The 72,089-nt window shown below is 37.0% G+C and overlaps 1 protein-coding gene across 1 annotated transcript; it reads right to left on the bottom strand.

The window, feature by feature from the left end:
* Positions 1-19,406: 19,406 nt before the first annotated feature.
* WDR36 (WD repeat domain 36) lies at positions 19,407-57,002 on the bottom strand. Its single transcript, XM_022591441.2, has 23 exons — positions 56,725-57,002; positions 55,445-55,472; positions 53,693-53,793; positions 52,137-52,254; positions 50,196-50,328; positions 48,668-48,722; positions 47,308-47,440; positions 46,561-46,736; positions 46,122-46,242; positions 45,551-45,616; positions 44,496-44,582; positions 43,149-43,294; positions 38,269-38,383; positions 37,606-37,771; positions 36,710-36,818; positions 34,637-34,716; positions 28,535-28,642; positions 25,736-25,833; positions 25,166-25,311; positions 22,809-22,928; positions 22,540-22,621; positions 20,871-21,058; positions 19,407-19,749 (listed from the first exon to the last, which is right to left on the bottom strand). The coding sequence occupies exons 1-23, from the start codon at positions 56,884-56,886 to the stop codon at positions 19,600-19,602; spliced, it is 2,688 nt and encodes an 895-aa protein (XP_022447149.2). The 5' UTR covers positions 56,887-57,002; the 3' UTR covers positions 19,407-19,599.
* Positions 57,003-72,089: the final 15,087 nt, after the last annotated feature.

Here is a 72,089-nt window from a genome sequence, read left to right as displayed (position 1 = left end):
TAATTTTGGTTGTAGGTTTTTCCCTTTCATCACTTTAAATATATCCTGCCACTCCCTCCTGGCCTGCGGAGTTTCTGCTAAAAAATCAGCTGATAACCTTATGGGAATTCCCTTGTATGTTATTTTTCACTTTTCCTTTGCTGCTTTTAATATTTTTTCTTTGAATTTAATTTTTGTTTGTTTGATTAATATGTGTCTTGGCATGTTTCTCCTTGTGTTTATCCTCTATCAGACCCTCTGTGCTTCCTGGACTTGGGTGGCTATTTCCTTTCCCATGTTAGGGAAGTTTTCAACTATAATCTCTTCAAATATATTCTCAGACCCTTTCTCTTTTCTTCTGGGATCCCTATAATTTGAATGCTGGTGTATTTAATGTTGTCCCAGAGGTCTCTGAGACTGTTCTCATTTCTTTTCATCATCCATTTCTTTTTGATCTCATTCTCTATGACAAAATTTAATATCCTCAAATAAAGGGGAAAACTCACATTACATCTGGCATTATCTTTACAATTCTCCTTTCTACATTGTGGTATGAAAAGGGGGAAATGTCTAGCTTTGAATTTAGCTTAATGCAGCTCACTGAAATAAGTATATAAAACAATTTTAACAGAAGCCTAGCACATAGAACATATATTAACATATCTATACCTTTATTTGCCTTCTCAGACATATTCACTATGCAATAATTCTCTTATTTTCAAACAGGCAACATTGAATTTCTCTATGTATTTCCTTGTAAATCTGTACCAATTTTATACACAATTGGCTGTAGTCCAACTTTCTCAACTGTATTCTATGAAAGGTACAGGAAAGTCTTGGATGAACTATAACTGAACTTTTACAATTTAGTAAATTGTTAAGAGTTATCTAAGACCTTCTTCACTGTTTTGAATCATAATACAATTTCTGATTGTATCCCTGCTATCATTTCCTGATCCCATAAAAAGAAACAACAGAATAGCCCAGCTATTTCATCTTTACATAGATACCAGGTTATTACTGCTCCCTCAGAATTTTTTCTTCCTACAAATAATTGTAACTCTCAGAGTTACTAGGACTAGGCAGTTGACAGAACACATTTCACTACAAAATGGCATAGGACAGTTTTATGTCCTAGTTCCATTTATATTTAGTGAAAATGATCAGATACACTTTTGGATGAACCAGCTCCATAGCTTCCAGCCATGGCTAAGAGGTATACAAATGCTCTGTTCTATGTTTATGTCATAGAAAGCAGGTGTGGTTTCAAGAATAAACAGAAAATTTCTGGTCAATTTTTGTTGTAAGAGCTAAATGTTAATGATTCACAATAAAACCATGATTTATATCAGATACTCCTTAGTATTCATATGGGCAATAAAAGTAGAGGCTAACACCCAGGTAAACTACATGCTATGGTCCAGGCAGTAAAGAGCTCTGTTAAAACAGGTCAATTAATTTAGCAATCTGAAGGCACATTTTGCAATTCACTCATCTAAAGGTAAAGATTTCTGTCCGAAGTCAATCACTATATATATGCTGTCATAGTCAATCTGGGTTGCTATTAATAGAGTATCATAGACAGGGTGGCTTAAACAACAGACATTTATTCCCCATAATTCTAGAGGCTGGGAAGTCCAAGGTAGAGCCAGTAGATCTGATATCTAGTGAAGGCCCTCCTCCTGTTTTACAGATAGCTGTCTGCCTTCTCCCTGTATCCTCCATAGCAGAGAGGCGAGAGGAAACTAGCTCTCTCATGTCTCTTCTTATAAGGGCACTAATCCCATTATGAGGGTTCTACTGCTATGACCTAATTATTTCCTAAAGGCTCCATCTCCTAACACCATCACATTGGAGGTGGGGTTGGGGGTGGTGTTAGGATTTCAACACATGAATTGGGGAATACACAAATATTCAGTCCATAACACATGCTGTGGGGCATGGATTAGTTTTAGGAATGTTGTTTGTGGTGGTGAAGGTGCCCAGTTAGTGACAACTGCCTTCAGCTGGCCATGTTCCAGGCCAGAGTGTTTTCTTCTCTTCTTTATTGAATGAGTGCTTGTCTTTTTAGGATTTTTGGTGTCCTGATAAAGAACAACTCTTAAGAAAAAAGTATCCACACTTGCACATAAGGCAAAAAGATTACTTCATGCCTTTTGAAAGCCATACTAGAGCACTGTCTAAGAAGCCATGTTGTCTAACAAGGATCATCTGATGATATAAGGGAAGATGACTTGGACATATTATTTACTTTTGATTAAGGCCCTGATTCTGTAAAGCTATTTATTTACTTGGAGAACATAAGCACATTTTTTTTTGTCCAGTAGAGATGCAAATAATTTCTTTTCAGAAGAAAAGATATCCCAAAGTTTGAAATGTACTGCTCTACAGAACAGTAACTAGTTTTGTATCTGAGGAATTGATCTTAGCTGTCTTTTACTTTCTTTCAGTCTTTTATATCCTCTTTGAACCAGCTTTACTTTCCTGATATTTCTATCATTAATGAGTGAAATATATCTTTCACATATGCTCATCATATATCTGTATGAGTTACATGTTTTAAAATTTTATCACATGCCTCTTCCCCACCCTACTGCAAATTAGGAAACAGATAAAAGTTTAGCAAAGCTGATATACTTAAAGAGAACATACTCAAAATATGTACTTTCTTTACTAGAAAATTTGACTGTAGAACATGGCTTTAGAGCTGGAGCCAAAGAGTTCTGTCATATTTCACTCTAATTTAACTCAATTTTTCATGCATTTCCTGGCAGAACTGGACAGCTTCAGCCCTCTCACTGTCTCCACTCTCCAATGGCAGGCCACTTTTACCCTGTGGTAGACTGTAGACAATAACATTCTCTAAAGGAAGAGGAATGGAAAGAAGAGCTGAGCTGAATGTGCACAAATTCTCCTCCCATATCCATCAACCAGATAAGTCACTCATCCTTCCTTGGGGAGGAGTTAATGAGTAGGAGGGAAGAGGCCAGAATGAAGATTAAATGTTAGATCCCTGCTGCCACAATTCAGCATGTCTGATTATCCTACCCCCCAGTCTGGAGAAAAGCACAAGCCAGGTCTTTGCCATAATAAATCTAGTGTTTGCAACGTACGTGTTTAGCATCTTAACTATATACCAAGCAATAACACAGAATGCTTTTATATTGGGCCCTTATAAGAGATATCAATCAGTTCAAATAATGTCAAAATAAGTAAGTTTTATTCAACTTTAACTTCTCGCAAAGCTCAGAGTTGGTATGCAAGCATGTGTTAAATGAACAAACGACTGAACAAATGAGGCATAGAGTTCGATTTCAGCAGATCAGGGGAAGTTGAAATTTTGCCTAAAAGCAAAACTGAGTCTATTGAAACAGCAAAGCACATGTCTGTACCATGCAGCTAATGAAGTAGTTCCTTGAAAGAATGGTGGCTAAATCATCCTGGGGGTAAAAATAACATCTGAAGTATACTGATTTGGTCCTTCCTTGTGCCTCTGAATTGCATCCAAATTATCCCAAATCAATCAGAATCAGCATCATTAAGGTCCTTCAATAAAGGAGATACCACATATTCCCATGGAAGAGAATTCCATGTCCCTTAAATCTTACAGCTAAGAATATTTAGAAGTCCATTTGAAATCCTCTCTGCTCTAAAACAAACTCAATCCTATTTTTTCTTCAGGAAAGGAATGAACTTTTGTTAGAGAAACCTCCCCTTTGCAAAATATATGCCCTCCTTTCACAGTTTTGCATGAAATCTACTCCAGTTAATCTGAATACTTTTTTTTTTTTTTGCGGTACGCGGGCCTCTCACTGTTGTGGCCTCTCCCGTTGCGGAGCACAGGCTCTGGACACGCAGGCTCAGGGGCCATGGCTCACGGGCCTTGCCGCGGAGCGGCATGTGGGATCTTCCCGGACCAGGGCACGAACCCGTGTCCCCTGCATCGGCAGGCAGACTCTCAACCACTGTGCCACCAGGGAAGCCCAAAACAAGATGATTTATTTGGAGTAATCAAGTGAGGTAAATAATTATAAACTCTGAGGTTAGAGTCTTTCTAAACCTCCTCAGAAATCTGCATGACACATACGTAAAATGATGACTCTGATTTCCTTTTGAGAAAAACACTTCCTCAGAAACATAATTGAGTCTTTAGTAAGCTATTCCACCATTTTATCAGGCTACTTGCTTCTGGAGTATCACAGTTACTATAGAAAATATCAAAATATTTGTAAGCACTAGGGAAGAATAAGAGAGCCAATCACTTGGATGATTCTTAATTACTACTTAGGTTCCCCATGCCCTTTTAACTTTAGAAGTTTATGACTCTTGACTGCATGGCAGTATTGAGATATAGTCCTTTTGAAGTATTGGGAGGGAGAAAGGGTGGGGAGGGGTTGCTTACCTAATAGATCCTTGGTGCTGCAAGGGCAGAGAAATATATCATCATCACATTAGGTGACTGTCAGAGGAGAAAGTGGGACATGTTAGCAGATTCAAGATACCTTTAAAATGATAGATTGACAGATTCCGAGACTGCATTATCTATTAGCTTCTGTCAAGGATTTTATACACGTGAGACCTGAGGTCTCTGACAGAATATGATGATTCTAGCGTTCTCCACCCTGATATCAATCGATAAAACGCATAAAAAGCATTATGATGCATCACTCTGGATGAATAAAATAGCTAAAATAATGTTCAAGGGCTACTGCATCTACACCTAGACAAGAACTGCCCTGGGCTTAATCCATTTGGCTAATTAGTATGCTGGGCTCTTCTATCCAGACTACATATGTAAATTTTGGTCAGCTGTACAACTTGAGAGCAATGACTCTGAGTGGGTAAAAGTGAAAGTATTTGTGTCCCATGTGAATAACACCAAAGGGCATTCACTACAGAGGGAGCTTTCAGTAATCCAGTGGACAAGACACATACGGTGGATGTCAGCTGGCCTCTTTCCCCAGCCACCCTAGTGCTTGTTTAAAGTGCCCATGTTACAAAATGGCCATGGAGGCAGGGATGAAAGCAATGCATAGGCTTTAAAACATGCATAGGCTGATATGACTACCGCTACTGTTGCGTGCTTTGCTTTTGCACAGCAGAGACTAACGCTGAGCCGTTAATATGCTTGTACTTCCTGAGAGAACCAGCCAGCCATACAGTGGCAGGTTAATTATATTGGATTTCTTCCATCACGGAGGGGACAACAATTCGTCCTCACTACAATAGACTCATATTCCAGATACGCATTTGTGTTCCTTGCTTTTAATACTTCTGCCAGCACCACCATTTATGAACTTACAGAGTGCCTTTGTCACCGCCATGGCATTCCCACAATATTTTTTCAGGTTAAGAAACTCATGCCATAGCAAAAGAAGTACACCAAAGGGCTCATGCTTATGACATTCACTGATCTTACCATGACCCTGAAACTTCAGAAGAACGTGACCTGATAGACTATTGGAATAGTTTAGTGAAGACTCAGTTATGATGCTAGTTTAGAGACAATGCCCTAAAATAGGACGGATATTATCTTGCAGAAGGCAGTGTATGTTTTGATTCTACAACCAATATGTGGTGCTGATTCTCCCATAATCAAAATATCTGAATCTGAGAATTAAGTAGTTGTGAAAAAGTGGGAGTGACTGACCTATTACAATGAATAACCCTCTCTCAGAGTGCTTGGTTCCCTTCCCCTCAACTTTCAGCATTTCTGGTTTGGAAGTCTTGGTTCCTAAGGGAAGAATGCTTCCACCAGAGAACAAATCAAACTGAATTGGAAGTTGAGACTCTACTTACCTACTAGGCTCCTTGTGCCACTGAACAAACAGGCAAAAGGAGACAAAGGAGAGAGGGTCTACTGTCTGGGTGATTTCTCCTGATAACCACAGGGAAATTACATTGCTACTATTTCCCTGGGGGTAGGGAAGACTGGGATTCTCTCCAGAGTCCTGTCAGGCTCCACCAATAAGAGGCTGCTGAAGGAAGACTACAAGACGAGAAGCTGGAGTTGGAAGAAGAGACTTTCTCTTTCTTGTTTGCTTTCTGCTCTATTCAGCAGACCTCTAGCAACACTCTTTGATCCAGAAGCAGCAGTTTATTCCAGAAGCAGTGGTTGATTCCAGGTTGCAGTTTTTCCAGACTACTAGGGCCTCACAGTATTCACTCAGAGGCAACAGCACCAGTTGGCCAAAGCAGCCTCCTTAGAGATCTGTTCTATCTCCTTTTGGCACCTCCTCCAAGTTCCTGAGGCAAAAGTAACCAGCCAGGCTGCACCACTGTCCTCAGCATTCTGACTTCCAGATCCAGGGCACCAGTAGTATTTGGACAGGGTGCGTGCCTCAGAGATCCTACTAATCCCTGCTACTCAGAGGCCCCTTCTCCAAGCTTCTACATTTTAACAATTCCAACCTTTTCTCCCTGTTTCTCTGATCCTACAAATGGATAGTTTCTGAATAGACTCTGAACTGCTTGTCAGTAGCTGCTCCTTTAGTATAAACAGACCTAAGGAAGCATCTAATAATGAACAGTATTTTCTAAAGTCTGTTTTCATCAAAACCTTTCAGATATTAAGTGTCAACCTTTGCATCAGATCCCCATGCTGTATGCTTTTTCATACTTTTCATATATAATTTTCATTGCTGGGAAAAAATGAACTTAGTTAAAAATATGCGTTCATGTGTTTAAATTAAACAGTATTTTTAGAAATAAGTAGACAATCTGAGGATAAAGTCCTGCACAAAATAAATAAACAAGGGGAAAAAAAGTCAAGGACTGATAAAATACAGACAGATAAACTAGTGTTGACAAATGATGTCTACAAGGCATAATGGAAGGAAAATCTCTGGTTCTTTGCATGTGACAAAAGCGTAATGTCGTTGGCCTACAATGAATAGAATATCAAGAATAAATAAGGATAACTCCAAGGAAAGACAGTGCAGATGTCAACAAAGACTAAGATACCAGACCATCCAATACATTATAAAGACATGGTGTACAAAGAGGCAGATGTACACAGCTAACTGGGACCTCGGGTGCAAAGACCACCTCAAGGGAAGCATTAGGTAGGCATCTGGGTGAAATCAGAAGGAACAAAGGAAGAGGGGTTTACAATTGTGAGAAAATTTGTAAATCTAGTCCTGTATGTTTGAGAACTTTTGGGGCATTGCAGACCTGCTGTTTCTCTCTCTGGAAAAAAGTGGAGGCTCACTCAGTGATGCCATTGTGACTCAGACAGGGAATAGGTATTAACCTATTTCTCAGACTGCTCCCCAAACTAGGAGGGTTAGGCCTCTCAGAAGCCAGAATAGAATAGGGAATCAACTCTCAAAATAACCTTATGAGGTAGAATTCTTTTTATCCTCTCTTTACAGATGAGGAAATTGAGAGTCAAAGAAGCTAAGATCTCCTAGCTGGCAAGTGGCAGAGCTCTGCTTAGAAGCCAGGTGCTTCTGACTCCAAAGTCTTCTAATGTCATACTTTGTGCCGAACTGTAAGTTCGAAGTGGAGACAGTTTAGTGACTGCAGAATGGCCCAAATATGCTATTTGGGCATAAGGATTATTTTTTGCTAAAGACTCGAAAAGCAGTAGGTGTAAGAAAGGTGCTTTGACCTCAGCTTTTATTCTTGAAAACAGAAGAGAAAACTCCCATGTGAAAGATGTCCTCCCTGTACTGGGGGAAAGAAACATTATCACCAGAGACTGGGAGTCAAGGCTGAGAGAATTCTGTATAAGCACACCTTATTAAAATACTTCTCATCTTCCTTTAGCCTCCCCATATATTTAGTTACTTTCCCACAATTGCCTCTCTTCGTTCAACCTAGTATAAAAGCATTTAGGTTTTGTCACTTCTTTGGGTCTTCATTTCCTTATGAGGATTCCCACGGCACATGAATCTTATATGGAATAAATCTGTATGCTTTTCTCCTGTTAATTGGTTTGTGTCAATTTAGTTCTCAGGCCCAGCCGGAAACCCTAAGAGTGGAGTACTAACTACAACTGGCAATTCAGTTTTCCACAGCCAACAACTTCCTGGTCACTGAAAAAGTGCCAAATGATATGCGGTTTTTAAGCAGGCACTTTTGTGGCTGCTGTTTTTGAAGGAAGGAGAGGAAGAGATATATTTTTAAGTTGCTATAATTAGGCTTAATGAGAAAAACATGGATTACTCTATATTATTTACATTTGTTTTCTTTAAAAACGTAGCATTTCATTTAAAAACGTAGCATTAGTTAACTGTTCCTGGAAAGTGGCGTGACATGTTTTCTCTCCTTAAAACATGTCATTTCTCTTTTTGTCACTTCTTCTTAATGGAAAGTAAAATTTATAGCTGTCTTTATTTTTAAAAGTAAACATTCTTTTTTCTGAATGTAACATATTTTCATGCAGATGATACTGAGATGGCTTTCAGTTCAATATAAACCCCTGGAAAATGTTCTAAAATCTTCCCTAGCATCTTCTTTCCGATATTAAGTTACTTAACATTTTTAGATGCGAGAAAGAGATAGAATCAGCTGTTTGCCATCCCTTGATTGAAAAGTCCTTTCGATCCTTAATTTTCACAAGGTGTTGCTGCTTACAGATGAGGTGTCGAGAAGACTGACTCATCAGCACTTTGACCACACATCCTGGACTAGACCTGAGTAAGACTGCTTTAGTTAGTGCTGAATGAACATGGGACTCTGGGAATCAGCAGAGGGCACTCTGATTCAGCCAAGGTGGGGCGATGCTATCATGGGTCTATGCATATGCCCCAAACTCATCAAAACATATACATTCCATGCAATTTTTTATATCAATTATACTTCAAAAAAAAAACACAACTATGTGAGCAGCTACAATGCTCATAATGACTTAGCAGAGTGAGGACCTGAGGCGGGTGGGGCAGCTGAGAGCAACGAGACCACCCGGCACCACCCCCTGAGTTGAAAGGAAGTCTGGAATTTAGGCTGCTATTAAAAAGCAAATTTATACAGGAGAATACTGTCAGACCTTGTCACAAATGTCACCTTTGGCTTTAAATCTTCCCTTCTAGATTGTTTTCTAAGAGCCACATTGCTGCCAATTCTAGAAGTGTTGTGTTCATCACTCATAGCTACTCAGAAATGGTGAGCCAGGCTCACAAGGCAGAATAAGCGGGACTATTTGGACCATTTTCATCCCTTAATATCCATTCCCTTTCATTTCATACTAAAATATTTGACCACTATTAAATTATACACCAAATTTCATTTAAATCATATTTAACTCATAACTCAATAAGAACAATCTCCAGTAGACAATGAATGTAGTTTTTATGTTTTTGGTTATTATGAACCAAAGACAGTGTCTATTGCCAATGTAACAGCAATGTCTGCCATTTCTTCCCTTCTAATAGCACCCCAATTTCATGTTTAGACAGTGCCCATTGCTCTCTTTCCCAGCCCTCGGGGATAAATCATGTTTGGTCTAAGTTAATCATTTCTCTTTATCAGTGACTGGCCAAGTGGTAGTCATGTGAGCCAGTTCTGTCCAGTGATACTTAGGGAGAATCTGTTTGGGTGGTGATTAGGGGTCTTTCCTATTAAAAGAACAAAGCCTCAGAAGAATAAATAATTTTGCCGATCTCCCTTCTTTCATGCTTGGGAAGGTTTGATAGGTCTGATGTCTACAGTTGTTGGCAGCCATCCTAAGACTACAAATGACAGATATGAGGAACTATGTTCCTGTCATAAAAATGAAGCAGGGAAAGCAGGAAAACAAAACAAAGCAACACAAAAAACCCCCAAAACAAACAAAACCCTATGCCCTTTACAGCATCACTGAATAATTGAACCAATGTGAAAAACTACCTACCTCTAGACTTCTTGATGTATGAGAAAAATAATTCCCCATTTGTTCTAATCATGGTTAGTTGGGATTTTCTGTTACTTAATCCTCAAATCATTTATAACTGATAGAGAATTGTTTCTCCATTTAAGAGAAAGGGTGAGTGTGTTTTTATTTGTATGAAAGATAGTATTTTATTATTGCTGCTGCTGTTATTGTTGCTGGGAAGAAGGATGTGTGTTGGACAGCCAAGGTAAGAACTATAGGGATATCTATCCTACTTCTTCACTCCAAACACCTCCTGAACATTCTTCTCACTTAAAGTCCCTGGATCCCCAACACAGAATCCAGAACCTCACTCTCTTGGCCTCCCTTGTGGCTTGGATATAGGCATGAGCCTTAGACTGTTCCAATTGGATGTGTCCACATAATATGAATTGTAAGTCATTGCCATGGAGGAGGTACTGTACAGAATCTGTTCCACTGAGAGTGTTTGCCAAGATCCCCAGCCTTCAGAGGTACCAGAGACACCCATCACCCAGGGCTGGCCATGCAAGTGACTTGGGGTGATCTGGACATCGTTCTTAACTACAAAGGCCACAAAAGATTTGGAAAGATTCCTAATGTTCTTTTTTTTTTAATTAATTTTTATTGTAGTTACTTTACCCTAATGTTCTTTAACATTTTTTTCTGCTGAAAATAGCTAAAATTGATTCTAAACACCTGGATTGATTCATTTCATTATCTTAACAATTTTAGCACTCTTGATTTGTCACTTCATTGTCTTAGCCTAAAGTTTGCCATCTAGTCCTCACTGAACTCAACAGACCACTGATTCCAACTAAATATGACATTGAATGGGATCTCAAAACCTGACAGCTGCCCTGGTCCCACTGGCCCTCTCAGAGAATCTAAGAGCAGTACTGATTCATAATCCATATCTTGGAACATCAGGTTTTAAGGCATTTTCAGATATGAGCATAAGGTATTGCATAGTTTATGCTAGCACCTCTTGGTGAGGTTATGTATTTCTTTAGCCAATTAATAAGGGCAGTAACTCTCAGCATTTTTGGTCTCAGGACTTCTGTACTCTTAAAACTTATTAAGGGCGCCACCAAGCTTTAGTTATATAGATTATACCTATTAATATTCCTGTATTTGAAATACCGAGATCAGAAAGAGGCAACTAACTTCTGAGTCTTATTACTAAAATGGTTTTTTGTAATATTTTGCTGACCCCCTGAAAGCATTTCAGGAACCCCCAGGCAACTGTATCACGCTATGAAAACGATGGAATTAGGTATTTATTGTACACCTGTTGTGTGCACAACACTGAAATGGACTTTATACCAAATCTGGAAGTTCAGCTGAAGGTGACAGCACAAACAGAGGCAGATCTATGAGAACATGACTGCCATGTTAACAGAAGAGGAGGAAACCAACCAGGCAGAGCAATTTGAAGATAACAGAAAACAATGAGAGACACTTTCCCATATGATCTAAATTTACCCTAAGTGTCTCTGGGCAATGCTCTTTGTTCAGGGGTTTTGGCTACGTAAGAACTATAAGAAAAAGGCCTTTTGTTTCAAATAAAGAATAATTTTTTAAGGCTTAGTATTTTTTAAAGATGAGCTTGGTTTCAAGCGATACAAGGTGTGGTATATTTGTTGTGAGACTGTTACTTCCCAGCAGGAAGGAGAATGGTAATTTCCTTCTGTGGGCTCTAGTAAAGGGTAAAGAGATAAGCTAATGTGATACTGTGTCTCTATTAGACATTTAGTTTATGAGGAACCAAGTGGGTTATTTCTTTCTGCTTACCGCTGAAGAACAGTGAAACTCTCAGCCCCAATATTCCTCAAGCTTTCTGGGAAACTTCAGGCACGCACCACACCATTTATTTAGGTGTGGATCTCTTTTGCCAGTTGTCCTTCCCACCACTTCCTGGAAGAACTCCAGGCTCAGCCCAGCGCCAGGTGAGTCATGGACACTTCCATGGGTCTCCTACATCCCAGCTCATGTCAACCAAGTGCCGAGAGAAGACGGGAACTGGAGAGTATCACCTCCTCTCAAAGAGCCAATGCTAGGGACTTGCAACCCCAAGCGAGTGTCATCAACTTAAGTTTGAAGGTCTGGGTGAAGGTCCAGTAATTAGGGCAGCAAGCACAGTTGTAGCTCCAGTGGTGCTTTCCGGGAGGAAATGCAATTCTGGCCAGCCACATAGAATATCTGTGCATAACAGGATGTATGTACGTTTGGGTGGATGGATGTTAAGCTATATACATAAACAAATTTTATTTGAAAAACTAAATGAAGAGTAAAAAATAAAGTAAAATAGAGTAAAAGAAACCAGACAAACACCTAAATATAAAGAGTACTGAAATGTAAGCATACAACACCCAGAATCAACATTTTATCCGATTTTGTCTAATTTTAAGTAAAAATACATAAAATATTGCAGAAAAGTTCGTTTCCTTTGCACTTAGTTCAAGGACCATTGGTCTCCACACTCCCCCAGAAGTAACAAAGAGCATGTGGCCACCCCTGACTTTCCACTGCCTTTTTCATCTCCCCTTGGTCTCTGAATTCTTGTTTCTCTCTACTCCACCGCTCCCCTGGCCACCCACCTCTCTTTTTTTTTAAGTGTTTTTTTTTTTCCCCCCCCGGTACGCGGGTCTCTCACTGCCGTGGCCTCTCCCGCCGCGCAGCACAGGCTCCGGACGCGCAGGCTTAGCGGCCATGGCTCACGGGCCCAGCCGCTCCGCGGCATGTGGGATCTCCCCGGACCGGGAAGATCCCGTGTCCCCTGCGTCGGCAGGCGGGCTCTCAACCACTGCGCCACCAGGGAAGCCCCACCCACCTCTCTTTGAGCTCTCCTGACAGTTGTCCTCTTCTCCACGCAGCCTTCCCCGGGCTCACAGAGGCAGATGTTCTCCTCCTGTGTGGCTCATGTCTTGGAGTTTGGGGTCAAGTTGCCTTATTTGCGTCGGTATCTCCAACACCTTGTCCAATACCACATAGGATTGTGAATGAACCACTGAGGAAAGGTAATGGGATGGATTGAGGGAAGCACACGGTCCCCACGTGTACCTATTATTTCCTCACCCGTTACAGTCCCCGCCCTTCACCTCACCTTGTCACCGCAGCAACAGGCATACTGTCTCCACCTTCCCTTCAGGTCATACTGTGTCCAGTATGCCAAGAGCGAACACTGGCACCCAGCCGCCTGGGGAGCGGCCCTCAGATCCATGAGCCCAGTCTAACAAGTGGGGCCGGGCCGATGCCTCGCTTCCGCTTCCGCTTCCGCTTCCTCAAATCTGGCCGACTGGTAACAGCCCGTTGTCTCCAGAGAACGAAGAGGTGGCATCTTCTGAGAAAAAACGTAGGTTTTTTTTCCCCCCTTAATTATCTAATCTCATATGCATTGTTTTTCTAAGTTATAACCAAATCCTTTGTTAAAAAAGAACCGCAGCGAAAGAGCAAGCAGGCGTTTCCTCACGTCGTACTCTCTCTCACGTAGGTATCTTGCACGCTTAGAAGCTGCTTGAGACCTTCTGTCAGGCAGGCACGCACGCACGCACACGGGGTCTGCGCTTTGTAACAAACTCCGGGCAGTCGCTGGTTTTGCGAAGTGTGGAGGCTTAGAAACGGTCTCTTTTGTCTTTGCACTAAAAGAGAGCAAAGGAAAATGGCCAACCAAGAGATTTTGAAAGAATGGTGAGTTAAAACTCAGCCCCACAAGGACCAGAGTCCTTGTATGTTTTGTTTTTCTGAAGTAGTTCAAGAGCATAAAACAGCACCTGAGACAGAGTAGGTGCTAAGTGAGTAACATTTGATGAGGCAGAATGAGTAAGTCAGTGACTGAAGGAAGGAGCGAAACACTGTGCTGGGTGGGGAGGTTGTCACCTTTTCGTATGTTATACTGCTTAAGAGACCCAATCAACAGGGCAAGGTGAATCCAGGCCAGAAAATCCTCGCACCTGCCACTAATTCGGCCACTGTGCTTGCATAATATTTACTCTAGACAGCAGGGTGTGGCTAGGAGTGAGGAAACAAAGCCAGTTATGGGATAGAGGCCAGACTTGGAAAGTTCGGGTAGGGAAAAAGAGCCAAAATAAGTTGTAACTGGTTAGTCAGAGACAGTGGAAAAAATTAAAATGGTAACAAAACCTTTTGATTTGAAATATACATTCCTGGCTGTAATAGAAAATAAATGGTATTGCTAAAAATTGTCTGGGATTTATGCCATTCTTATTTTTTCCCATGAACATTAAATCATTGTTATCTGCATGTCTGTGTAGATAAATCACTTTAAAAGATGAAAACTAATGAATACTTTATGTACTCCTTTAGAGATATTTAGAATTCAGCTGTAATTGGAAATTAGCATAATTGGAATTGGAAATTCAGCCTACAGTACAGACACTGAAAAAAATCCCACAGAATTCTGAATTTCATCCTAAACCGTCATGCCACTGGATTCAGGAGTTGGGGGAAACAAATTTACCAAATAAAAAGTATCTCAGTGTCTTTCACATTAGTTTAGGCTCTTTTGAATACACATTTTGTGAAATTTTATTTTCAAATTATCCACTAAGGCTTGCTTTCTTCTCAGTGGTTCAATCCACTCCCTTCTCCTTACCAAGATGGCATGTGGATAAAAACCTTCTGTGTTGCCAGATCCTTTCCTCCTCCCTCCACCCACCACTGTCATCCCATTTAGCCTGTGCCTTAAGTCTCAGCTAGCCTTCCAGCTGCACCCTGGGCTAGGATGGTGCAGTTACACTCTGCTATGGGGTCATGGCTCACTGTGTCACAGTGGCTCTGCAGCCAGCCTGTGGACACTATACTTTCAGCTCTCCCTCGTTCCTCTCGTGAACAGGTGGAAAGTTCAGAGCTCTCCAGATGTCACCCACAGTCATGGAAAACTGTGATCTGTTACAGGCCTCTCTCCCTCTGCCTAAATATATCACCATACAGTCACCCTTAACTATGGTTCAAAGTTTAAGTAGGCTCATTGAAATTCTGTTTCAGGATTTGTTTAAAGATAATCACTTTCTAATTAGTTTAAGTGGAAAATATGTAAATTCAGAGCTGCTGGCAGCTGTATTTTTTCAAGTTTTGATCGCTTATATTCCCAGCACAAATAAGATGCTGGCACATACTAAGTTCTCAATAAATATCTGATGAATCAGGGAATGAAGAGAGATCTTGACTGAACAGTTAACCATAATGAGAATAAAAAGGAGAGACGGAGAAAGGGACTAATTCCTATGGAACCCATGGATCCATCAATAGGCAAAACCAATTTTTATCCCTGGACTTTGCAGATACTCATGTATTTGAGTTAGGTTTTGGTCACTTGCAACCTAGTAATTAATAAAAAGGCATAATCCTAATATAATTTACACTAATAAATTTGAAAATCTAGATTAAAGTCATGATTTGTAAGGAAAATATAGTTTACCAACACTGGCTTGAGAAGAGACAGGAAGTCCAATTAGTTCAGTAACCACAGAAAAAATTAAGTAGGTAAAAATCACCATATAATAAAGACTTTATGCAAGGTTTTTTCCCTTTTGACTAGACAAGCTTAAAAAAATATATCAAGGATAGCTGAATTCCATGAAGCAAACAAATGCACCAGTTTCATCTCACTTATAAAAAGTTCTATTCCAGAAATAAAAATGACTCAGTATTAGAAATCTTTGAATAAAATTCACCAATTACAACAATTAAAGATATTGATTTTCCAATATATGCTGAAAAAAATCACTTGATAAAATTCTATACCTCTAGTTTAAATTTTTTAAAGTAGCAAATTAATAATAAAGTAGAACTTAACCAAGGATATCTACCAGAAATTCAGAGCATACATTATCCTTAATGATGGAACACTAAAAGCATTTCCACTCAAGTCAGTAACAACACAAAAATCTCTGCTAAGCACCGCTAGTATCCAACATTCTATGCCAGATTGCTAAAGCAATCCTAACTAAAAACAAGTGAAATATGAATACTGGATAGAAAATAAAGGCCAATCAATTGAAGAAGATGGGATTCTCTTGGATTTTCTAAGACTATACTGACAAACTTTTTTTTTTTTTTTTGCGGTACGCAAGCCTCTCACTGTTGTGTCTTCTCCCGTTGTGGAGCACAGGCTCTGGACGTGCAGGCTCAGCGGCCATGGCTCACGGGCCTAGCCGCTCGGAGGCATGTGGGATCTTCCCGGACCGGGGCACAAACGCGTGTCCCCTGCATTGGCAGGCGGACTCTCAACCACTGTGCCACCAGGGAAGCCCTATACTGACAAACTTTTAAGAGTTCTGCAGTGTCATAAAAGATCAACACATAAAAAGCAAATTGCTTTTACCATGACAGCAATAACCAACTATAAAATATATTAGGAAAAGTATATTTCACTGTAACAACAGAAATAAAATCCCCAGAAAAGAGTCTGTCAAAAAAATGTATGATTATATAAAGAAATCTTATGAAATCAAGAGAAGCCCACTCCTGGTTTAATGAAGATATAGAGTTTTCTCAAAAAGAAATACTATTGTATGGTTGACCCTTGAACAACATGGGTTTGAACCGTGTGGGTTCACTTATACATGGTTTTTTTTCAGTAGTATATACTACAGTACTACAAAATCTGCAGTTAGTTGAATCCACAATGCAGAACCACAGATATGGAGAAACCACAGGTATGGAGAGCCAACTATAAATTATGCTCAGATTTTGACTGCATGAAAGGTTGGCACCCCTAACCCCTGCCTGTTTAAGGGTCAACTGTAATTCTTTTCAAATCAATACTATAAATTTACTGCAACTAAAATCAAAACTTCAAAAAGATATGCTCACCAATAGCCAAAAATTTTTGAAAAACATTAGGAATGCTTTACCCCCATCTCTGAAAACATACCAGAAACTATAAGCAATGCATTATTTATTAGGAATATCAAATACCTTAATTAGAGAATTTAACACATAATAAAACAGCATCCCAAATCAGTAAAAATGAACTTCAAATGGTTTTTGGACTTTTGAATAAGTGTAGCTCTGTTCCTTGCACTCTTCACAGAAATCAATTCCAGATGGAGATCTGGATGCATACATAATTATCTTAAAAGAAAATACAGAATATGCTCTGTATTTTGAAATAAAAGTCATAAAAATACTTACCAATTTTACTATATATAAAACATCTCTTTAAAAGAGACACCAAAAGTAAAGCTAAAGACTTAAGTGACCAACTGGGAGAAAACATTGCAGCAGTCATAAAAGACTAATGTCTATCCAAACTATATGAAAAACTCCTAACAGATCCATGAGAGAAAAAGACAAATCATTCAACAGAAAAATGAGCAGTGTTGGCAAAAGGCAATTCACATGTCTAAAATAAATATATGAAAAGATGCCCATCTTCACTAGTCAGTTTTTTTAATATAAACAATAAAAATGGTAATTTTTACCTATTAGATTAATAAAAAAAATTTAAAAATCTAAATCAAATGGGATTTGATTAGGGATATGGGGAGCAGGTACTCATTCCTTGCTGAGAAGCTGTAAATTGCTACCAGTCATTTTGGAAGCCAAATGAAGTATCTCTTTAAAACTGCCTAACTCTGGCCCAGCAATTCAAAGCTTAGGCATACACTAGAGAAATCCCTATATGCACATAGTCATACAGGATGACATTCTTTCAGCATTGTTTGTAAACAAAAAACGAAAGGGAAACTACCATAGTGTCCATCATAGAGTAAATAGCTTGTGGCACACTATATAAATGTAAACAGGTGAGATTATACTCAAGTAAAGAAATCACATAGAAAAGTTGAATGATATACATATATTTATGTAAAAACTGAAGCTATACATTTTATTTCCTGTAGCTATACATAACATGTATATATATTCACAGAAAAAGGTCTAGATGGAAGGTTAACAACAGTTACTTCTAGGGAAGGTATTGGGATTGAAGGTGACTATAAAAAATAGACTTGTCGGGCTTCCCTGGTGGCACAGTGGTTGAGAGTCCGCCTGCTGATGCAGGGGACACGGGTTCGTGCCCCGGTCCGGGAGGATACCACATGCCACGGAGTGGCTGGACCCGTGAGCCATGGCCACTGAGCCTGTGCGTCCGGAGCCTGTGCTCCACAAAAAAAAAGAAAAAAAAGGACTTGTCTTTGATGGTTTTACAAGTAAAATGTAGTCATATACTACACTTGTAATTTAAAATGTAAAGAAAAAGCAATATGCACAGAGTGATACATTTTAAGAAAAAATATACACAAAAAATTATCCTTTGTATTTCTTTCTCCCTCCCTTCCTCGATGGCAAACATACAGGAAAGGTTTTAGAAGATTACCTGCCAAAATGATGCTTTAATACTATCTAAAGCTACCTCCAATAAAAACAATACACTCCTCTATTCTCACCTGAAAAAGAAAGCTCAGTTCAAGATTTGTCACAGCAATACAATTTCAGTTTAGAACTCTTGTTTTAGATATTTACAGTCTTCACATAGTACATAATTGTATACTGAAATTTTGCCGTATCTTTAGAATATAGTATTTGGGGCAAGGGGAAATACAGTTTTTAAAGTTACAACTTAAATCATTATTAACATTTAAGTCGATGGCTTAAGTTTATACACATTTCTAAAAGAACAAAGTACCAAACCAGATTGGCTTACTTCCTCAGCCATTTACTAATTCTACCTTTCACCATTAAACAAAACCACTTTGATAGTTAAAGTTATCCTTGATCATCTCCTTGTGAGGACTATTCCTTCTGAAGATTATTCTGTAAAGCTACATCCTAATCAGAATAGAATAGTATTGGTGTTCAAATACAACCAGCTGAATTTTACGAATGACACTACTTTTGAGTGTAAAAACTAACAAGTTTTTAGAATAGTGTGCTTTTGAGAATTGCTTACTTTTAATTCACATATTGAAATCTTGAACCACAAAAACAATGACGATGAGAAAAAAAAGTACCAGAACTATCTGGCTTCACAATGGTTATGACAGAAAAGTACAGTCAGCAGTTTCTTCCCAAATAAAAAGGTCATCAGTGGGGAAGAAAAACCTTTGAAGGATATCTTCAATGGAATTCGGAATTTCCCTCGCCTATCCTAGGTATGTGTTCAACTGCCTCCTATAGCAAGTTGCCTTGTGAAAGTGCCTCTCATATAAAAGAATAAAAGAATAAGTTCCTTTAGAAAGGCTACAATGTAGAGAAGACTAACTAGGCCAGTGTTAGAAAATCTGGATCTGTTTCTGAGATCCTGAGCAGACCTCAGCAGTTTCCTCTTCTGCAATGCAAGAGGGCTGCACTGTCTGACACACCTTCCGGCTCTAACTATGTTTTCATCAAAGGCCACCAAGGAAGGAACATGCCTTTTTACCTTATAACATGAAGGCATTTTCATAACTGTTTTATGTATTGGTTTTATCTTCAGTTTAGTTCAGCAATATTCTACATTAAACACCCAGCGTACCTCATATGTTACAAATATTCAAAAAACACGAGCTTGGTGATGACAATTCAAAAGAAATCATATCCAAGTAACTGATGTGAAGAGACTCAGAAAATAAATCATTTGAGAATACTCTTTATGTCTTTAAAACAGAAAATAGGTATACTTTTATTTCAAGAAAGTATTCAGCATTTAAAGTGGAGAATGACAGACTAGTTGGTAGTGCTGGCATTTATTTTCTTTTCACATTGACACTTGGAAAACAAGGTTGTAAGTTAAACTCAATCTCTTTAATATAAAGTCTTTATTTAGTCACCTAAGTTTATTTTTACAACAAAGCACTTTTAATGTAGTTTAAAACACACATGCTTTGATTGAAGAGTGATTGTAAATGGATCCAGTTTTCTTCCAACTGTGATGACAACTTAGTCATTTCCTCTAGAAGTACTGGCTCTGAAGGAAGCATTTTAAGGTGTAACTGAAAAGAAAAACGATAGTTGAACATTTAATTTAAGAAAATTAAAATTTTGTTTATTCTGGATTTAACTGTTTTACCAAGGAAGCTCAGAAGGTACTATTCTTAATTTTTTTTCTTAAATGCTGGTTTATTACCATCTCCCATCTCCCTCTCCTCTATTATGAGTTCCTTTATGGTACTGTCACTCTTTTAATAGAATTCAAGTGGTCATCACTCTCCTCCACATAAGGACAGTCCTGATACAGATCCAGAAACAAGGTCCCAGTTCTAACACTAAATCTGTATTTCTGTGCTTCTTTTAAGTTTCTCCTTTCATAGTAACCCATTGTTAATGAATGACCTATGGGCCCTTTGCTTTATTTTCTAAAGATTTAAGTAAACATATTCAGGAAGGTAAATTTGGGAAAGAATATAGAAACAATTTATGGCATTTCTATTTTTAATTCTACATACTACTTTTCAAATAATTTAAAATAATTGGATCAAGTGAAAAGTTGTTTTAGATATTTATGGGATAAATGAAGAATCATATCTGCTATTACTGAAAATCAGCATCATCTACCTCCTTCAATACATTATACTACTGAGATAAACATGAGTTCTCTATTATATTAGTCATAAAAGCAACTGTCACTGTCAAATCATTTGAAACTCCTTCAACCAGGACAGAAGTAAATATTTTGATTTCAACAGTAGAAAAAACAAAAAATAAACATAAAACCTGACTCTCTTCATGATCATTAAAAAAAGTCTGCCAAAATGTAACTACATTAAAAAGTTAAGTTTAGTATACTGATCAAATGGATGACACATAAAAGTCAGGAGGTTGAGTCAAAATTGTGTTAAAAAACAAAAGCCAACAAAAAACAATTACAAGCTGCTGCACTATCCAGCCATCCAGTATGGTAGTCACTAGGCACAGGAAGCTATTTAAATTAACTAAATTTCTATAAAGTGAAAAATTCAGTTTCTCAGTCACATTAGCCACAATTCAAGTGCTCAGTAGCCACACACGGTAAGTGTGGATATGGAACATTTCCATCTTTGCAGCAAGTTCTATCAGACAGCACTACTCTAGAGGAGGGCAAGCTGCGAAGTACTTTTTTATATATTAGACTTACCTTTAAAAACAACGCAAGGTATGCCTGGGCTAACTCAAAGTCACGCTTTTTGTCCAACATCATCCTGATCATTTTCAAGAAGCTCTTCATAACTTCTACAGAACCACCACAATCAGGAGACAAACTTCGCAGCTCTGTTTCAATTCCTGACGGGCCTAATTCTTTCAGAAGGTTAAGAGCAGCTTCATCTACATTAAGTTTTAATAAGAATCCAGTTATTATCTACAGTCATTTCTTTTAGGAAACTAGTTTACATTTCAAACCCGACATATACTTAAATTGCACAAGAAATTACTTCTATGGCTTTTTTTTTTTTTTTTTTTTTGCGGTACGCGGGCCTCTCACTGTTGTGGCCTCTCCCGTTGCGGAGCACAGGCTCCGGACGCGCAGGCTCAGCGGCCATGGCTCACGGGCCCAGCCGCTCTGAGGCACGTGGGATCCTCCCGGACCGGGGCACGAACCCGTGTCCCCTGCATCGGCAGGTGGACTCTCAACCACTGCGCCACCAGGGAAGCCCTATGGCTTAATTTTTGTTTTGCATTTTCAGTAAGCTTTTTTCCTATTAAGGCTGTTAAAATCTAATTAATACCTAGCAACAGACATTTTAATATGCTCATAAATCAGTCAAACAAATCCAAATGTAAGAAGGCTACAGAGGTATACGCCAAGTTATTAATAGTATTTGCCACTGGGAACAAGATGAGGTGAGGGAATTTATTTTTCTTTCTTTCTGTCGTTATAAAAATTATAAAAATACCACGTGATTATTAAGAAACATTAACACTACAGAAATATATGTGGGGAAAGACTCCACCCTAATCTTACTCACCCCAAATCTACTTCTTTTCCCTAGAAGTAAGCACTCTTGTTTCATATGCATCCTACGAAAACATATTCTATACACTTACAAATTTTATACGAGGTATTTGATATTACAATGGCAATGACTATGCTTTTAGCTTTCTGAAAAGGAAGAACACCAATGACAAAAGTCTAATACGTTTTATTTTCTGTTCTTCAGTATATATTAAATAGTAGTGCTTTTTTTCTTTGTTCCCCCATAAATATAACAAGTTACTCCCTGTTTAATCCTGCTATTCTTTAGCCATCAGTACCATTCTTTGACTTTTGCCAGTGTGCACTCGAGTGACAGTGGTATGAAAACAAAGCATTTGGATCAGAAAACAAGAGTATAAGTCAAACAGGAGAATGTGATTTTTGTTAATTGTTTACAGCTCTTACTATCATTATTAGCTACAGTCTGTAGCTTTCAAAGTTTAAATCTATTAAAACACTCAATAAATTTTAAAATTACCTTTTTATGTGATAATTTGGTAATATCTGAAATTATTTAAGACAAAAGTCTCTGCTGTATTGCAAACTATATTGCAAACTGTATTTGTAAGTAAAAACAAAAGCAAAAAAAAATCCAATTTTCCATAAAGAATGAAAGGTTCTCAAAAGATTATTATAATCTCAATATCATCTGAGTTTAGTGTCACTCATTTAATATAACACAAAGCTAAAACTACTTAAGATTAAAACCAAAATTTCAGTCCTTCTGGTCTTTACTTTCAGCTACTGAGAAATCTAATATTTCACTCAATTCTCTTCATATAAAGTAAAATAAACTGAAATACTTGGTAAAATATTTTATAATTTAACTTACATTTATTATTTACCAGTCCTTCCTCAAGTTTCAAGCAGAAATCTGATTTTTGAGCCAAAATTCCAAGATTTACCACTTTAGACTTAAACAGAAACAAATACACATTATTCAAAAACCATAAATGTAACAAAAAATTTATAGTTTATAATTAAAAGCTATCAGTAATTTACTCTATATCTGTAAAACTGGGTCTTGGTTAAAACTACAAATGTAAAACACAAAATACGCACCCCATATACTTAGAATGTTCCCTCCAATTTGCTTCTTACCTGTTGAGGATCACTATTTTGTTCAGGTGCAGCATATCTGGGTACAAGGCCAGGAACTGTTGGAATAAAAAATGGTGCTGATTTGGGTACTTTCGGTGGTTCCTTTGGTTTATTCTTTTTCTAATTAAGAGAAAATGAGAAAAGGAAAAAAGACTAGTAAGTAATTAAGTATTTAATTCCCACTTAATTTTTAAAAAGTCCAAAAAGTAAAGAAAGGGATGAAACTTTTTCAGACTAGTTTGCTAAAATAAAATCCCAACCAACCAAAACCACAGATATCCTTAAACTGGGATTCCCAGTGCAACCGTCCAGTATTCTTGCTGATAAGGCAGAAGGAAAATGACAGAGTTCAGGAGAAGCTCTAAGGCAAAAACAGCCCATTTTCCTGAAACATGAATATTTACGTAAAGAAGTAACAAGTAATTTTGAACTTCCTTTTTACTGAAATACAACCTTTTCTGCAAAATGGGCTAGAAAGCAAAATTTACATAAATGCTCTACAGTTTTTCAAATATGTTTTTTCCAAAAGAAATTTGGAGCCAGAGTTAGACTCCACCATTAGAAGTAATTTGGTGAAATTTTTCTGTGAAGCATGGCCCTCATTCTTCTATTTTGTTGGAATTTTTGTTTTTCCTTAGTACTTTGTGCTTTTAAAAAGAGAATCCTGTTGCTCATTTATAAAATATTTCAAGTGTTAGCAAAATTCTATCATGAAAACCTCCCTTGGAATTCCCACTGACAGAATTCAGTTTTGGTGACTACATTGTTACAGATCACTCTCTCAGGAGCATATGGTAAACTGCCTAATAAAGGAGTCGCACAGTTTTACCTTACACTATTCCTCTTCCATTCTTTAGGAACCCTGGGGAGTTGCTTTTTGAAAGAAAGCCAGGGGTACTTGTGGCCTCCTGGAGGCACAGCATAAAAGAAAGTTGTTACATGAAAGCCAGACAAAGCACTGCCACTAGCAATGAAAGCACAGCCCTTCTTTGTGATGGTAGAAAGTATAGTAAAAGTCACAGTTACTCTTCTAACTCATGGTTCTTGAGTTAGAAGGCAGACGGTCACTGAGTTGTAAATAAAAACAAAGGGCTTTGGAGAAGTTCCACAGGGCTCTGGAAATCACCTAATTTCATAAAGAAAACCTAAAGCAGAAAAGTTACCCAAAGGACAAAAATAAAAATTCTAACCTCTTTCATTCAGAAGGAAATAAAAATATTGGAGGTGTTAGCATATTTCTCTCATAAAGAGCATTCACTCAGGTTTCTGGATGTTTTTATGCAGAACAAACTAGATCTGAGCAGCAGATATTTTGTCCCTTTACGGCTGACAAGCTAGACAACATAATGGAGAGATTTCATTAACTATGTGCCTGGACAGCACACCTTTATGCTGATGCCCAATCTTTCAAAAAGTGAGCGAAAGAAGCACTTTTAAATTCTGTGCGTCAAATTAACATGTGAAAACCTCTCTTTTCTTACCCAAGACACACACAACTTTTCTTATGCTAAGTTATTAGTTACAAAAATACTTGCTGCACCTTGTCATAGTTATGTCAGTGTTCCTTACACTTTTTTTAATGCCAGCCCTTAATGTGACTTAGTACACACATAACCTCTGGTGACTGTATGCATTTCATAAAACAATACTTACCCTAATTATCAAAGGATAGTCTCTGAAATTTTCTACTCTAGTCTATACCTTTCAATTGCTTTTGCTACTCACAAATAGGGGTCATGAAACATGCTTTTAAAAAATTAATTTATGCCATAATTGTCCATTTTTAATGTAAAATTGTAAACTCAAGGACAAAGGGCCTAAGTTTTTTTCCACTGCTGTCTCAGGACACTACCCCATACCTAGTTCATATTAAATTATGTGCCTGAACCCAACAGCAAATCTTCTTATAGCTGACAGAGCAGGGTGTGGTATGATAAAGGGTGACTGAAGCTTACTTTTAAAAAGACCAGTGAAAGTATTCTAATCCCCAAAATGTCTAGGAATAGAAACATCACACATTATGGCAATATTTTTTTTTCTTATTTCAGAAGTTAAAAAAGTAATTTATTAGGCTGGGCTTAAAACATCCAATTTCTAATAGCTCTGTAGTTGCAGGCTATACTTTTGCTATATCCAGAGGTCCTTGATTGCCCTCAAAGTTGATACATATATAGAGAGAAAATCTTGCGATAATCATACTAGATTAAACAGCATTTAACCAAATGGTATTCTCTTTACTACCTTAGGCATCACCTGCTCCTCCTAAAGCCCTCAAAGTAAGGGAAGCTATCTCTACTAAAGAAAATACTTTTGGAATGTGTCTTTAGGGGCCAATATTAAGTGTACTATAGTATTACCTTAATAATATCAAGATTTAGAAGATTTTTCCACCGGGATTCAGGAAGGAGTGACAGAGTCACCAGCTGCTCATTCAACTGTTCTGGGGAGTCATACTCTATCATTTCATCACTTGGTTCTGTGGTTTCTTCTAATAATTCTACATCTTAAAACAAAAAATTTTCAGGTAAAACAAATTAATGCTGAATGAGATTTTTACCATATAAAAGCAAATTAGTTCATTCTAAATGAACTAATTAGTTCATTTAGAACTAATTAGTTCCATTAGTATTTCATAACATGTTCACTCAATATAGCCTTGTAAAATCTTTCTATTTAGTTCATCTTCTTATTTTCTCATATTAACTACAGTTCCCATCACCAGACTCAAAACATTTCTCCACTGGTATACTATTCGATATCAATACCACATCAATTATATCTTTGCATAAATTCATGAAGTCATTCAAAATATTTCATATAAGCTAAAAAATACTTTGATTGAATGCATTAAATTTTGCCTTCAGTAGCAATATCCCGCACGTTAGGTTTATTATATTACACTTCAAAAACTACTATTTTGTGATTACCTTGGGTTTGACAAGTACCAGGAAGCATCACTACTGAAGGAACATAATCTGTGGGAAGTGGCCGTAATGAAACAACTGAATACAGGGAAATATTGGACCTGAGAAACAAAAACATAAGCAATATTGTAAAACTTATAAAAATATGTTCAGGGAAACTTCAATTATTGGTAATAATCTCCACAATCTTGAACTTGGCTATAAATTCTGATCACTTGTAAGTTAAAAAAAGATCTCAAAAATAGATAGTATTAATTTGAAAATGCTGATTCATATCATAGATGTCATCACAAGAAAGGTGTGCATACACATTATTAATGGAGTCTTTATTTCTAATGTAGCACAAAAAACTATTGGGTTGGCCAAAAGGTTCGTTCGTTTTCTCCCCTAAGATGGCTCTAGTAGCACTTAGTTGTCTTCAACTTCATTCGAAACAATTTTGTTAGGTTGTATGTGACAGCTGTCGTATCAGCGTACATTTAGAAAAAGACTTAGCAAATTGGTGAATTTTTGTGTAGCCATTTTAATACTGAAAATGGAAGAAAAAAAGCAACATTTTTGGCATATTATACTTTATTATTTCAAGAAAGGTAAAAATGCAACCAAAATGCAAAAAAAGATTTGCACAGTGTATGGAGAAGGTGCCTTGACTGATAGAACATGTCAAAAGTGGTTTGCAAAGTTCTGTGCTGGAGATTTCTTGCTGGACGATGCCTCACTGTCAGGTGGACCAGTTGAAGTTGATAGCAATCAAATAGAGACATTAATTGAGGACAGTCAACGTTATACTAGGCAGGAGATAGCCAACATACTCAAAATGTCCAAATCAAGCACTGAAAATCATTTGCACCAGCTTGGTTATGTTAATCGCTTTGATGTTTCTGTTCCATGTAAGTTAAGCGAAAAAAACCTTGATCGTACTTCCGCATGTGATTTTCTACTTAAACGTAAAACGTTTTAAAAACATTCCATTTTTAAAACAAATTGTGACAGGCGATGAAAAGTGGAACTGTACAATAATGTGGAATGGAAGAGATCGTGGGGCAAGCGAAATGAACCACCACCAACCACACCAAAGGCCGGTCTTCATCCAAAGGTGATGTTGTATATATGGTGGGAATGGAAGGGAGTCCTCTATTATGAGCTCCTTCCAGGAAACCAAACAATTAATTCCAACAAGTACTGCTCCCAGTTAGACCAACTGAAAGCAGCAGTCGACGAAAAGCATCCAGAATTAGTCAACAGAAAACACATAATCTTCCATCAGGATAACGCAAGACTGCATTTGTTTCTTTGATGACCAGCAAAAACTGTTACAGCTTGGCTGAGAAGTTCTGATTCATCTGCCGTATTCACCAGACAATGCACCTTCGGATTTCCATTTATTTCGGTCTTTACAAAATTCTCTTAATGGAAAAAATTTCAATTCCTTGAAAGACTGAAAAGGCACCTGGAACAATTCTTTGCTCAAAAAGACAAAAAGCTTTGGGAAGGTGGAATTAGGAAGTTGCCTGAAAAATGGCAGAAGGTAGTGGAACAAAAGGGTGAATACATTGTTCAATAAAGTTCTCGGTAAAAAATGAAAAATGTGTCTTTTATTTTTACTTAAAAACTGAAGGCACTTTTTGGCCAACCCAATATTTATTTGAGAGATCAGTAATGGCTAATACTTTTATAAGGTAACATAACATCCATATATTTATGTTCCTTTGACAAATGGCAACCTTCATGTAAGGAAATTATAAATGAAGTAAAGATGGACTGAGAGAATTAAGTCAGAGAGAGAATATGCTGATCAGATTCTTGGGGGGTTGCTGAACAATCATGGATTTCTCCTTTCTAGAAGGTCCTCTAAGCGCTACCTGACCCTGCACCATGGCCTTGGATGACTAATCAAGATGTGGATACCTGTCCCAAAGTGGGCTAATCACATTCTGTCTCCCAAACATAATGAATCTGGAATGGAAAATAAAAATTGGAAATATCAGATTCTGAGTTAATAGCTGTACTATATGCTCTTGCTGCTGAGGCACCACAGCTACCATTCTTCTCTTGTCTTGATTGTTCAAGCCTCAAAGATTCCAGGAGATACCCCATTTTGCTTATTAAGATGGCCAGAATCTATTTTTATTATATAGTGAATTTATTTTCATATCCCAAAAAGCCAATTAGAAAATCTTGTAATTACAAAAGGAATTCATTTTTTCCTCTTCCTCAATAATAAGAGTTAAAAGAATTAGGCATCTAAACTCAGAAAACAAACAAAAAATTTTCTAGACCCAGATAATGGATCATTTATTTTGAACTCTTCTATGTTCATCACCATTAGAAGACCACCATTAAGATCTGTACATGGCTATGAAAAGTTATGCAACTAAAATGAATCTTAGAAAGCATTCTGCCCACACTTATGCATTATTTTATAGATAAAGGGGTCTGAAGTTGAGAAGTGACTAGCCAAGGTCATAAAGGGGTATTGAGGCAGTGGCAGGAAGACCAGCCTGGCTGGGGATATCCCTTTTTTAAGATTTTTTTAAACTCACTTATCCTTTCCGCAAATAAAAGCCAAATAGTATAACAGATAAAAATCAATCATGTGGTTTAGAATACACACTTGAGCAAAGCTATCTAAATTATCAAGCAGATGTTGACTTAGTCATAGACTCATGGTGAACTATGTGACATTTCCATTTTATAAGTTAAAAAAAAAACCTAAAGGGCAATGTTAGCAACTATGATTGTCTGACAATATCATCTTCCTTTTCCTTCTTACCCCAAAGAGAACTGTATACAAGAACTTACCATAGATAAATTCCAAGGTGGTCTACATGGGAAGTGGCCAGAAAGTCTCCGGTAGGGGACATAGTAACATTAAGAGGAGCTGAGTCCAACAAAAAGCTGTCTATAAGGCTATAGAAAGAATCAAGATGTTAAAATATTTGAACTCTACCAAAAAGGATATAATTCACAAAATACATTTTTGCTAAAAAATCAAAGGGTAAGAGATGCAGAAATTTTTTTTTAAAATCACCAACACCAGAAAGTCATCACTAACAAAGAGCTTTGTTAACTAAGTTACTATGTGAAAATAATCTCCTTAATGAGAAAGACCCAGAGCAGAGCACTAAATAGACCAATTAACTGGAGAGAGCTTCAACAACAGGGAGAATACAGGAGGAAATGCTGTTTTTCTGGAATGCCATTTTGGCAGACTTGGAAACAATTCTAAAGATGTCACACATTTAAAATAGATTATCAGTACTCTCCTGTATTTGTTATTTCAGTGAAAATAATAAAAGGTGTAGGCAATAGAAGAAAGTAATAAAATCATTATAAATAATAAGGGAATGGTAGTAGAAAAAAATTTGAGCAATTCTGTTTTTCAAATAGGTAACCATGCTATATATGAAACATGAAAATTCAGTCTATAGAGCATAACCATAAAGCAGCTTATAGAAACTAGTCTCACAGCTTCAAAAAGCTATGAGCAGGGGTTGAAATTGGGGAGGAAAAGGGAGCAATCACACTCAAGAAGAAGACTCAGAATAGGCTTCTCAGAAAACAGTGTGTGAGGTGAGCCTTACAAATGGACAGGAATTCAATGGATGTTGATGGTAAAGAAAGCATCTTCTGGATGAGGGAAATGTGGAGGGCAAGGTGAGGGAAAACAGTGTCTAGCGAGGAGTGCAGTTTGGTCTTGAATACCAAACATCTCAGTTTGTTTTTGTCTTTTAATAAATGGAAAGTCACTACAGGCTTTTGAGCGGATAGTGCTGTAACCTTCACTTTCATAAGAAAATCTGCTAGCAGAATGTAGAATATATCTGAACAGAAAGAACAGTGAGATTATGGTAGTAGTCATCTAACAAGCAGTGAAGATTTGAACTAGGACGGTGGAAGCAGGAAATTTAACGAGGTGAATCTAAGGAGCAAAAGGAAGGCCTAATACATTGGCATCTTGCAGAAGAGGCTTCTTAGGCTGGCTAAGAGTGTGAATACCTTGTATACTTTAAGAGGAGTATACTGGTTTTAATCAGGGCTGTTTTAAAAACTACTTTACTCACTGAAGCCAATACATTATCCATGAGAAGGCATGGCAAGATGACTGAACCTCAGAATCTACATTAAATAAACCAAATTATTTCAAGAAAGCAAATGACAGGAGTTAACACCTTTTTTAGTGCTCCATGCTAGGAAGTATCCTGAGCACTTGTGCCTACTAATTTAATCCTCACAACCCTATGAGGCAGATCTGTCCTAACTATACACATTAGAAAAATGAGGCCCAGTAAGATTTAAAAACTTGCTCAAGGTAGAAAGTAACTGAGCCATATCTGTCACCAAGCAGTCTGCACACTTAATCACTATAAGCTCAGTAAAACCATTATGGAAACTAAAGGTACAACAGTTTGACAGCACACACACCCAAAAGATGCCTACACTGGTAATTCATGAAGCACACTCTGAGCAGCTCAAAATGAAGACTTTCCAATGGAAGCATTAAATGACTTATCCATGATAAAATCTCTCTCAGTGTGTTCACAGAGTGATTAACAATGTGAACCTTACCTAGGTAGTAGGACAAGACTAAATTTAGGAGCACTACAAACAAACCAAAGTGTGCTCAGGACAATGACTGATGTTTAATTTTCACCTATGGGGAAAAAAGAGTAATAATCTGTCTGATTTCTGCTCACCCCTTCTTTGGAAACTCACAAGAACAGCTGCTCTTGGGGATCAAAGGAATTGGGAAGAAGGACGATTGCTAAACACTTACTATAACCAGAGACTGTAAAATTATTTGTTAATTCATTTAATGCAAACAACCCAGAGCAGAAACTTTATCTCCATGTATACTGATGATTAAACCTAAACTCAGCAATTTCAGATCTTACCATTTCTTCTTTGTCTTAATATTTGTTCACTACAAGTGTAAGTGTGTGAGGGGTGAAACTCCCTAACATGTTCAGAATCTATCTGTTAAAAAGAGAAATCTACTGCTTGAGCAAATTTATTTTACTTGATACTATAATTGCTTTGGCAAATTCATTGTGCAATGTGACTTCCATAGCTGTTGTGTGTGGGTAGGCTGGCCTTCCATTATGTAAAAGCATCAAACTGAGGAAGGTGGTTTCCACATCCATAGGATATTTTACATGGCCAAATTAGTTCATAAAGCCTAAGTCTACAGGCTTAATCCCAGACCTAACTACCATATAGTCTCCTGCTAATCCTACAAAATGAAGTCTCAGGTAAATTATGTTTTTTGAGAGAAAAACTGAAAAAAAAATTCCCATTTTAAGGGATCAGATTTTCAAGTACAAAGCTCCTCATAAACAGAGGTAACATGAACCCACTTCTGATTATATTCTAAACAAATGCAGAGAATGTCTAGATGTTCAATCTCCAGAGTGACGGAATCACCTTACAAAGGAAACTTTAATGAATAGAATAAAGGGATAGTTTTGCCTCAGTGAGAAATGCAAAACAATGTTCTACTGCAATTATTCTCATGTAATCCTCCTCAGAAAGCAAGGTCAGGTGAATGAGACAGAAAAAAAATGCAAAATTCTATTAAAACTATTTAATTTTATATTTTTCTCACCCCCAAAAGAGTTCAACCTAAACTTCTAGGAGATTAAAAGCAACCAGAAATTACAGGTGGTAGTGGTAGGGGATGACAGATAATTTCAGGGATAAAAAAATTTCAACTCTGGGGATTTCCCTGGTAGTGCAGTGGTTAAGAATCTGCCTGCCAATGCAGGGGACATGGGTTTCAATCCCTGGTCCAGGAAGATCCCACATGCCACAGAGCAACTAAGCCCATGCACCACAACCGCTGAGCCTGTGCTAAAGCAGTATTTTATCAAAATAATAAAAAAAGAAATAAAATTTAAAAAAAAGAAATTAAAAAAAATTTCAACTCTGCTTCTCTGAGAATCCTACAAACACAAGAAAATTTTCAGCACTTAAACAAAAAAACCTTTACAGTAAACAGTTCAGTACCTATGCAATTTGTTTTAATTATTTTTTTGGATGCATTGGGTCTTCGTTGCTGCATGCAGGCTTTCTCTAGTTGCGGCAAGCGGGGGCTACTCTTGGTTGCGGTGCGCGGGCTTCTCATTGCTGTGGCTTCTCTTGTTGTGGAGCATGGGCTCTAGGCACACGGGCTTCAGTAGCTGTGGGGCGTGAGCCAGTAGTTGTGGCTCACGGGCTCCACAACACAGGCTCAGCAGTTGTGGTGCATAGGCTTAGCTGCTCCTCGGCATGTGGGACCTTCCTGGACCAGGGCTCGAACCTGTGTCCCCTGCGTTGGCAGGTGGACTCTTAATCACTGCACCACCAAGTAGTCCCTGCAATTTGTTTTAGATAGGCACGATTCCAGATGGATACATCTGTACGTTACCACACACACCAAAGGTTTACTCATACATATCACTTTTTAGCCTTCGTAATGTGTATATTCATTATTTACATATTTAACAAGTTATGTAAATGATAAAACTGCTTACTGAAGAAAAAACTAGGACTCTCCAAAGGTTGCCATACTAATTATGTTTTAAAAAAATAGGTGAAATCAAAAAACCCAACAGAGGACTTCCCTGGTGGTCGAGTGGGTAAGACACTGCGCTCCCAATGCAGGGGGCCTGGGTTCGATCCCTGGTCGGGGAACTAGATCCTGCATGCATGCTGCAACTAAGAGCCCACATGCCGCAACTAAGAAGTCCACATGCCTCAGTGAAGATCCCGTGTGCCGCAACTACGACCCAGCACAGCCAAGATAAAAAAATAAATATTAAAACAAAACCAAAAAAACCCAACAGTTACCTATGGTTGTATGGTGAAATACTGATCCTTACTTCCTTACTATCTTCTACATCAAGAAAACCAAATCATCCTTAGAACATATGACACAACCCAAGCAAGGCTGATATCACAACTATTGGGAAATGTCTTTCCCCTACGCTTATTACAGCAAAATCTCATTAACAAACTATGTCGCCTTGGGCAAATCACTTAACTTCTCTCTGAGCCTCCGTTTCCTCATTTGTAGAAGAGGACTAAAAAACAGTACCTGTACCTAATAGGATATGAGAAAAGATGAAAAATAAAAGTGTATCAAGTGCACAGCAGCTCATGGTAAATGTTAGCTTGGCTGCAGTTAGGCAGCAGCAGTTGTATGATACTGCTTTTCAGCCTTTCTCATTTGCTCCACTTCAAATCTTAACCAAAAAAGTAGTTTTTCCTTTATTAAAAATATACTTTGGTCCAATCATTATATTTTCTTTTAACAATCCCTATGTGACTCACTTCTTGCTCTGGTGTTTCTCCCAGCTTAATGCTTCTGTATTCACTTAAAATTGCCTGTGTTCACCAAAAAATAAGATACCAGAGTTGAAAATCTATCATATTTGAATCTGTTCATCTTTTTACTAAAATAAGAAATTCAGCAAAAAAGGCTAATGCTGAGTCAAAGACTGGTGGCTTTGAATGCTACTTTCAGATCCTAATTCTTCCATTCCAAAAAAACCTTACCACTTTAAAAAAAATATTTTGCCAATGTAGTACTACTGAACATTAACCTGTCTCTCCCATCTAACATGAACTTAAAACTACTAAAAAGGAAAATGAAAAGGGCATTGTGTCAATTCTATTTTCTGTACAACTTTCCTACTGTAAAGTAATTCAAATTATAATGTTCACTTTTAGATAGAAGCAAAAGTCCAAGAAGCAAAAGACTAATCAATATTTCTAATGGTAACTTTAGAAAAAAGTTGTGTTTCTTTTTTTTTTTAATTAAGAAAGTACCAACTTGAGGTGAATGTTTTGAAGCTGAAGGACACGGGCAACTAATTATATTTTGCTTTACTCTAAGTACAAAAGAGACCCACCTGTGGACCAAATTCCCTATTTATTAGAGTTGGACCCATTAGTGACACTCTTGCTGTGCATATTTCCAAATCCAGTATGTATGCTGTATAGACAGCTTTGCCTCATTCCTTTATCAAACTTAAAGGGAAATAAGTACATCAGGGTTTTTCCTTTCTAAAGGTCAAATTGCTTTCAGGTATGAGCTTATCTAATTCCTGAGAAAGAAGAGTAGTAGAATTGGACAAAACTTAGTTTAGGAACACTTCAAAAGATTGAAAAGTACTAGCTTCCTTCTCATCTTTCTCACGTATCTCTTTTCTTATGGTATGTTCCTTTTCCCATCACTCCTTTCAAACTCAATCTAAGCAATTCTACGTTAAGTGATATGATTTCAAATTGTATCTATTCCTACATAATTTTTAACAACAAAGTACTCTCTCTCTCAAATTACTGAACAGAATTAATGTTTTTTCTTCAAGTGCTGTTTTAGTAGCAAGTTTCAATCTATGCCAGATTTCTGAACCCTGTTGGGTTTTACCCAAATCTTAAGACACACATTTTCATTACTTTAAGGTATCTAAATGTCTTTTTTCAAGAATTATGTTAGAGACAGAAAATATATAATACACACAAAGCAAAGTGTTCTGATCTCTTAACTAAATTCAGTATCAACAACAACAAAAACAAAAAAATACTCAAAATAAAAATTTGTAGTCCTAAAGTATGATCTCTACTTTGGAGTATCAAAAAGGCCAAATGTGCTTTCTTAAGGTTTATGCAACTCACTTCTATATCTCAATTTTGTAGGAATAGAGAACCTAAGAGGTTGGATTTTCCTATTATCTTTTATGGCACTAATCTCTGCTGTTTGAGATCAAAAACACTACAAGGATAAAATATAGTCAGGTTAGAAAAACTCCCCAAATATATTCAAATTCTAAAAGTACATAATCCATTAACAACAGGTAAAAGTCACATGTAATGACAATGACTGAGAAAACCTCAGATAAGGTTAGAGATTTAAAAACTCACCATCCAGATGGAAGGTCCCAAGTTCTAATAGAGCAATCCATTGAAGCACTTATTAACCAACGACCATCAGGACTGAAAGCCTTTAAATAAAAAAAAAAAAAAAAAAAAAAGAATGCATATATAAATATATGTGTGTGTGTATATGTATGTATTTCTGTATGTATGTTTGTGTCTGTATATTTAACAGCTTAAAGAATAAAAGAAAAGATAACGCATGCTTCATTAAAAAATGTTTGAAGTATAAAATTTACATCTTATTACATAAAATGCCATCTTATATACCACTGATTTGGATACAGCTAAGGACTAAGCTTTTACATGAATTATAAAAAGTTTTAAAAATGAACAGTTTCACCCAATTTTCAATTTCTACCCCATAATCTCCTATATTTATAGACAGTTAACAAACTGACTACTAATTGTTTTTAACATAAAACTGCTGTTTTGAGAACATTCTATTAGAAATATTTTGTGAGCCTAATTTCAATAATAAAGTATCTGTGAAAGCAACAAAAGCTCCATTTCCTTGAAAAGCATCTATATATTAGAATGGCTTTCTAAGAATGATTTTGAAGAATGCAAATTCTCTTAATATAGTGAAGTTACTAAAGAAGTCCTTCAGCTTGTACTTATAGATTCAGTTAAAAGTCTTTTCTCCCTTAATGATCTTTTATTTCCGAAGTATAAATTAAAACCACAATAATCAGATTTTCAAAATAAATTTAAATAATAAACTACTTATGCCACCATGAAGAAGTTATATCTTCTCTGTAGATAAAAATGGAAAAATAATAGCTCTCTTCCTGCACCACATGAGCTTTAAACCAAGTCAAATGTAAAAGAAGACCCAAAAGGAAAAACTTTAAGGTTTATAATGGTAGTAGGTTGTTCATCCAGGAGTGTAAACACACCATAGGGATTATGACCATCCAGATTAGCAAATAATAGTGGGATAAGTGAACTCCAACTTGGTCATGGGGCTGCGATGATACTGTGGAAACTCAAACATTAAGGTGCAGAGAACTCAATTTACAGAAGGATAGTGCAGATAATAAAGTATGGGAAAATGACTTTGATAGGTGAAGTCATGTTATAAATGCTCATAGGTTTAATGGAACAGGAGTAATTTGTTATTGACTAGGGGAAACTCCAGACGTATAACTCGAAAGTAAAGTTTGAAAAGGAAAGAAATAGGAAGAGCAAGATGGCATTGACAGATGTTTTCAAAAATGCAATTTCATCAAAATTACTACACTCCCACCCCCATTTCTATAGATGCTGTCACAACAAATTCTGTTGATGGGTAGTTCTGCCAATCTCTTATCTGCAGAATAACACAATTTCCCGACTATTAACCCCCCACCTCTGATTTTTAAGGAAATGGGGGTAAACATTGCAAATTCAGATTTTTGGTGTGAGAACTGATAAGTAAAAGTAGCTGTTGGGAGTGTCACTATGTAGGATTTTCTTTTATTTTTTCTGTTTCAAGTAAATAAAGGTATCTGCAATTAATGCAAAGTCTTCAACTTACACTTTTTAAACTAGAGTACTTATTACCATATTTCTCACTATAACAACATAATAGTAAGCTAAAACACATTTTTATTAATTAAACTCTTTTGAAGTTAAGATATATAAACTGTAGAAATAACACTAAACTAGACTGAACCAAGAATCAGATATTCCAGGTCTCCTATTAATTCATTATGAATGTAGAAAAATAGAAATGAGTTCTCTCAGCTTAGTTTAATATTAAGTCAAAAATGATACATTTATGTTTCAGTGATTCACTCTCCAAAGTATATTTTGGCCTTGTTTAAAGAGAAAAAAATGAACTCTGGGATTTATACTTTAATGGCATTAACTTCCTGAGAAATATTAAACTTCTTTTAATTCTAAATTTTCCTTAAAAATCTCTTTTTTGAAAATTAGTCTCCTAATTATTCATTTTGAACATCTCCTATGATGAGTTTAATGCTATTAAAAGATAAGTTTCAATTATTTGAACTTTTTAAACCTAAACAGAAATAGAAATGAATCAAGTTTTATTTAAACATCTAAAGTTTGTTTTACCATGTCATTTATTTGGCCTTGGTGTCCAGAAAACTCTCTGACAATCTTCCTAGTTTCTATGTCCAAAACAGTAATGGAGAAGTCGTCCAAGGCGAGTCCCAGAATGCCACTAGCAAGATAAATGCAACAGTTTTAATGAACAAACAAAAAAAAACCCTTGAACTAAAATCTCACAGTCATTTAAATTTTGTTAATCAGGTATACCTCTGGGGGAAATTAAGCAAAATGCTGTTCTTTTATATGAAAAGTCTGGTTTTTCCCACTTGGTAAATTACCTATAGTTGACCACTTTACATGGGGGTTAGGGTGCCACCCCTCTGCAGACAAAAATCTGCATATAACTTTACAGCTGGGGGACTTCCCTGGTGGCACAGTAGTTAAGAATCCGCCTGCCAATGCAGGGGACACGGGTTCGATCCCTGGTCTGGGAATATCCCACATGCCACAGAGCAAATAAGCCCGTAAGCCACAACTACTGAGCCTGCACTCTAGAGCCCGTGAGCCACAACTACTGATGCCCACGCATCTAGAGCCCATGCTCCGCAACAAAAGAAGCCACTGCAATGAGAAGCCCACGCACTGAAACGAAGAGTAGCCCCAGCTTGCCGCAACTAGAAAAAGCCTGTGTGCAGCAACAAAGACCCAATGCAGCCAAAAATAAAATTTTTTAAAAAAGATGATATTAACTTTACAGTTGGCCCTCCATGTCCATGGTTCTGCATCTGTGGACTCAACCAACAGTGGATCATGTAGTGCTACAGTGAGTATTTAGTGAAAGTTGTGTATAAGTGCACCTGCACAGTTCAAACCTGTGTTGTTCAAAGGTCTACTGTACTTAAATTAAGAACTAAAAACATCAAGAAGAAAGTCCATTATCATTAAAAGAAAAACTTTACCTGTCTCTATGTAGCAGCATCATATTTGGAGATGAATCAAGGCTCACAGAATGAATTAAAACTTTGTTTTTAAAGTTCCAGAACTTGAGTACTCCTTCACTACCAGTTGTAATTGTCAACTGGTTTAATCCATCCACTGCAACACCTCTAACAGATCCTTTATGGGCTTTAAAGCATATGTTAAAAGAAAAAAGAAATAAGAATTGCAACTGACTCTCTGAACACTACACAAACAGTGATTCCTTTATTTAAATATCTAAGTTCCCACTATTTAACTCTTTAAATTAATATGGATTTTAGGGAGCAGAGAGAAGATTATTATACCACTTGAATAATAACAAAATCCATCAGGTTGATGCCATGAAGATTTCAAAAAGTAGCTAAGATTTTCTGCTTAATGCAAGAAGAAAAAAAGAACCTTTAATTTCTATAATATCCACTTTCCCCTAATACAACTATGACTTCATTCTCTTTATTTCAACATGGTGTTTCAAATAGATATAATGGCAGGAACTGCCACCTACGGCTGATGATAACCCATATACAACTTTAGCAAAATGACTGGCACTCAAGAATTTAATAAATGCCAGCGACAGTTATTAGCCTTGTATCTATCTATATTACTTTTTTAAAAAATAAGAAAAAGAAAAATAAATTCAATACCTTGATCCTTGCCAAAACTTCCTCGGTGTATACCCGACTGCATGTTATATACATCTACAGTTCCTGATGAGAGACCAATCACAGCAAAGTTTCCACAAGAAGTTATATCCACTGCCTTAAGGGAAAAAAAATTAACACAAATGACACAGAAAATAGCTAACATTTTTATTGTACTTTATGGTTTCCAAAGTATTTTTTTAAATCTACTAATTATCTCATTTTTAAAAAAAGAATGATAAATGAATTGCTTCGTTAATTTTCTTAAACATAATGTAATTATATTTGGGTGTATTAGAAATATCTGTTTGATTCTATCTCCATTCTCTAAGAAGTATGGAGAAATCCATACTTCCAAGACAGCAAAACATAACCAAAGTTAACTCAATTGAAATTCACTCAGGAGAATGGTATATCAACTGGTCTTCAATTTTTAATTTATTCACAACGGTACTAAAGTCAAAGCATTCCACTGCCTAATTTCTCATTACCTTACTTTTGTAATTGCTTTTATAGCGGATATAAAACTGGAACCATATCAGTTGGGATGTCCAATGAAAAAGCCCAAAATATTTTAATTACAATGTATTAGGAAGGAAATACATGAGATACTGCATGGAAAACATTGTTTATAAGCAGTTTCTGTAAAATAAACTCATATTTTAATACTTAAAGTAGCAATATTATATTAAAAAGATGTCTTTTTTTCTGTTAAAAACATGAGACTGGCTATGTGGTGGGTCATGCTCAGAGAAATCCTTCATTGCCACTGCATCAGTCAGATGTCACCCACCCAAGAGTTAATTCAAAAAACTGTTGAATTTATGCCTAAAGAAACAGATGACTTCTAAGACCTAAAAGAAAATATTCAACAGAGGATATTTAACTGTGCAAAGCAGCATATGACTGATACACCACTGAGTCAAGATATCTTTACACAGCATCCACAGAAGTATGCTCCACTTACATCTATATTTTTCCTAGACAATTATAGCTTATAACTTAAAAAAAGTTTTAGATAGGAAATTATGGACTAACCTTATAAAGCATTCTATCTTCTCAAATAGAACACTAACATAATTTTACCTATTCTGAACAACTCATAAATGTTTATGCTATGTTATATATTTATGCTCTCAGGAACTAATAAAGATACTAGACTATAACCTACAAGTAATGGCCCCTGATGGCCCTGCTATACAGTAGTCCCCCTCATCTGCAGGGAATATGTTCCAAGACCCCCAGTGGATGCCTGAAACAGTAGACAGCACCAAACCCTATATATACTATGTTTTTTCCTGTACTAATGGGCAGGTAGTGTATAGAGCATGGACACGTTAGATAAAAAGATGATTCACGACAGAGAGGGACAGTGCTACTCAGATGGCATGCAATTTAAAACTTATAAATTGTGTACTTCTGGAATTTTCTATTTAATATTTTCAGATCAAAGTTGACTGCAGATAACTGAAACCATGGAAAATGAAACCATGGATAAGGGGGGACTGCTGTACTTTCTGGAACTTGCATTTATTTTAATAGGATTTATTGTTGTTAATGGGACTGCTTCTGGAAGTCTCCTTTTACTTATTTACTTATTCATTCTAACCTATTGTTGAAGACAGCACAAGCAAAGCAAAAATGAATAAGCTAAGAAGGTTACCTCTGATTGACAAATTGTACTCTAGCACATGGGTTCTCTGATAAATACTTACTGGTTTACTACTTATGGGCTCCTGGCTTTGTTCCAGATAGCTGACTCCAACCCAGCACCAGTTAAGTATCACTGTGTGTGTGTGTGTGTGTGTGTGTGTGTGTGTGTACACACACACACACAATGTTCTATGAGTGATCATTATAGGCTATGAGTTAAGAACATAGGTTCTAGAAGGAGTGGTCCTAGGTTCAAATCCCAGCTCTTCCATTTACTAGTTTTACTAGTTTTACTTATCTCAGGCATATTACTCGTTACAGTAAGCCTCAGCCTCAGTTTTACTGCCTATAAAAAGAGGCTAACAATACTCCATTATCATAGGACTATTGTGAAAATAATATAATACTGATATGTGCTAGGCAGAGAGCCTAGAACAAAGTAAGCACACAAAAAATGTTAGCTGTAATTATTATTACCACTACTATTACAATAGCTACTCAAAACTTTGCAGGTAAACTTAAGAAGTTTAAGATAGACTCTCTATGGCTTACAGATAAAAGCTTAAGAGTAGGTGTTTGTACTATGGAGAACAGAGCATACATACTGACAAAAAAAATTTGTACAAAATAGGATCAAATGTGGTTATACTTTAAATATGCATTTTCAAAAGCAGAGGCATCTAACAAACTAATAGAGCTAATAGATAAGTTCAGCAAGGTTGTTAAGATACAAGATCAATGTGCAAAAATCAATTATATTTCCATACATTAGCAATGAACAATCCGAAATGAAATTAAGGAAAGAATTCTATTTATAACAGTATTGAAAAGAATACAATTCTAGGAAAAATTACCCAAAGAAGTATGAGGCTTGTATACTGACAACTACAAAACACTGCTAACAGAAATTAAAAATCTAATTAAGTGGAAAGACATCCCATGTTTATGGATCAGGAGTAATATTACGATGGTTAACACTCCTCAAACTGAGGTGTGGAATCAACAAGATCCCTATCAAAATCCTAACTGCCTTCTTTGCAAAAATTGACAAGCTGATGCTGAAATTCATATGGAAATGCAATAGACCAGAATAGCCAAAACAATCTTGAAAAAAGAAGAACTTGGAAGATTCAATCATCCTGATTTCAAAAAACTTACTAGAAAGGTACCATAATCAAGACAGTGTGGTACTGGCATAAAAATAGACATATAGAACAATTAAAGAAAACTGAGAATCCAGAAAAAAACCCTCACATTCATGTCAAACAATTTTTGGCAAGGGTACCCAGGCCATTCAATGGGGAAAGAACAGTGTTTTGGGCAAATGATGCTGACATAATTAGACATCCAAATGTAAAGAATGAACTTGGATGCCTACATGACATCATACACAAAAATTAACTCGAAAAGGATTACAGATCTAAATTTAAGAGCTAACATTATGAAACTCTCAGATGAAATCACAGGAGTAAATTTTTCATGGCCTTGAGTTAGGCAATATTTTTCAAAAAACCACAAGAAAAAAAAAAAAAGGTTGGACTTCAAAATTAAAACCCCTTATGCTGAAATGACACCAACATGAAAAGGAAATGACATCCCACAGAATGGGAGAAAATATTTGCAAATGACATATGTGATAAGGGACCTGTATCCAGAATATATAAAGAGCTATTTCAACTCAAGAGGAAAAAGATAAATAACCCCATTAAACAATGGCAAAGAATTTGAATAGACATTTCTCCAAAGATGTAAAAATGGCCAATAAGTACATGAAAAGATGCTCAACATTGTTAAGTCACTGGGGAAATGCAAATCAGAAACCACAGTGATATACTACTTCATACACACTGGGACAGCAATAATCAAAAGAACAGATAAGCACAAGTGTTGGCTAGGACATACAGAAATTGGAACCCTTATACATTGCTGGTGGGAATATAAACTTGTGCAGCCACTTTGGAAAACAGGTTGGCAGTTCCTCAAAAACGTTAGAGTTACATTATGACCTAACAATTCCACTCCCAGATGTAAATATAGAGAAACAAAAACATATGTCCACACAAAAACTTGTGCACTGATGTCCACAGAAGCATTATTTATAATAGTCAAAAACTAGAAACAATACAAATGTCCATCAACTATCAATGGCTAAACAAAATTTCAAAAGTTGAAAATGAAATATTATTCAGCAATAAAAGGAATAAAGTATTGATACATGCTACAAGATGGATGAACCTTAAAAACATTAACCTTAAAAATGCTAACTGAAAGAAGCCAGTCACAGAGACCATATATTGTATGATTCTATCTGTGTGAAATGCCCAGAATAGGCAAATCTATAGATAGAAAGTAGGTTGTGGTTGCCTAGGTTGGGGAGATGGCAAAGGGGAAAAGTGAGAGGATGGGGCTTATTGCTAGTGGGTACAGGGTTTCTTTCTGAGGTGATGAGAATGCTCTAAAATTAGACTGATTAGATTTTGGTGATAACTGCACAACTCTATGAATACACTAAAACCCATTAAATTGTACACTTTAAATGAGTGAATTTTACGGTATGTGAATTATATATCAGTAAAACTTATTTTGAAAAAGCAGAGGCAACGATTCTGCAAACCAAATTTGACATCATTTCTTTATACCTTAAAACCTGAACCCAATAGATGACTTACATTATTAACAAAAGAAAACAAAATAAAATTTTAATAGAGTAAGAAGTTATAAGTTAACAGTGGCATTTAAAAACCATATTTAAAAAAGGCTTAGACGGTACTCAATCAGACAAATGTAAGAAATGAAGGATTTAAATAACTTCTACATCTTTAACTCATTAAAGATTTAGCTGAATCTTACTCCTACATTGAAAGAAAGAAAAGGAAGGAAGAAACCTGAAGATTCACTTTCACTGAATATAGTACTATATACTCAACATAATTCAGGTACGAAAGTATATTGATAAATGCTGAAATCCCCCTCAAAGTGTATCCTGAGTAATCCTATATTAATCAGAAAATTAAAATAACCAATATACAACATCTAATTAAGCAAAACTTAACTTAAACTTAAAATAATTCTCTCCAAGCTGGAAAACTTAACACTATTAGGGAAAAATTTCAAAATGTTAATAAACTATGTTCTTTCAATGAATATTATCATTATTAAACTTGAGTATAATAAGATAACCACAAGACAGTTTTACAGGAGAAAACGCCCTTAAAAACAAGTTCACTTACTGTTGCAGTTATGTCATCTTTCTTCAGCTCTTTTGGCTTGAGAAAGTAAGCACCTATTGTAGATCTTTGATAGTTCCAGGTTGAGCAAGATAGCTTACCTTGATGGCAAGCAATGATACCGTCCCAGTCACTTTCACGAGCTTCCTCTAAAACATAATTAAAAGCATAAATCAAATTGCTTTTCGTTCCCTCACTCATTCATTCACGTATTTTATTTATTAAGCATTTAATATTCTATGCTGTAATTAGGCACTAGGGACAGGATGGTAAACAGGTAATTTCTGAGAGCAATGAGCTTCCAATCTAACAAGAGATTCTGATTAGAAGAAATTACAATAAAGTAAGATGGTGTCTTGTAAGAGCACTCAGGAAGAGTTTACTAAGAGAACTGGGGAGAGTAATAAATGGTCCTTGAAAGAAGTAAAACAAGTAGAAATTAATCGGGGGGCGGGGGTTGCTAGATCAAAGAGAGGTTGAGACACACACACAGGCCCAAGAGTAACTTGTACAAAATTAAGCACAGCAAGTAAGTGTCTTGAGAGGGGTGGGAGGAGGACAAGGCCACTAGGTCACATTACCAAGGGTCTTGAAAGCCATGTGAAGGAGAGGAGGTTGCACCCAAAAGGTGATAAGGAGCCATGAAAGATTTTTAAGCATATAAATGACATGATTCAGATCTTTTAGAAAGACCACTCAGGTTCTAAGACAGAAAATAAACAGGAGGGGGGGTTAAAGTTAAAAACAAAAATTACCAGTCATCAGGTTGTTATAAATAACCTTGAAATGGAAATGGTGCCTATACAATTATTTCTATGATAGTTTTCGCTCAACAATCTTATCACCTATTTACATTTTTCTTAAAATCACTTCTTCGAATGATGCACTGCTCAAATGACACAGTATACTAAGACCTCAGTATGTTCAGATGTTTATTAAATTAGCCAGAGCTCTATGTTCTCAGTTGTCACCTTTTTACATTAGTGACTTTCTTATACCAGGCATATAATAGAATAAATAGAAGAGCTACAAAATGAAATAGCAAATATTGTTTATTAATAGCTTACAGAGAACAAAGCCTAAATTATTAGATAACAAGTTCAAATTATAGATAACTCATTTTCAGTCTTCACACAAGACTAGCATGCACTTGGGATGCATCCTGGATTCTTATTAATATTTGCTGAAACATTTATTAAAATGGGAGAAATAAAGAAATATATTTTGAGTTACCCTCCGGATGCTTATTAATATTTGTAAAAACATTTATTAAAATGGAGGAAATAAAGAAATACATAGGAGGAAATAAATGACAGAGCAGAACTTGAAACACAGTATGAAGTTTCTTACCAGCTGCAAACTTTGTGATGGGTGGAAGTCTCACTGACATGGTATTCTGAAGTCCTTTACGTTTGACTCTCTTTTTATTTATTAATCCTGTGGTTAGGGGAGAAGGGAATAGAGCTATGAATCCTTCTTAATGAAAAATGTATATATAAAAAAAGCTATTCATTGTCATATAACTATAAACTTCAAGACATTCCCATTTAAGTCAGGTGCAAAATAAAGATGATATTACCACTATTATCAGTAGTATTAACAATGACAGAAATATAAATGAACAGACTGCAGTCACAATATTAGCAAAAAAATAAATATTAGCAAATTATATTAAAATATATAAAATACCACTGAATAATCTTAAATATGTAGGACCAATAGGAGGAAAACTAAAAAAACTTCACTGAGGAACATTAAAGACAACTTGAATGAGGATATATCATATTCCTAGATGTGACGATTCTTAAAAATATCAAATCTCTCCAATTTGATTCTAAGAATTATTTTGGATATTGATTTTAAAATGATCCTGAAATTCATCTGGAAGTATATACATGCATGAATAGCCAGGAATATTAGCTAGCAAAGAAGAGTAATTATAAATAAAACTGAACATTTTTGTTTAATAAACAAACTCTTTCAAATAACAGAAACCATGGGAAGGGATACAGAATAAAAGAGCCCTTTTTGCAAAAAGATGGGATGCTTCTTACTTTGATGCTTTCTCTAAGCTTCCTTCCATCTTTAAAATGTTATAGTCTGCAGATGGCTCAAGTTAGATCATTAATGTCTTTTCGGTGGCAGCAGTATGTTTTTACCACTTAAGATGTTTTTTACCACCTAAGATATCTAACTCTTCAATAACCTTACAGTAGCACCTCAATCACTTCTATAGCAACATCGATCTTAAGTATCTTACTACTACTCTTTCATACAAAGGATTTTTATTTCATCTGAAGAAAGAGGAAATTATCAATGAAACCTCCTCTGATTATCTTACAGAATCTTGAAATGATTTTTTGTGTGTGACCACCAGTTTTTTTTCCATCTTGCAAATGACGTACCATGTCCCAAGCTCTTGTTAAATTTTTCATGTATTGTGGAAAACGACTGAAGAGTTCCATCCTGACCTGTTGATATACAGAGAAAATGCCTAATCAAGCTTCATCGAAACAATGGACCATTTAAATCACAGCTCTTATAATATTAGCTTCTACAAAAAGCTTGAAGTTAGTTTGCAGCACTTTAAAAGGCGAGCTGATTGCAACTACCTAATTTATCATATTCAACTGCACACAGAATGCCATTTAGTAAGAACAAAGGATAAAGTGAGGTGCTAATAACTGCCAGTAGATTATCTGTATAGGCAAGGGCCACATTTCTGGAATTTGCCCTTTCTGTCTCTGAGGATTAGTAAATAGAATAACACTCCAAATAAAAGTAATAGCAGCTACAGTGTTCCCTGAAGTATTCAAAAACAATCACCTCATTTTAGCCAGATTTCCAAGTCACTCAAAGGGGCATTTGAATCTAAAACTGTGTAAATACCAAATAAATATTAAATACCTAATAAATATTAAACACTCTGCTCTCATTACTTGCTGAAATAAATTAATGCACAAAGCAGAAACTCACTTGCGCTAAGAATTTGTTGTCCGTTTTGTCCATAATATCTTATTTTGGTAAGAGGAGCACTATGTCCCATTCTGAATCTCAAAAGCCGGCCTTCACCTGTGGGACCATCAAATATCCATATCTGCCAAGAAATAGAAAAGTAAGGTTCTTCTACAATGTTTTAAGTGATCTGCAAGCAGTCAAATCATCTCCTATACAAATGTGGCACTGGGTATTGCGTGCAGACCACTGACCCTGGAGTGGGGGCTGGGGAAAAGCTAAGCTGTAACTCTCTCACTTTACTAAAATCATGTAACCTGCTATGCGTTCTATTTCATCTGTATCAATATCTTATCCCATATTCCCTTCATCTGCTAGGTTCCAGGCTGATACAGTACAGCAGGCTTATAATAACCAAAGGGTAGGACACATGAGCCAAGAAAGATAAGAATCATAGTACCCTGAGAGCATTGTCAGCACCATTTGTGACAAGAAGTGGTTCTCTATGGAGAAATGTCAGTCCGGCAATTGCTGTAGAATGTGCATTTCTCATTTGATTGATTAACTTTTTGTCTTCTAGATCCCAGAGTCCAATATGGCCACATGGGCTTCCAGCTGCCATTACTGGATGACCATCTGTTGTTAAAATAGAATACATAAAGAAAAACATGCAACATAAAACAATTAAACTTAAGAATTTCTCTCTCCATCCTTTTAATCCATAAATATAAAGTTTAAAAAAAGACTATACACCAATAATCTATCAATATTCCTTTGGCTCTTTATATTCCAGTATTTCATTCATTTCTATTAGATTAAATTATAAGAAAATATTAAGAAAATCTCTATGAGCTTCAAACTAACTAATGCATTTCAAGTGTTCTTAATTTTCATCAATAAATAAATTAAGGACTTCCCTGGTGGCACAGTGGTTAAGAATCCACCTGCCAACGCAGGGGACACGGGTTTAAGCCCTGGTCCGGGAAGATCCCACATGCCGCAGAGCAACTAAGCCCGTGTGCCACAACTACTGAGCCCATGCGCCTAGAGCCCGTGCTCTGCAATAAGAGAAGCCACCGCAATGAGAAGCCCTCGCACCTCCGCGAAGAGTAGCCCCCATTCGCCGCAACCAGAGAAAGCCCCTGCACAGCAACGAAGACCCACCGCAGCCAAAAATAAATTAAAAAAAAAAAAAAAGTTAAGTTACCTGTGCGAAATGAAATCGAAGTAATAGGTCCCCAGTCTTGACGAAACTTCATTAATGTTTCATCAAACTTAATGTTGTGAATGATAATCTGACCCGACATAAGACCAACAGCAACAACATCCACAGCTGGTGCCTGAAAATTAAATTACTCAACTTTTTATTTTCTTAATCAAATTAAATTAATAGCTTTAATAATACTGATGATTACATCATTACTTATGTGTTATCAAAAGAAATAATGGAATATCTAATCTAATAGTCTATGATTATAATCTTCATTTTTTTTTTTTTTTTTTTTTTTTGCGGTACGTGGGCCTCTCACTGTTGTGGCCTCTCCCGTTGCAGAGCACAGGCTCCGGACACGCAGGCTCAGCAGCCATGGCTCACGGGCCCAGCCGCTCCGCGGCATGTGGGATCTTCCCGGACCGGGGCACGAACCCGTGTCCTGCATCAGCAGGTGGACTCTCAACCACTGCGCCACCAGGGAAGCCCTATAATCTTCATTTTATAAATGGTCTTACATACAGACTCCATAAATTTCTTTATTTTAGCACACAAGATCAACGTCTAATACCATTACAAAATGGAATCAGGCTAAACATGTTATTAATTTGCCATCAAGTAACTACTATGCATGAGACCCTGCGTAGAAGCTGGGTATACTAAAACAAGTATGATGTCTTGCCCTCAAAGGACCTAATCATCTGATACCTTTGGGGTCTTCTAGGTAGGTAAAAGCAGAGTAAGGCTGACAGTAGTGTGAGAGAATAAAGGAATGTATATAAACTGGGCAGGTATAAGCAACTGATATTTAGAAAGACAAGGGTACATGGCTGTATATGTGTCCAAAACAGATATAAGATTCTCTGCAGACATACAGTCATTCATTCATACATGTCCTATAGGCTCATAAAAACAAAAAGCAGTTATTTCTGGAAAAGTCAAGCATTTAATGAATTATTAAGATTTGGGCCCCAATTATCTCAAGCTACAAATCTCAACATCCTGACAAATTTCTCCGAACGACCTAAAATCTCCCTTGCTTCACTGAAAAACTCATCTCCGCTCTTTACAAGGCACTGGACTACATACTTACAAAATGATTGGTAAACATGGTTCCATAGCAACCACAGATTTAGAGCCTAATTCCAGGCAAAAAGGTTTCCACAAACGTTTATAGACAAAGGCACTGTTTTCAATTACATTTCCAAAACACTATTTTTTATGGTAATACTTGTAAAGATACACTAGTCTATATATTATTTTGTCTTTAGGTCCAAAAATATGGTTGCCCCTGAAAATGAAAGATGCTACTACTAAGAGCTTCATTTCTTCTTTGATGTAACAGAAAAATACTAACCTGCTGAAGCGCTGTCACTCCAACTTTCCATCCCGCAAATGTATACAGAAGTTTACTACAACAAGAAAAATAGTTGAAAGCTATTTTTTTGGGGGGGGGGAAACAAAATCAACTACATATTAAAAAATGAAATAATAACAGGTGATATTTATTAAGTTCTTACTCTGCCCCACACTATTCTAAGTATATATATTAAAACAATTCCATGAGGTAGATACCACCATTTTCCAGATAAAGGAACTAAGAAACTTAATTATGTGAAAAAAATCAAGCTAAGATCACATGGCTAAAATTGACAGAGCCCAGAGGACCAACTCCAGATCCTAAGCTGCTAAGAACTACTCTACTATGCAACATCTTTAAGAAATTAAATAGAAAGAAAAAAATACATGAGTAACCATGTTATATGACAGATACAATTTAAAATAAAATCTTAGAATATTGGCAGATCTCATTTTTCACTGCAACGTGTTCCTAGAAACATATCACAAAAGGGAATATATTATAATTACAATACTCCTTGTATGTTACATGACTGTTATACGACAATACTGACGCTGCTCTAAATTTCAGAATCAAGCCATAAATGATAAAGAATCCATAGAGCAGAGATATACGAAATTGTTATAATGACAAAGTACTTAAGCATATGTTAACTTTTTTAAGGGGCACAGATTAGATCACTCAATGATTATCCAAGGGATACTTAATGTACAATAAAGAGTGTAAACATCACATAAACAACCTAAAGAGATAACCTTAGGGCACAGAGTATTTCAGTCATTATCCCTCAGCCTAGTGCAGAGTAGGTAGTCGATGATATTTATTAAATTGAACAGAAACACTGAATTAGAACTAGGACAAACATTAAACCTCTGAAAATCTTATTTCCCTTTTCGAATTTATAAGGGCTTTGGAAAGAACAATTTGGATGGTCAAATATTTTTGTTTGCCCTTTTAATGCTATACAAAGAAAAGTGAGCTGACACTTTTTTCTCTGGATAAACATTCAAATAACAGGCAGAGGTATCTAAAATCATTTATCTAGACCCCAAGCTATACCAATAATATAAAGTAGATATCCGTCATGTCTGTGGTTGATGATCAATATACTTTTACCCTGAAAACCATCCTAAATGCTAGCACTAAATTAACACTGATTTGCTTTGCCATCTTACCTTTCTTAGTTTACTGAGAACTAAAAGCTTCCCAGTGACAATCTCATAATTATCTTCTGATCCTGTGTACTAGAGCCTTCTTTACAGCTTTATGAATTCTTTACAGTGACTAAGGCCATTAGTATATACTTTTCAACGAGGATTTATGAAGCTGCCTACCATGTTCCAAGACCATATCTGAGCTTTCACATATGTGATGCCATGAGTATAACTCCAAAAACAGGTATATTTACTGAAAGCTCTCCAAATAAACATATAAAGGCAAGGAGAATTGAGAGACTTAAGTACGCATCAGGGAGTAGTGATGAGGATTAGGTAAGAATCACTTATGTTCTAAATATTGTGCTTACTTGGATTTTACATTCCACAATTGGAGGCTTCCTTGTTCACTGCCAAGAAGTATTTTATTCAAGTAGGTACTCGGATGCAAAATTGCAGAAATTTTAAATACTGATTTATCAAAAGACAACTGCAGGTATTCTTCTATGAAAGTAAAAGTTATAAACAATATGTAACTTTTTAATAAAATAGTTTAAAATATTTTTCATATACCCATATATTTAGCACTTAAAATCTACCATATCAAAGATTTATGTACTAATATAAATCAAAGACATATGGTAGCCTATAAACATTCCCTGAGAAATTAAACAAATGTGATGAGGGTCAACTTGCAAATTTAACTTTGACTGTCAAGAATTTTCTAAAAGTTCTAATATCAATACTGTTTAAAATTTCACTGACAAATTGGTTTACAGGAATGAAAACAAGGGTTCAAAAAAAAAATGATGCTAGGGATCAGACTTAGTATTTTTATAATTTGATCAAGAGGCAGCAAATGTTCCAAGTGAAGCGCATGCACTGAGCTGAGCTATTCTAGGGAGTGAAGGACCAAATATCTAGAGAGCTTGACTGGCTCCTCAAACATGTAAAAGTCAGAGGCAAACTTCAGTGAAAGGAGCAGTGCTTCTCACATTTTCACAGGAGAACCTCTAGCAGAGGAGAAGACCTTATAGCCCCGTGGAGTAGAAAATGGCACAGCCAGCTGTCTCTCGCTGCAAATCAAAACATTTTTGAAATGCCACGTATGTTTAAAATTCCTATGTGTGAATTTTCTTTTCTACTTCACAGTTCATCCACGATGAAAACAATTTTTCACTGAATTTCCTAATAAATTTGAATATCAGAGAAGGTACATTTCTTTTAATCTTTAGTTTCACATACTATCTGGTTGCTACACACTCCCAGGGGTATGTGTACCCCAGTTTAAGGAGAATAGATTAACAGGTGAGAATTACACAAATTTTACTTAAATACTATTTTAAAAGATTCTTGCCTCTGTTCCTAACTAACAGTTTTACTTAAGATCACTACAAACAGCTCCCTGAAGACACTGTGCTGCAGCAACAGCAACAAAAAGTTGGACATAAGGATCAACAGAAAGCCTACTGAACTCTAAGAATCAGGTTCTCTAATTTTATAAAAGGCCTTTTAACATCCATCTGCACAGGTACTACTTTTGGAATTCTGTTCCCTCCATCTGAGCAAAGACAAAACAAACAGTGACTAATCTGAACGAGAACATGGAATGACTCCCAGGAGGGCAATCTTTTTAGGATTTTTACTAAAAATAAACACATTACATCAAAAAATGAGTTAATCAAGAGATAACAAAAGCTAAAAATGTAACAGATTAAAAAACTTAAAAGCTTTAATTCATGAGAGACCCCACAGTCTTTTACATGAAGAAAGCTGGGGATATTCTGGTGATAAGTTCCTAACCTTTGAAGATAACATGGTCCTATAAACAGAGCTCAGTGACACTGTTTAAGAATATCACAGTTAAAGGACACTGACTCATATTCTTAGAAAAAGGATGTGTATTTTCCTTCAAATTACTGGATCTTCAAGTTTACTATTATAATTTCACTTACTGAAAGTTGAAAATACAAACCAAGTATTACTCAGATGTGAACATACACCAAAATTCACCCCACAGAGAAAATAATATAACATGTCATTAAACTTGGAGAACTGCTATACTAATACTGAACTAGTCTTAGTTCAGAAAAACACATTAAGCAGGTTATAAACAGTTAGCTCAACTAGCTGACTAAAATTATTGATACTTACCCATTTTTTACTTAGAACCTTTTTCCTTACACGTGTTAAAGATTCTTAAATTTTTTTTTACTGCTTTACTCCTCTGATATAGAAGTTATGCTTGCCTAGATACTTAATTTTAGCTACACACATACTACCCCAAGATAAAGCAATAAATTGGTTCTTACCTTCTGAATATATGTGCCAAATAATGAGAATACCATCAGTATCAACAGAAATAACATGATCCCCAAAGGGTTGCAAAAGATGGATTTCTGCCTTATGACCCTTAAAGGTATGTACTACCTACAATGTCAAAGTTCAAAGGAATTTCATATTATTATTCATTCATCATGTATTATTATTCATATTATCCAAAAACAGGCTAATCCTGAAGATGCTCATGTTAAGAAATGTGGTCCAACTTTTGATTACCCAAAGTTAGATTAACAAATAGCAAGGAATCAGGCATTTTTACCTGCTCCCCCAGCCAGTCCAATAAGGAAACATGAACTAGGAACACAGAAATGAGATCTCTGAGGCTCAGCTTCTCAACCGAGCTTAGGAAGCATGCACACAGCTGGGTCCCTCACCCCATCCAATCAGCGCAATTCCATGCTGATGGTATGTTCTAGAAGGCTGACCTCTACAGCCATCACCAGCTGGCTTCCACATGAGACAAGGGAGAGAGATAGAGGATACTCCTTCCATATATCTTTCTGTCTTGACACAGACACCCTTACCCTTACAGCAGCAGCTGCATCCTCAATAACTACAGTCCCCTCCCCCATGGTTTCAGTTCCCACCAGGCTCCAGAAACACTATTTCTTCTCCTTGTCCCTTTGGCCCTAGGGATGGTAACCGCTTCCTACAGTTGATAGTCTCTGATACCTTTCTACCCCTACTTTCTATGTTTATCTCCCAGGGAAAACTACAAATTGCAATATTTTGCAAAAAAAAAAGACACTTTTCCTGACTCTCTAAAAGTCAAAACAACTCCCATTAAAGAACTGTACAGGTAAGTTGCCTTCCTCTGCCGTAGGTAGTGATGATGGAAAATGTTGGGAACAAACATCATCAGTCCAAGTTAAACTTTGAAAAGCACAGTGATTCTATCACTTGGCTATCTAGGCATCCCCATGGCCACTTTCCCTTTTCATTCTGGACCCCTAGAGCCAGGTCGCCTCTCAAGTCAGTTGTTCCAGGACAAACTTAGACATGAATGAGTAAATTAACAAGAAAAGATCCTTCCTTAGTAGAGAAAACAGAGAATCTAGCTTTCTCTATGTAGGAAACAAGCACTTGGTTCTTAGAAAATGAGTCATGGGCTGTGTTGTTCATAATGAAAAAGTCAATCCACATAAAGCAGTAGTGCAAATAGGAATCTCTTAGGAAAACATTTTCAAACTACTCTTAACTAAATCCTACCCCAACCAAATAAACAAAGTAGAAAACTCCAGAGACAGGACGTGGCTGGTCACAAAAATGTTTTACGAGCTGTGCAAATAATTCTAACATTGATCCTTGGCAAAGAAAACTGGACTAAAGCACCAGTTTTAACTAATTTTGAGAATTTGATGAAATCAACTTTCTCTTCCTCCAGAAAAGTGAATATACATTAAAAAAAAAAATGTCCAGAGTGTCCCAGATGAAGAATAACAACATTAAAGTTCCCTCAACTACCATGACAATCAACTACTGACTGCAAAAGACAAACAAATTAAAATAGTTCAGTGATACAAACCTCTTTATTACGGGCAAAGGCAGAGAAAACATTCCCATAAGCAGCAAAGACTAGCCTCCCATCAGCTGCCATACAACAGATATCCTGTGGAAGGGAGTTACCTAGGAAAAAGGAAATGTAAGAAGTAAGGATTTTTAAGATCTTGGAACAAATAGAAACCTCAAGTATATGTATAACATTTTTCCTGACTATAATTTAAAAATATGTATGTATGAGAATCAGAGTATAAAATTTAGACTTCAATGTTATTTTAGACATCTAATAGTAACTATCACACTAAAAATATGACATCACCTTGACCTTCCCTAGAGAATTAATGTCTGGTATTTGCAGACATAAAAATGTAATCCTAAAGAAATGAGAAGAAGCTTTTGAGGTTATTTGGAAAAAAAAAATCCTCACTAAATACACAAAACTCTGGCAGATGGTCACCTAGCCTTCATGTGAATGCCTTCAGGAACATCAAGTTCCTAATAACTGCAGGAAAATTTTAAAAGTAAATCAAAACCTAGAACTCTAACTCTACCCTTTAGAGTAACCTAAAAAAACCTCCATATGATATTCTACATGCTGACCTTTCAAGTGAATAATACGGTTTCCACTCAGTCTTCTCCAAGATAAATATGCCTATCACCTCTAGCCATTTCTTATGATAGGATTTCTTGATTCCTCTCTCACTACCATGGTCACACTGGCCTTTTCTTTTTATTTCCTATTTTGGGGGCGGGAGGCTTAAAATATAGAGAATCACTTTAAGTATCTTTCATGCTGATATTCTGCTTTGGGATTTCATTTCCAAAATACTATTTTTATTGGTTTACCATTCGCTTTAGTATTTGACTTAGGTTTTAGTGCCCTTCTACTGCCTTCTATAATTTTAAAAATGTAAGTTTATCAGACATGTACACTGGATTCTTTATAGCTCTGTTTCTCTTACAAAGATCATATTTGATGGTGAAACTAGAATCTCTCAGCCCTGGCAAGCTCTTTATTCTATTAAAGAGTTTTCAAAAAAAAAAAATTCCTTCCATTGGAAAAAAAAATCAAAATGCGGAAAAACTCTTTCTTACAATAGAATGATAGAATCAGAAAATCACTGATAATCATCCTACTAATAACTGATTCAGGCAAGAATCATCACTAAATGATAAACCTAGCAGTAGCTGAAACTCTGTAGAGTAAAAGGACACTTACATGGTCTCAATGTATCTTACCACTTATTACATTTATTAGTTACAAAGGGTAAAACTTTAAAATGGAGCTGCCTGATAAATGTCACCTTAACCAAATGATCAACGTTTTCACTGCCAGGAATAAGACTAACCAATAGCATGTGCCTCCTGATATGGTTCATTGAGAATTCAGCATCATTTCTGTTATTATTGCCATACTGCATAACCTGAATCTAATCATCAGGAAGCATTAGAAAAAGTCAAATTGAAGAATATTCTAAAAAAGAACTAGCCTAAAAAAGAAAAAAACAAAAAAGAACTAGCCTATACTCTTCAAAAAATAAATGTTGTAAAACACAAAGAAAGTCTGATGAATTAGTCTAGATTAAAGAAGACCAAAGAGACATGACAACTGAAGGCAACACACGATCCTGTCTTGGACTTTTTGTTGTTGTTGCTATGTAAGTTTACTATAAATACACGCTGGAGTCCTTGTTCTGCAAGTCTTAAATTATGTCAAAATTATAAAAAATTTTAAGATACTAAACACGCACAAATTCAGGATAAAGTCTATACTTACTTACTGCAACCAGACTAAGTTTCTGAACCTGTCTTAAAAAAAAAAAGAAATGATTAAATTTTTACTAACAAAAACAACTATAATAATCTAACATTTGAAGATTAAGATCTAACCTCATACATAAATTTGCTATTCTGTCCTTCCTTAAAGAGACACTTAACTGACCCTAATTTTCATTATTAGGAAAGCTTATATTTTCTACTATTTCATCAGATGGAAGGATAGGTGTCACACGTAGTTTTCTATATGGCTCATGTAGTAAATATTTTAACGCTTTGCATGCTGTGTGGTTTTTGTTGCAATTACTCAACTGATAATGTACCACGAAAGCAGCCATATATGACACAAAAACAAACGTGCATGGCTGTATTCCAATACATTTGACTTATGGATATAGACTGTAATTTTCAAAATTTTCATATGCCATGAAATATTATTCTTCTCTGGATTATTTCCCAATCATTTAAAAACGTCAAAACCATTCATCTCAGAAACACAGAGCTCAGAGGGGTATAAGGAGAAATTCATACCCTAGAGATGTGTAAGACTGAAAGAGCCCTTGAAGATTAATTAAATAATCTGTCTTAATCAAGAGTAGATGGATGTCTCCATCCCACGTCAAAATTTGATTATACTGCATCCTACTACTATGCAAATTTTACTTGGAGATTATGCTATATTAGAATAAACACAAACATACACAGAAAAATAAATAAATAAAAACGTCATGGGTCATACAAAAACTGTTGGCAGAACTGGCTTGCAGGCTGCAGTTTGTGGACCCCAATTTATGGTTAGTGATCCAGCTATGTGACTTTGAGAAAGTTACTCAGGGGAAGTTTAGGGAAATTAGCTTGCTATCAAATGTGGACTGTCCCCTACAACATAATTAATCGCACCCCCTCCAGTTATCCCAATGTTTTTTAGCCTGTATTTCTAACCCAGCTCTTGTCGCGAATTGCACAAAATTGCTTGCAAGTCTTTCTAATGAAGAAGGTGGTGGCGCCAGGGAGTTTTTAAAATCACATTTACATCTTCAAGAGAACAACAAATATTTACAGAGCAAATACATTGCTATTGAACTGAAATGTTCTCTAGTACCTCCCCCTAGACAGACTGCCTCCGAAACTCTTCCCAAGCAGACTTCAAACGCTAAATCAACAAGTGGATGTAATGCGGTGGCGAAAGCCCTTGGTAGGTGACGGAGGAGAGCGGGATTGCCACAGAGTTGGGGGCCGGGGAGGGTGATTCCCGGGAAGCGGGCGAAAGAAGTCACTCACGTCATAGGTGTGGAAGCTTTTGCCCACGCACGTCGTCACATAGAATCGGCGCTTCAGCGCACTGAACCGCACCACGTGTGGAATGTCGTTGCTGAAAAGCCCCAAAGCCCGGAACCCCGCGAAAAGGGCGCTGGCAGTGCGGTCTCCTGCGCTCCGCTCCATTGCTGCCGCGGTGGGGTTCCCTCTGGGCTCCAGTCCCGGTGGAAACCGCGCGCACCCAGGCTCTGGGCGCGTCTCGTGGCACAATCCTTTGCCGGGTCCCCAAGCGCTTCCGGTCCCCGCTGCCAATCGCGTGAGCGGAGACTGTCCTCAGTGCATTTGAAAAAGAGCTCCCTGCGGAGCTCGAAGGGGAGGCGCGACTTCAGTTCCGCCGTCCACAGTCTTCAGCAGTTTAACGGTGCTCCCAGCTCTCCCGGGCCTGGAAGACACTCGAGTCGCTTTTCAGCGGGACCTTAGGGGAGGGGAAAGACTGGGGAAGCAAGCACAAGGGCCAGGAGGGTGAAGGGGAAACCGAAGTCTTAACTCAGATGGAGTCAGGTTAAACGTGTGATTTTGAAAACGTGTGAAACGATGAGACTGCCAAGAAAATTTGAACACTGAGTGGATATTTGATGATATTAAGACATTATTGTTTAAATATGTGATAGTAGTATTGTAATTATGTTTTTAAAGGTCCTTGTCTTTTGGAGATATGTATTTATGGATGAAATTATGTATCTGGAGATTTGTTTTCAAAATAATTGGGAATGAGGTGTATGGTTTAGATGACATAAGATTGATAATTATTTAATCTTGGGAATGAGTATGTGAGAGTTCATAATACTGTCCTTCTGCTTCCTTTTAAAATCAAAATTTCCCATAATAAAAATATTTTTGTTTGCTTTTTACTGAGTTTGTTTAAAGTAAAATATAAATTGGAATATTAATGCATTATTAATTTTTACCTGTGAGTCATGGAAATATGTACAAATGTTTTTAATTACTAGATAAACATTAAGAGTTCTCTAAATTTTGTATAATGCACATATTATTTTTATAATCACAAAGACTTCTGTCTATATTGACAGTTTGGGGAGAAAATTGAAAAAGTTTCCTGTTCAGGACTTTACAGTTCACAAAGCCTTTGATGACACCCATTATCTTAATATAATCCTCAAATTAAGACTGTGAGGTGTTTAGGGCAAAAATTATATTGTTTTACAAATGAGGAAATTATTGGGATTAAATGATTTGTTCAGTTCCAAGATTATTTAGTGCCAAAATCCAGACTAGCACAAGGTTTAGAAAAGGATAAGTAGAGATCACTGAGGGGCAGCTGGAGGGTGGGAGAAATCATTCAGCAATCTGATTTTCAAGATCACATCATGGGCCACATGATGGGTGTGTGTTCGCATTAGATAAGAAACCTGAGGTTCCCAGAGATTACCTGACTTGTCCAGGGTCACTTAATTAATGGTAGTGTAGCAATTTGAATGTAGGCCTATCTGACAATTAGATTTATGTTCTTTGACCTACATCTGGACAATAAGACAAAAGTTTAAAAATTAGAACTGTCATGGAAAATCTAGTCATATGGTAGCAGTAGACGTGCATGTTAGCTATTTTGCTGTGATCTTTTAAAGGGACCATGTTACGGGCTGATTGTGAGTTTTTCAGTTTTAGCAGTTGGTCAGAGTACATTTCTCCCCATCAGTTGCCTCCCTGAGTTTCTTGCTATTTAGCTGCCAGCAAAGTGTTTGAATGTGTAGTGGGAGAGAAGGACCTAGCTACTGCTCTTTTTACTTAGAGATGCCCCTAAGGATGGTAGTCCCAAGTTAGAATAAAAGAAAAGGTAGGGAATTCCCTGGCAGTCCAGTGGTTAGGACTCCAGGCTTCCACTGCAGGGGGCCCGAGTTTGATACCTGGTAGGGGAACTAATCCTGCAAGCCACGTAGTGGATGTAGTCGATCATTGACAAATGATCATTTTCAATTTGATTCAATGCATTGGGACTTCAGAATATTCAGATAAATTAAAAGTATAGCTATGTCGTGTTGTCATATTTAACTTTTAAAAAAGGGTTAAATAGGACTTTTCTGATTAGTTTATATAATAAAGACCATTTCTTTTTTGTTACTGGTATTGTGATTACCAGCCTCCAAGATGCCCTCAATGACTCTTACCTCCTGGTATTCACGCCCTTGTGTAGTCCCCTCTCACACTGAATAGGGTTGACCTGTAACAGGGCTAGGTCATAAAAAACATTGAAGCTTTTGACTTGCTCCTTCTAGGGTCATTGCTCTGCAGAAACTCAACAGCCATATTGGGAAGATACTCAAGCAGTCCTATGGAGTGTTTCACATGACAAGGAACTGAGGGCCTCCTGCCAGCCACCAGCACTACCTTGCTAGACATGTGAGTAAAGCATCTTCTCCAGCCCCAGGAAAGCCTTCAGATGACTGCAGCCATGCAGACATCTTGACTACAACTTGATGAAAGACTCTAAGCCAGAATCACTCTCTTAAGCCACTCCTGAATTCCTGAGTCTCAACTGTTTAACATAATAAATGTTAATTGCTGTTTTAGGCCACTAAATTTGGGGGTAATTTGTTACACATTAATATATAACCAGTATATTTATACTTACCTTGCTAATCAAATTTAGAAATGCATATAGTTCATTTCATCGTATTGGCAGAAGCATGTCAGAAACCCAAGGAGGTTTCAAGATATTGCTTGTCCACCCCCTTATTTCACAGATGAGTGAACTACTAAGGACTACAACTGTGAAGTTAGGTGATAAAAGAGCAGGCACCATATATCAGTACTCCTTATTCTCAATCTAAGACTTTCTACCTTGGGGAGTTGATCATTCTGGCTGCCCCAATTTTTCCTCTGCTGGTGGAAAATGTACACAAACATGTCTGTTGCTGGTTGAGCAGAACCACTAAAATACACGTTGCTCTGAGATATTGTTAACCAGGGTAGAAATAAGAGATTTGCTGAATATGTCAGATCTATTTGTTCTACAGGTAAGCATGTACAATTCACTAAAATCTTGTAATGGCAATTCTGATCTAGAGTTTGGAGACTATAGGAAATGTTTGTTTTAGTCAGCTTCCTTGAGAAATGTCACTTACATGTGGCAGCATAGAGAAACCTCTTTAGGAACAAACCGTTTCTTTTCAACTCTTTTCGTGTAAATCCTTTTTTTTTTTTTTTTTTTGCAGTACGCGGGCCTCTCACTGTCGTGGCCTCTCCTGCTGCGGAGCACAGGCTCCGACGCGCAGGCTCAGCAGCCATGGCTCACAGGCCCAGCCACTCCGTGGCATGTGGGATCTTCCCGGAGTGGGAAGAACCCATGTCCCCTGCATCGGCAGGCGGACTCTCAACCACTGCGCTACCAGGGAAGCCCTGAATCAGTTCTTTGATAGTGCCTATGGTAGCACTTAGCCTGAAAGAAGAGTCAATTCTCTGGAAAGAGTATGCTTAGGATTTGCCATCAGTATAAGCATCCACATAACATTATCCTCTTCCATAGTCAGGCTGGAGCAGTTCTCTTTATTTTAAATATCCTTTTACTTCTTTTTTCAGTCATAGTGGGAACTCAAAGCTGAAGTTCTCCATAGCCATGAGCTAGGATTAGAGGACACATGGGCTATCAGCATCAGATGACAATACTGTAGAAATAACCTTCAATGTTCTGCTGTTCTCTTGAGGACTTTTCTGACCCAAGTGCCAGAAATCCTGGCCCCACAATGATTTGTAAAATGTTACCTTCCCAAATGACATTGCCTTTCATGTAACAGCTTTTCCTAAATATTCCATGAAGTCTTTTCCCTGAATAGAATATCTGGTATGAGACTAGACCCATGTAGGCCCACTGACAGTAAGGTCACTGTCTTTCTTTTATCCTCATTTAAAAAAATATCCTATGCTACATTGATAGTAATAGAGACTTTTCTTCTCCATTCATTATCAGACCTCCCTGACACTAAGAGACTAAGAGAACTGGAAAAAAAAAAAAAAAGAAAGAAAAGGAAAGAACAAATGGAAGAAATTAGCCAGCAGTTACCGTTAGAGGTTCTTAACTTGCAATGGATCTTCATGATATAATTATCTAGAGGGCAGTGTGAGCATGGTTTGTTGTCAATATGATTTGAGCAGATTTTAGGTACATAATAAACACAAAATGAGGATATTATGATTAGAGGTATCCACCAACCTGGAAAATTGGTAAGAAGAATTGTGAGTGCATAATTCCCCATGCTTACCTTATTGGTACAGAATTAGCATCCACCGGTGCAAAAGTGGTCTCCCCAGAAGCAATACCCTGCCAGTCAAAGACCTCTCCAAAACTAGAAATTTGAAAGGAATAATGGATTCTTGTGGTTCTCTTTCTCACCTTTTAAAATTTATCCTGCTATAAATCTCAAAAGGCCATATAAAACTATATTCATGGGTCAGTTTAGAATTCTAAATAACTGAATACATGGCTGAATGTCTGACTAAATTATTGTCGCTGGTGGTGGTCAGTATGTGAAAGGATCACTGAGGCCTTACCACCCAGTATTCAGATTCAGAAGGAGAGGGGTGGACTACAGGTATCTGCATTTAACAAGCTTCCCAAGTGATTCTGATACCAGTAGTCCACAAGCCACTTTGAAACCTACTGACTGTTGAGGAAATGGCTGGTGAGAAAACAGTGATGCTGTTGGATACTGGCAATGCATGAGATCATAGAATGTGTGCTTCCAGTACTTGTTATCAAGGCTTCAAACTCTCTGGCACCAGTTGAGAAAGGGCTTTGCTGAAATTACATGGTCTTGCATGATGGAAAACCTCAGTCATATATGGTCCTGAATCTCATTACATTCACCCTGAATTCTTCAAGGAAGTTCCAGGGAGAGGAATAACTGAATCTCATTAAGAATTATTTGCAGCCCTTTAAGAATAATGAGACTATTATTCTACTCTTCTAGAGACTAAAGTTTATTTTCTAGAGAAGTGAACCCTAAGTAATCCAGATTTGGACAGCAGACACAGAAAGACGTTGCAACTGAGACTGGCAGATGAAGTGAACATCACACACTGACCAGTGGGTCTCCCAATTTCTTCCACACCATGCTCCCAGAAAGCCAACCTTCAGGCCTGTATACACCTAGAAGATTGCAGGAAAACTGAACAGTTCCAAAGAAAAGACCTACAGATGCTTCCGTTTGGTGATCTCATGCTGAAAATGCCTGTCACCTAAATAACCTACATTTTATTCAGGAAGTATTTATACAACATCTAATGAATGCCAGGCACTTCTAGATGCTTCTGATATCACCATAATCAAATCAGATATACAAGACTTGTTTCAGACATACACATAATCAAAACATACAAAAACTTGTCCTCATGAAGTTTGTCTTCTATGAAAGAGGTAGACAATAAAGAAGAAGTAAATAATAACTTTGAAGGATGTTGATAAGTGTTCTGGGGGAAAAAAAGCATAGAGAGGGATAGATAGTGTCAGAGTTACAATTTTAAAGACTTTGCCAGGTAAATTCTCATAGAATAGGTAATGTTTGAACAATATATTGGGTAAAATATATTTTTTGTATCCTATATACATTATGAGTATGTAGGATACAAAAAATATATTAAACTCATATAACTAAATATTGACAATATTATTTAATACTTACATAGCATATGTATTTTCAAATAATGTTAATAAAACAAATGTCCATGTAATCACCATTCACATAAAGTAATTAAACATTGATAGTAACTTAGAAGTTTCCCAAGTAACTTTTCAACATTACATACCCAATTCTCCCTAATCATAAATAATCGTTACTAATTCTGTGATAATCATTCTTTTGCTTTTTAATTTATTCATATACAATAATTTATTTAATCAGGTCTTATTGTACAACATTTAGCTATTTATAATTTTTTACTATTACAAATTGGATCCCTGGATTGTAATTCTGGTTAAGCTACTGTTTCTGTGGGTAACTGTTACTTTCCAATTTTCCTGTGAATCAGATGCTTGCCCGCCACACATCAAGAAATTAGCAAAAAAGCAGTAAATGAACAAATGTATGAGTGTGTGGATGACTAAATAACTGAGTAAAACAGGTTATATTCTCAAATATGTCACACGATGTCTAGTCCTTAAGAAACAAAGCAAAACAAGAGAAGACAGCTCTATTCCAAAAATCTTGGATGGAGAGGCTAAGGTAAAAAATCAGAACACTATAGGAGAGGTTATCTTTTAACATAAAGCTTTTATCAAAATATTTCAAAAATAAGAAATTGACTTTCCTAAGAAAACTCTTGTTTTGCCCCTACCTATCCTCCTTCATTCCCCTCATACCTTTATTTCTGTATTGGTTGGAAATGTTTGGGTTGGACACACAACGAAACAAGCAAACTGGAAAACAAAATGATCTGCCTAGTCTATGGGGGGAAAAAAGAATGGGAGCAATATGGGATTACATATAGAACTAAAGGAAAAGTTAGAGAATGGTGCTTCAAAAAGGACAGCAGCCAGCCCAGTTCCTATTTTTTATTTTTAAATTTTTCTTTCTTTCTTTCTTTCTTTATTTTTGCTATCCTTGCCCCTGCCATCTTGAGTCTACTCCTTTGGGATCAGGGAAGGAAAAGGATGTGAAGAAAATATCCCATTTAGATGGTACTCTTGGTAGTACTTTCTTAACTGTGAAATGTCCTCTGTCTCATGCAGCTTGCCCAACTCTTGATCCCTTTCAAGAGCCCAGTAATTACAGGCTATTCTGACTAATCTCCCTCCCTCAGATTTCTCCTAATGAGAGGTAGGCATTATTTTCTATGCACTGTGCTTTACCTGGAAAGATACATAAGAGGATCTTCCAAGAACTGTCTTATATTTCATTTAGGTGGGCATGGATTTGAGCCTACAAGATTATGCAATTCAGCAAACTTGGAGTAAGTCGCCAATTTCACATGCTTGTACATAACCCTAGTCTCTATAATTGTTTTGTTTTGTTTTTGGAGCCACATACTTAGATTGAGAATTGGAAGTGTTGGGAAACGCACTTCCCTCCTTCCTGGTGAGATTGGTGAGAAAACCATAGCTCTCTCTACATCTACAGATTCTCTCCAAAGAACCCTCTAATTACTATCTAGCTTTCTCTTACTTTGGCTGTGATCCAGTTATAGTCACTAGATCAGGCTGGCAATATCTTAAGCAAGTCCTAACTGAATGTCTTGCAAGTTTTCTTCAGAAGGTTCATGGGCATAGGAGAGTTATTTATCATTTACTGTTCTCAGCTTTGAGACTTTAGAAAAAGTTTCACCCTGTAGTAGATCGTTTCCAAAAATGATCATGACATTATTGCCCATCCCACATGCCTGTAATACAGTGTGATCTTGACATTACTACCATAGAGTCTTGAGATTTCTGTCTTCTCCTCTTGAACCTGGGTGGATCTTTGACTGCTTCAAACAATAAAGTATGGTAAGCATGCTACTATGTGACTCTCAAGACTAGATCATATGGGATTGACATATATACACTAATATGTATAAAATAGACAACTAATAAGAACATGCTGTATAAAAAATTAAATAAAATTCAAATCAAAATAAATAAATAAATATTACAAGACAAACAAAAAAAGACTAGATCATAAAAATCCCTGGTATTGCCACCTTGCTCTCTGGGAATGCTCACTCTTGGAGTCAGCCTCCATTCAGAGAAAAAGCCCAAAATAGTTCATGTGGAGAAACCACATGGAGAGGCCATGTGCAGTATTTCAGCCTGTCACCCAGCTGTGGTCTCAGCTGACAGCCAGCATGAACCATCAGGCATGAGAGTATGGGCTAGAATGTTTCAGCTCATATCTGTCGAGTCACTCCCAGATTTCAATTCTCTCAACTGACACTCCATCCCAGCTGTGCCCTTTCTGAATTCTAGACCCAGAGAATCCATAGCACAATACAATGTTTGTTTTAGGTCACTACGTTTTGAGTGGCTTATTTTACAGCAATAGTAACTTGAACACATTAAATACCTTGTTATAATAGTTACGTGATTACTTAAGCTCTTTTCTCTGCATAGTGTCCTCAAAGCTCCCCTCTGGATAGCAAACATTCTCCCTTATATTACCGGCCCAGTTCAAGTTCTGCCTTCTCTGCAAACCCTTCTCTGACTTTTTCAGTCCATAAGGAGCTCTCTTTTCTCTGAATTCCTAAGTATCACTTCACTTAGTGCTTGTTTTCTGTGGCAGACATATACTTCTTTTCATTCTTAATTAACAGAATCCCCACTATGTTCACATAGCAGAGGGTCTCATGGTTCACTAAGGGTTAATCCCCTCCCCTGAGTAGGTGAATATTTATTAATCTAATATAATTATGGTAATTAATATTTTTCTCACCAGAGATTAGTTTAAGCAAAGGCTTGAGACCTAATTCTGGCCAATTAGATTTTAAGGGAAGTCTTTTGGGAGGTTTTGGGAAGAGGTCTGTCTGTTTAAACAAAAAGGTGGGGGGGACATAATTGAAAATGGCTTTCTTCTGCTTAAAGTTATTGCATCTGCATATAAAACCTAAAAATCCTGCAATCACCTTAAAACCATGGGGAGAAAATCCTGAGGAAAAGGCAACATGATGAGAAAACAGAGCAGAAAGACAAAAAGAATCTGAGTCTTTGATGATATATTTGAACTACTAAGTTACCAAACCCTGAAACCATCTTTTCTCTCATATTATTATATGACATAGTACATTTTTCTCATTATTTAAGCCAGCTGAATGGAGGTCCACTATTACACACAGAGATGGATTCTGTTTTCTGCTGAAAGTTCTAGAGTACTCAATTAAATGTGGCTTAAACAATAAAGCTATTTATTATCTCAAGTTTCAAGGAATTTAGAGGTAGTATGGACCCAGAGTTGGTTCACTAACTCAACAGTATCATCACAGACCAAGATACTTTCCAACTTTATACTTTGCATTGTCAGTAAGTCAGTGATAATTTTCACTTCATGGTCACAAGGTGGATGTAGTCATTGTAAGCACAATATGCAGAAACAAAATATCCAGTTAAGAAGAATAAGGCAGAGACCTTCAAGATGGCAGAGGAGTAAGACGCGGAGATCACCTTCCTCCCCACAAATACATCAAAAATACATCTACATGTGGAACAACTCCTACAGAACACCTACTGAACGCTGGCAGAAGACCTCAGACTTCCCAAAAGACAAGAAACTCCCCACGTACCTTGGTAGGGCAAAAGGAAAAACAAAAAACACAGACAAAAGAATAGGGATGGGACCTCCACTTCTGGAGGGAGGTATGGAGGAGGAAAAGTTTCCACACACTAGGAAGCCCCTTCACTGGCGGAGACGGGGGTGGGGGTGGGGGAGGAAGCTTCGGAGCCACGGAGGAGAGCGCAGCAACAGGGGTGTGGAGGGCAAAGTGGAGAGCTTCCCGCAGAGAGGATCGGCACTCACCAGCCCGAGAGGTTTGTCTGCTCACCCTCTGGGGCGGGCGGGGCTGGGAGCTGAGGCTCAGGCTTCAGAGGTCAGATCCCAGGGAGCAGACTGGGCTTGGCTGTGTGAACACAGCCTGAAGGGGGCTAGTGCGCCACAGCTAGCCAGGAGGGAATCCGGGAAAAGTCTGGAGCTGCCTAAGAGGCAAGAAACAATTGTTTTGGGGTGTGCGAGGAAAGGAGTTTCAGAGCATTGCCTAAATGAGCTCCAGAGATGGGTGTGAGCCGCGGCTATCAGCACGGACACTAGAGACAGGCATGAAACGCTAAGGCTGCTGCTGCAGCCATCAAGAAGCCTGTGTGCAAGCACAGGTCACTATCCACACCTCCCCTCCAGGGAGCCTGTGCAGCCCGCCACTGCCAGAGTCCCGTGATCCAGGGACAACTTCCCCGGGAGGACGCACGGTGCGCCTCAGGCTGGTGCAACGTCACGCTGAGCTCTGCGAGCTTTCCCCCGGCCTGAGTGAGCCAGAGCCCCGGAATCAGCCGCTCCTTTAACCCCGTCCTGTCTGGGCAAAGAACAGACGCCAGAGGGCGACCTACACACAGAGGCGGGGCCAAATCCAAAGCTGAACCCCAGGAGCTCTGCGAACAAAGAAGAGAACAGGAAATCTCTCCGTACAGCCTCAGGAGCAGTGGATTAAATCTCCACAATCAACTTGATGTATACCCTGCATCTGTGGAATACCTGAATAGACAATGAATCATTCCAAATTGAGGAGGTGGACTTTGGGAGCAACTGTAGACTTGGGGTTTGCTTTCTGCACCTGATTTGTTTCTGGTTTTATGTTCATCTTAGTATTTAGAGCTTATTATAATTGGTAGATTTGTTTGTTGATTTGGTTGCTCTCTTCCTTTTTTTAAAATATGTATCTTTTTTCCTTCCTTTTTCTCTTTTTGTGAGTGTGTATGTGTATGCTTCTTTGTGTGATTTTGTCTATATAGGTTTGCTTTTACCATTTGTCCTAGGATTCTCTCTGTCCATTTTTTTCTCTTTTTTTTAGTATAGTTTTTAGCACTTGTTATCATTGGTGGATTTGTTTAATGGTTTGGTTGCCCTCTTTCTTTTTTTAATTACATTTTTATTTCTTTATTTTTAATTTTAATAATATATTTTTATTTTAAAATAACTTCGTTTTATTTTATTTTATTTTTTTCTTTCTAGCTTTTTTTTCCTCCCTTCTCTTCTGAGGTGTGGCTGACAGGATCTTGGTGCTCTGGCTGAGTGTCAGTCCTGAGCCTCTGTGGTGGAAGAGCTGAGTTTAGGACATTGGACCACCAGAGACCTCCTGGCCCCACATAATATCAATCAGCAAGAGCTCTCCCAGAGATCTCCATTTCAGCACTGAGATACAGCTCCACTCAACGACCAACAAGCTCCAGTGCTTGACACCCCATGCCAAACAACTAGCAAGACAGGAATACAACCCAACCCATTAGCAGAGAGGCTGCCTAAAATCATAAAAAGTGCACAGACTCCCCAAAACACACCACCAGACACAGTCCTACCGACCAGAAAGACAACATCCAGCCTCATCCACCATAACACAGGCACCATAACACAGGCACCAGTGCCCCCCACCAGGAAGCCTACACAACCCACTTAACCAACCTTAACCATTGTGGGCAGACACCAAAAATAACGGGAACTACGAACCTGCAGCCTGTGAAAAGGAGACCCCAAACACAGTAAGTTAAGCAAAATGAGAAGACAGAGAAATACACAGCAGATGAAGGAGAAAGGTAAAAACCCACCAGACCAAACAAATGAAGAGGAAATAGGCAGTCTAACTGAAAAAGAATTCAGAGTAATGATAGGAAAGATGACCCAACATCTTGGAAATAGAATGGAGAAAATACAAGAAATGTTTAACAAGGACCTAGAAGAACTAAAGAGCAAACAAACAATGATGAGTGACACAATAAATGAAATTAAAAATTCTCTAGAAGGAATCAATAGCAGAATAACTGAAGCATAAGAACAGATAAGTGACCTGGAAGATAAAATAGCGGAAATAACTACTGCAGAGCAGAATAAAGAAAAAAGAATGAAAGGAATTGAGGACAGTGTCAGAGACCTCTGGGACAACATTAAACACACCAACATTCGAATTATAGGGGTCCCAGAAGAAGAAGAGAAAAAGAAAGGGACTGAGAAAATATTTGAAGAGATTATAGTTGAAAACTTCCCTAATACGGGAAAGGAAATAGTTAATCAAGTCCAGGAAGCACAGAGAGTCCCATACAGGATAAATCCAAGGAGAAAACAGGCCAAGACACATAATAATCAAACTATCAAAATTAAATACAAAGAAAATATTAAAAGCAACAAAGGAAAAGCAACAAAAAACATAGAAGGGAATCCCCATAAGGTTAACAGCTGATCTTTCAGCAGAAACTCTGCAAGCCAGAAGGGAGTGGCAGGACATATTTAAAGTGATGAAAGGCAAAAACCTACAACAAAGATTACCCAGCAAGGATCTCATTCAGATTGGACAGAGAAATTAAAACGTTTACAGACAAGCAAAATCTAAAAGAAATCAGCACCACCAAACCAGCTTTACAACAAATGCTAAAGGAACTTCTCTAGGCAGGAAACACAAGAGAAGGAAAAGACCTACAATAACAAACCCAAAACAGTTAAGAAAATGGGAATAGGAACATACATATAGTTACCTTAAATGTAAATAGATTAAGTGCTCCAACCAAAAGACATAGACTGGCTGAATGGATACAAAAACAAGACTAATATATATGCGATCTACAAGAGACCCACTTCAGACCTAGGACACATACAGATTGAAAGTGAGGGGGTAGAAAAAGGTATTCCATGCAAATGGAAATCAAAAGAAAGCTGGAGTAGCAGTTATCATATCAGACAAAATAGACTTTAAAATAAGGACTATTACAAGAGACAAAGAAGGACACTACATAACAATCAAGGGATCAATCCAAGGAGAAAATACAAAAATTGTAAATACTTATGCACCCAACATAGGAGCACCTCAATACATAAGGCAAATGCTAACAGCCATAAAAGGGGAAATCGATGGTAACACAATAATAGTAGGGGACTTTAACAGCCCACTTTCACCTACAGACAGATCATCCAAAATTAAAATAAAAAGGAAACACATGCTTTAAATGACACATTAAACAAGATGGACTTAATTGATATTTATAGGATATTCCATCCAAAAACAACAGAATACACTTTCTTCTCAAGTGCTCATGGAACATTATCTAGGATAGATTATATCTTTTTTTTTATTGGAGTATAATTGCTTTACAATGTTGTGTTAGCTTCTGCTTTATAACAAAGTGAATCAGTTATACATATACAAGGATAGATTATATCTTGGGCCACAAATCAAGGCTTGGTAAATTTAAGAAAATTGAAATCATATCAAATATCTTTTCCGTTGACAACGATATGAGACTAGATATCAATTACGGGAAAAATCTGTAAAAAATACAAACACATGAAGGCCAATATGCCACTAAATAACCAAGAGATCACTGAAGAAATCAAAGGGGAAATCAAAAAATACCTAGAAACAAATGACAATGAAAACACGATGGCCCAAAACCTATGGGATGCAGCAAAAGCAGTTATAAGAGGGAAGTTTATAGCAATACAATCCTACCTCAAGAAACAAGAAACATCTCAGATAAACAACCTAACCTTACACTGAAAGCAATTAGAGAAAGAAGAACAAAAAACCCCCCAAAGTTAGCAGAAGGAAGGAAATCATAAAGATCAGAAGTAAATGAAAAAGAAATGAAGGAAATGATAGCAAAGATCAATAAAACTAAGATATGGTTCTTTGAGAAGGTAAACAAAATTGATAAACCATTAGCCAGACTTATCAAGAAAAAAAGGGAGAAGACTCACATCAATAGAATTAGATATAAAAAAAGGAGAAGTAACAACTGACACTGCAGAAATACAAAGGATCATGAGAGATTACTAAAAGCAACTCTATGCCAGTAAAATGGACAACCTGGAAGAAATGGAAAAATTCTTAGAAAAGCACAACCTTCCAAGACTGAACCAGGAAGAAACAGAAAATATAAACAGACCAATCACAAGCACTGAAATTGAAACTGTGATTAAAAATCTTCCAACAAACAAAAGCCCAGGACCAGATGGCTTCACAGGCAAATTCTATCAAACATTTACAGAAGAGCTAACACCTATCCTTCTCAAACTCTTCCAAAATATAGTAGAGGGAAGAACACACCCAAACTCAATCTACAAGGCCACCATCACCCTGATACCAAAACCAGATAAAGATACCACAAAAAAAGAAAACAACAGGCCTACGTCACTGATGAACATAGATGCAAAAATCCTCAACAAAATACTAGCAAACAGAATCCAACAGCACATTAAATGGATCATACACCATGAACAAGTGGGGTTTATCCCAGGAATGCAAGGATTGTTCAGTATACGCAAATCAATCAATGTGATACACCATATTAACAAATTGAAGAATAAAAACCATATGATCATCTCAATAGATGCAGAAAAAGCTTTTGACAGAATTCAACACCCATTTATGATAAAACCCCCCCAGAAAGTAGGCATAGAGGGAACTTACCTCAACATAATAAAGGCCATATATGAGAAACCCACCGCCAGCATCATCCTCAATGGTGAAAAACTGAAACCATTTCCACTAAGATCAGGAACAAGACAAGGTTGCCCACTCTCACCACTATTATTCAACATAGTTTTGGAAGTTTTAGCCACAGCAATCAGAGAACAATAAGAAATAAAAGGAATCCAAATCGGAAAAGAAGTAAAACTGTCATTGTTTGCAGATGACATGATACTATACATAGAGAATGCTAAAGATGCTACCAGAAAACTACTAGAGCTAATCAATGAATTTGGTAAAGTAGCAGGATACAAAATTAATGCACAGAAACCTCTTGTATTCCGATACACTAATGATGAAAAATCTGAAAGAGAAATTAAGGAAACACTCCCATTTAATATTGCAACAAAAAGAATAAAATACCTAGGAAAAAACCTACCTAAGGAGACAAAAGGCCTGTATGCAGAAATGTATAAGACACAGATGAAAGGAATTAAAGGTGATATAAATAGATGGAGAGATATACCATGTTCTTTTATTGGAAGAATCAACATTGTTGAAATGACTCTACTACCCAAAGCAATCTACAGATTCAATGCAATCCCTATCAAACTACCAGTGGCATTTTTCATAGAACTAGAACAAAAAATTGCACAATTTGTATGGAAACACTAAAGATCCCAAATAGCCAAAGCAATCTTGAGAAAGAAAAACGGAGCTGGGGGAATCACGCTCCCTGAATTCAGACTATACTACAAAGCTACAGTCATCAAGACAGTATGGTACTCATACAAAAACAGAAATATAGATCAATGGAACAGGATAGAAAGCCCAGAGGTAAACTGATGCACATATGGTCACCTTATCTTTGATAAGGAGGCAAGAACATACAATGGAGAAAAGACAGCCTCTTCAATAAGTGGTGCTGGGAAAACGGGACAGCTACATGTAAAAGAATGAAATTAGAACACTTCCTAACACCATACACAAAAATAAACTCCAAATGGATTAAAGACCTAAATGTAAGGCCATACACTATAAAACTCTTAGAGGAAAACATAGGCAGAACGCTTTATGACATAAATCACAGCAGGATCCTTTTTGACCCACCTCCTAGAGAAATGGAAATAAAAACAAAAATAAAAATATGGGACCTAATGAAACTTCAAAGCTTTTGCACAGCAAAGGAAACCATAAACAAGACCAAAAGACAACCCTCAGAATGGGAGAAAATATTTGCAAATGAAGCA

This window comes from Delphinapterus leucas, chromosome 3 (assembly GCF_059928025.1).
Source record: "Delphinapterus leucas isolate spDelLeu-1000000601 "Yukka" chromosome 3, BTC_Dleu_Yukka2, whole genome shotgun sequence".
NCBI lineage: Eukaryota > Metazoa > Chordata > Mammalia > Artiodactyla > Monodontidae > Delphinapterus > Delphinapterus leucas.
The sequence above is the reverse complement of the archived record's forward strand: the minus strand, read 5'-3'. Positions and strand labels throughout refer to the sequence as shown.

Coding starts and splice junctions, on each gene's coding strand:
- WDR36 (XM_022591441.2), bottom strand. CDS start 56,886: ATGGAGCGGAGCGCAGGAGACCGCACTGCCAGCGCCCTTTTCGCGGGG. Junction 38,384..43,148: donor AAGATGACATAACTGCAACA/GTAAGTGAACTT, acceptor TTTTCCCTTAAG/GCAGTGGATATAACTTCTTG. Junction 25,834..28,534: donor CACCTTGGAATTTATCTATG/GTAAGTTCTTGT, acceptor TTTGTTTCTCAG/GTCCAATATTTCCCTGTATT.